General features: G+C 43.2%; 1 protein-coding gene across 1 annotated transcript; it reads right to left on the bottom strand.

Annotated features, from left to right (window-relative positions):
* Positions 1-45437: 45437 nt before the first annotated feature.
* On the bottom strand, positions 45438-47971 carry LOC137381540 (probable G-protein coupled receptor 139). The gene is made up of 2 exons (XM_068054238.1): positions 47902-47971; positions 45438-46336 (listed from the first exon to the last, which is right to left on the bottom strand). Exons 1-2 carry the CDS (start codon positions 47969-47971, stop codon positions 45438-45440), a joined length of 969 nt encoding a protein of 322 aa, XP_067910339.1.
* Between the last annotated feature and the right edge of the window lie 24118 nt (positions 47972-72089).

The following is a 72089-nucleotide window of genomic DNA, read 5'->3' as shown; positions in this document are numbered from 1 at the left end:
TTCTCCCGCTGTAGTGGTAGTGGGTAATAAATACATTTGAAGCCCCTGTGAGCTGTCTGAAATTTCCTCTGGGCCTTTGTTCTTGCTGCTGTCTGTATTGAAATTGTTGGGTTTGATTAACTTTGGGTTTGGGCCCTGATCATTGATTCTTCAGTGGGTAGATCAACCTTGGCCTCACTTTTAGTTCTCTGATGAGTCAGACAAGTGCTGTTCACTTTAGAGCATTTGTGTTTCCCTTTTCTCTTTACTGTGGGGAGGCTTCTTTGCTAATCACCCCATGTTCTCTGGGACATTCCAGCTCACAGCTACCTGTCCAGCTTCCACTGCTCTCCCCTGCGGCACTTCGATCAAGTGGGGCATCGCCCTCACTGCTGGTTTGCATTTTGGGAAGTTTCTTTGCCCCTGCAGGTTTTTGAAAATGCTGATAGCAGTTTTGGTAGGGTGCTTCTTTGGCCTGCATTTACATAGGAGGGTGTGCGATCAAATTTTTCAAACATTACAGGGTTGGTTAACCAGACAGTGGGGGGCTTCATTTGTGGAACCTCCCGACCCTCCTTTAACTTGTCCTCACTGCCCTTTTCATCCCATTCCTCCCTAACTGTCTGACAGACCTGTGTGTGTATGTCCCTTTTGTTTTTGGCAGGGGGTCCACACCATCCACTAGCACTCTGCTGGAGGGTTCTCTGAAAGCCGGTAGGGGAATTAGGGGTGCATGTTTTTCTGCAGCCTGCGGCTTCCCCACAACCTGGCACGTGTGGCAAGTTTTACAGAACTCAACCGCATCTTTGTGGAGTTTTGGCCAATCAAAATGCTGTCTTAGTGGGCTTTGTTTTTTCAGGCACTGACATGCCCAGCCATTGGAAGCTCTTGGGCCATTCCTAATATTTATTTATGGTACCACGATGGAACCACTATCTGGTGAACCACTGTCCACTCTTCGTTCACAGGCCTGTGAGAAGCTCTCCACTTCCTCATCAGCACCTCATTCTTTAAATAGTAGCACTCAGGGACTCTCTATTATTGCCTCCATTCTTTCCAGTCACTGCACGACAGGATCGGGACTTAGCAATGCTGGAGCAGGAGGAGGGTAACAAGGCTCACTATTTCTGTCAGTTCCACACAAGCCCACCCAATGATTATTACAGCGAGTGTAATGGCCCAAGGATTTGCAATTAAAACCATGCACTGGGACATTCCTTCTCAGAACAGGGATTCCAGGTGATCCAAATCTCTGGCTCGGCAAGGTTCCTTCAGTGGCTGCTACCTTAGCTTTCACAAGTGTTCAAGGGAGGTTACCATGGACTTCTCCCCAGACTGTACCAGCGTAGAGGATCAAATCATCCCAGGTCGAAGTTTTAGTGTTATAAACACGCACCTCACTACGGACTGCAAGAGCTCTGACGCAAATTTTCAAATCCTATCTGGCTACAGGCAGGCGATGTGTAGGTGACCTCTTTGGTCCTCAGTCTTCTCGTGGTAACAGAAGTGTTAGGCTGAAGACTACTCAGCCAAAGCCGAGCTTCGGGAAGCTCCCTTTCTGTCCTTAAAAGACTATTTCCCTCCCGAGCACCTGTTTAAATAATTAATTTCGAGGGGATGGTAGTTCACCCTTTGTCAATCACTTGTTCAAACCCTTCTAGCCAATGAATACCCGAGGTGTCAGGAGTGGTCACCTCCCACTTGTCAATTATTTCAGCTCGAGGTTATCTTTCAGTTGACCTCTTATTGGTGGCCAAATGTTAGCTTTCATTCGACCCTGCAGATAAGAGGGTGCACAAGGCGCTTGAAGATTCCTTGAATCAGCTGAAGAACGTCTAAGGCTTCCAGTGACTTCGATATAACCCCTCGGGAATTTCATATTTCTTTCCCCTTATCTTGGTTGCACCAGCAATGACCCTGGCTTGAGCAACTGCCTCTCCATCCGTTCTGAGAGACAGAGGGGAAAACAGCTTCTCTGTGAGTCTGTTTCATGCTATGCCTACTGTTTCTATAAGGAGATTTTGTATCATTCTAACTATCATTTATTAAAGGGTCGCATTTCTTACTACCTGCAGGATTTTGCTTTTGTTGAACATTGATTTCCTGCTGGAACTTATGAACTGTGAATGATTTTTTTCTTTAGTTACTATGTAATTTACCCCAACTTCGATTTACCTCTGTGGCGCAATTGGAGAGCACGTTCGGCTATTAATCGAAATGTTGGTGGTTCGAAACCGCCCAGGGATGTCGGCCCTCACTGAACTTTTCCCTTGAGCGCTCATTGTCGTGCAGCTGTCGATCTCCTTGTTTGCACTGGAAACAGCATTCCCTGATCATTTAACAACGCTGCTCTCATCCGTTCGTTGTGTGCATTCATGAAAAGCTACTTGCCATGAAATGAGCAAAAATCACCAAACTTTGCACCATGTACTTAAATCGAAACTTCCCTGCTAAATATATTAAGTTCGGGGCTTCGAACGAAAACAATGCAAATTCATTCTATGGGTGCAGAATCTGGGACAGTTCTGCCGCTGGGATTGGGGAAAACAAGTTGAATGTGGCAGACCATTTTAATGATGTTTCACCTGCATCATATAATTTCACTTTTATTGATGTACACTAAAAGTCCCGGGCTGTCATTGTTCTAGTCCACTGCTAACAGCTGATCAAAGCAGGTGTGGAATTGCCGTTGAGAGCTGAGCACCAAGCGTTGAATTTTCTTCAGCTTTCAAATCCAATTCCACACATCGTGTCTCAGAATCACCGCTCTGAGTGTAGGAAACCGCGACAAATACTCAACAGGACGGGCAACTTGTGAAAACTCTTTCAATTTTTGGTGTACAGACTTTTCTTAAAACTTCAAACAGGACCATGTGACAATATAAACTGTGAATGTGTGTCTGTGGCTGTCATGGTTCCATATAAACTGTGAGTCTTGATGTTATAACGGCGATGCATTGTGAGTGTGTCAGTTGTAATTATACTTTTATTTTGACAATATATATCAGGTTCTAAATATATAAATATTGATGATTGATACGGTGCACTTGAGTATTATGGGTGTATCGGTGTGCTCATTCTGAAGAAATGTGTGTGTGTTCGTGTGTTACTTCTCAATGTATTTGTGTGCATCTGTGTATACATTTTTCTATGTGTCAAAGCAAGGTAAGAGAGCAATAAATAAGCAGAAAGTGTAAATCTGAGTTAGTTTAGAGATACAGCACTCAAACAGGCCCTTCGGCCCACCGAGTCTGTGCCGACCATCAACCACCCATTTATACTAATCCTACACTAATTCCATATTCCTGCCACATCCCCACCTGTCTCTATATTTCCCTGCCACCAACCTATACCAGGGGCAATTTATCATGGTCAATTTACCTATCAGCTTGCAAGTCTTTGGCATGTGGGAGAAAACTGCAGCACCTGGAGGAAACCCACGCAGACACAGGCAGTACCCAGAATTAAACCCAGGTCGCTGGTGCTGTGAGGCTGCGATGCTAACCACTGCGCCACTGTGCCGCCTTTTTGCCTTCAATCTGGTTCAGTAAATATACCGAGTCGGATGTGTAGGTAAAATCAATTACTTTATTTACGCATTTAGCCGGGTGACTTACTCAAATACAACGACACTGACTCCACCCAGAGTCTGTCGGGTCCCCCAGAGTAAGTGTTGTTCGTGATACAGATACTACTGTTTATACATTAAGATTTATGCTACACCCCCTTGTTTAACCAATTAGTGTGGTACAATTTAAATTTCAACCAGGTGATAACGTGGAGTACATTTGTTACTGAGGTTAACAATACCCTCTTTTCTCAATACATACTTGTTACTAACATAATATTGTTTTGCATCAGCAAGATAAAAGAAAACAGACAAGCAAGATAATTAGCAACAGCAGAGGTATGAGAAACAACATTCTGGTTTTGCTTCCCACAATTGTCATGAGTCCTGTGATCCCTGTTATCTTTATCAAGTTGCAGCCTGCAGTAACACCAAGCAGTAGTCGTATCATATACGACGGGCCCTATATTCCTTATCATCACTCACACAGGGATGGACAGCATGTTTCACAGGAGTCCATTTGTTTCAAACAACAGGGAGTCACAAAATCAGGCCATAAAAGAACCGATGTCCTTGCAATTACCAGTGTCGGCTAGTCTTTACAATCTCACACTCTCTGCCTTTACTTTTAACTATTTCATTGTGGTTTCTGCCACTTAAAATCAAAGCTTAGCAAAGCTACTATTCCTAACTTGGCTATATTTCCCATTAAGCATAGGGCCATTCCTTTCTGCTCACTTCCACATTCCCCCCCCTTTTATCATTCTATGATAACCTTCTCTCCACTGATCAACTTATATATGATTATATGCATATATATTCACAAGGATGATGTGGATTTATTTATTCAAATAATACTTAAACACTACTATAGAATAAAAATGTTCAGCAACTGCTGAATCAGAAGGGTCGGCTGAGCCATCCTCTAACAAGGGGGCGTGTATTAGCCTGGTCAGTATGTTTTTCATTCTAACTGTTCCCTCGGTTTGTCATGTCTGGGTGATAAGAAGAGTGCTGTTGAAGTACAATGTCTCTCTCTCTCTCTCTCTCACTGTACCAGTTGCAAGGCCAAGTTGCCTCTGCAGCCCTGAAGTTATGAAGTCATTTCTGATAAGCTGTCCCTCCCTGCAGCACTGAAGCGAGCTTGTTAGCAGTACATGATTGATTAATTGTTTCATCTTAAATGTTCCCATGTAATTCTGTTCTTAAAAATTCTAAAATCTAAATTCTGTTCTCACAGTCCCTAAATTCTGTTCTCACAGTCCCCCCTTTGATTCTTCAAAACATTTTTAAAAGTCAATCCCTTGATCCCACCTAGGTGCCTTTAATGGTCTCTATTTGTTCAGAAACAGCCTTCAACACCCGGAGGGGTCGCACTCAATATGTTGCCTGCTTGTGCCACAAGAGGGGCCTGCGGGAACTCTGTAAAGGCATAAGTTTTGCAGGGGCTTCAACTACTTTCTTACAACATAAAAGGTGGTACACTTGTACAATTACAATTTCATTTGCAAAGCAAAATATTGAAGAAAGCACAATTTAAACATCACTATTACATAATCAATCAATTGTGCGGACATAATACAGTCGCAATTTCATTCTTAGAGTGTACTGATCATTCACTAATTCATTTTAACAATATATCAATAGGTCATACAATTACCCTTTTATGGCAAAACTAATTGTCCCTCCTTAGACAGAACAAGTTCGAACACTAATTGCTTTTTGGGTAGCTGTCCAACCTGTATTAGATTAGATTAGAGATACAGCACTGAAACAGGCCCTTCAGCCCACCGAGTCTGTGCTGACCATCAACCACCCATTTATACTAATCCTACACTAATCCCATATTCCTACCAAACATCCCCACCTGTTCCTATATTTCCCTACCACCTACCTATACTAGTGACAATTTATAATGGCCAATTTACCTATCAACCTGCAAGTCTTTTTGGCTTGTGGGAGGAAACCGGAGCACCCGGAGAAAACCCACGCAGACACAGGGAAAACTTGCAAACTCCACACAGGCAGTACCCAGAATCGAACCCGGGTCCCTGGAGCTGTGAGGCTGCGGTGCTAACCACTGCGCCACTGTGCCGCCCCTTACATCCCCGTACATTGCCTAATTAATTTCTAAAATTGCCAAATTAAGTAGGTCACATATAACACCATGATACCCAAAACCACTATCAGGACATGGGAGATAATTCTAAACCAAGGGTGTATCTGCACGTCTGACCCCCAGTTCCATAAGTCCTCCTGCCAGGTAGAATCATTTATCACGTCAATCTCATCTTGTTGCAACTTCGACTTTTGTTCCAAATTGTATTACACTACAGCAATGACTTCTGGCTGCTGTCTCTGTTTACCCAAGCGTGTGGGCAATGGCTGAATAGTCAAATCCTCCTTAATACTTTCTGTCACAGTTATTGTTTCTGTCTTTTGCTTATGTATCTGTACCAACTCCATCTTCCCTACTCGGGTTGGTATTTGTGGGTTGAACCAAAATGTACTGTTGCTCACTGGCCAAGTCCGTTTATGTCCATACTGGTACTCCTTCGCTGTGGTGGTTAAGCAATACCTCCCCCTTCCCATTTCGACCACATGGGTTAGCCCTGACAATGCTTTCCTAGTCTTCATGGTGCAATTTACAGTGGCATTAAATCCACATTTTGATTCTGCCATTTTATCTATAGGATGAAGACATATGACCACCTGGTTTTCCAGACTACACTCAGACAATGGACAATGTTGCTCCAATTACCTCTTTTCCAATTTCCATAGCATAGGGTAATATATCATTGTATTTTATGTAATCTTTTCCCCTTATCACCCCTATATTTTCTACTTTGTTCTATAAAGCTGATCCTGGCCTCTAAATCTAGTGGCACCCATGGCATTGGCAGCCTGCTACATTGCAATCTTACTTCATACACTATACATATTTCTTGCCTGTTCCGTACAATATCCCGGCATTTGAGATATTGACCAGGACAGGCACAATCTCATGTTTAACATTATCATACAACGCTTCCCCTGGGCTCGATGTATCCACACACATCCATGTTCCTTTCAACTTTCCTGATCATCTGTTGCCCAATGGGAGGGGCACAAATAATTCCAAAGACGCAGCTCTCAGTTACCCCGTCCCCTTTCTGTCTGGTCACGCAGTTAGCACGGTCATCTGTGGAACACCGTACACACTTCCCATCCAACATGTTGTGCAATGCCCCATAGTTCATATAGTCCATATTAATACTCCTTTCATTAATCCGTTGTGCAGCCATTACCGGGTCTTTGTTCTTCCTCTCCGGATATTAGCATCAGGCCCCACAGCCACTGCAGTCCGGTTCTTTCCCATTCACCACTAGTGGTTATATCTGTAATTTAAACACGCTGCCCTGGTGGTCACCAGGTGTTAGTACTTGTCCATGTTGTGAGTGTCCTCCGATGAGGGATACATGTCTACCTGTGGGGACCGAACATGTCCTGGGGAATCCAGGAGTTAATTTATATTATCATCTCTACTCTTTTGAAATTATCTATATGGTCCCGTTGTGCTCGGGTTTCATTCCCCACAATCCTTGCCCAGTTAGTAACCCATCTAATAATCCAAATGCCTATCAATACTATCATTATTCCCTTGATTATTTTTCTTTCAGTTGGGACCATGTATTTCCATCGGCCCTTCCCTTTACCATTACTTTGTCTTCCACAACAGGCACCTTTGTCTGTTCCTCTATCATGTTTCTATAGAACCTCCTGCCTCACCTTGTGCAGTTGTCTGCACAGTTCCTTCACAAATCTTTAACCCTTTCTCTTGCGGGTCCTATTTCCTCACTACCTGCTATGACATACCTTGGCAGTCTCATCACCCTTCCTGTCACCGTATTCATCAAGTCCTTTCCTACTTTAGCTACACCACTCTGTCCTTTTTGTTCCTTTTTCAAAATATCCTTTACTAGCTGACTAAGGGTTCTCACATTCTGGTCCACATTTTCCAAATCTATAGTATTGACAATTGAAGTTCCCTTATTAAGGACTGTGGCTGCGTCATTCACTAAACTACGTTTATGTCTCTTTCCCTTTATTATTTTCTCATTACCAAATTCCTGTCTCAGCAATTGTTACAGTAATACCTTGTACAACTCTCGGGTTCCTTCAGGGCACCAGCCAGGTAGCTGGATATCTGAGATATTCAATATTACCGGTACCAACTTAAGCTTTATATTATCATATACAATGTTATTAGTTTTCATTATTGCAAGTCCATTTTCTGGTCCTGCAGTCAAGACTGGACAAGGGAGACCAGTCACTTGTGACTGTTGGATTGTAACCTTACTCGTTAGTAATTAAAATGTGGGGTTAACTGTGGTGATTGGAGCTTGTTGCCCGTTTAATAAGTTTTGAGTGCTGGTTTGATTGTTGGCTCCTTCTCTTATACACCCCCCAATTATTTTGACACAAAAGGTCCCTGGAGGGCTTTTGCTGTCAAAATCTGACACACCTGGTAGATTAAATTGTCCACGAAAATAAAAGCAAAATACTGCAGATGCTGAAAATTGTCTCATTGATAAAGATGCTGTGATATTTGATGTCTGCAATTAAGGTCTTAAATTCTCAAAGTTACTGGATCTCTTGCTGTGGCATCAATTCTCACATGGCCTTGGAACCTGCCGTCACCTGCTTTAAAAAACACAAAGAATCTATTGTGGCTCTGCCCCTGAGCCCAATGGGTTAATTTGTCCAATTCCATCTGTCAATTCAGAAATTTTTAATTTAACAATGTCCAATATGTATAAATTTTACTCTCAGCAATGCAAAATTGTGTGTTGGGTTAAATGGAAAAACGGCATCTGCAGTGGGGTTTTTTTTTCAAGGGGCGGAACAAAATCGTCTCAGCTGCGTTACTTTACAAAACCATTTTCTTCTCTGATCGAAAAAAAACCACACTCCATTTTAATCTTTTTTTTTTCAATCCTTTTGGTATTCTTAGGGTTGCTCTCCTTTGAAGTTGAAAATGCCACAAATGCTTCCGTTGCTTTCCAAATAACAAATCACATCTGCACACTTACACTGGTATTCCACTGTCATGCCACATATTCTGAACTCTCAGGTGATCTTATCAAAAGATCAAATATCAGCGTTACGAAAAGGGTGGGGGGCGCTGGTGGTGTCTATCTGGGATCTTTGCTTACCTCCCCCTGCAGGGTCCTGATATCTCAGGTTATGGCCAGACTTTCAACTGTAGCTCTCTTAAAAACTCATATCTCCAAGAGAAAACTATCAATTGCTAGTCTTATATACACTTTCCTGACTTTCACTGGAAAATTCGAGGCTTCTTGGAAATTAGCTGTTTATTTCACTATTTGTTTATCCCCAGAATTCCTTTATTAGCGCTTGCATCAGCCAAATCTGATTGCCAATTCCCATTAATTATAATTATATCTCATTTTGAGCCCTGGGGAACCTTTACAATTAATATTCATAATTCCTTAAAACAGAAATCAAACATTTCCATTTGATTCCAGACATTAGTGTATATTGTTTGTTTCTTTTTTCTTTACCTTAGATGACATTTTAATTCCTTAAATAACTTGCCAAATTAAACTGGATTTCTGACATCTCAGATTATTCCAAATTCAAATAACAGTAAATTTCCCGTTGAATACTTTAAATAACTACTCATATCAATTAAATTTTGTTTATTGATTCCAATTTCTTATGCCCAGACTTGGTTGTACTTCTTGTACGTTAAAGATAGAAGTGCTTGCAACTATCTCTCCTTCTCAAGCACTTTGTCTCATTGATAAGGATGGCTGCAGCAGGGTTAATTTCTTGCTTATCTCCAAGGGGGCGGAGCAAAGCATTCTCCGCTGCGCCGCTTTATGTAACCCTTTTTTTTAATGGAAAAGAAAAAAACTCCTTTTTAAATGTTTTTTTTTGTCCTTAGGATTTTCAAACAACAAAATCTTTAGTAACATTATCAACTTCAAAGGAAACCATCTCCATCAGGAAAGACAGCATTTTAGATTAAACTCCAATTGTTTCCAAACTTATTTTTTTCATCTTTTATAAGATGTTTCTAATCCAAGGATTCTTTTTTTTTAAACAAAGATGACTCCAAATTCCAATTCACTGCAATAATATTTAAAAATCAAAACTGCCAATGTTATATGAGTGAGTCCTCTGTCCGGAACTGACGACTCCTCCAAAACATGACATAATAAACTTGAAAGTGCATTGTGGCAACAATTAAATTTCCAGTTCTTCAATTTAAACAAGTCAATTAACCTTAACAGTATGAATTCAATTCAGACTTATTACCTTATACTACTTATTAACTACACACAGAACAGAATAGCACGTGCTTATTTTAAAAGATAGGTAAATTATGTCATTTTCTTGTTCTTCAGGCGCCTTTCAAATGACTGTAATAAAACCAAAAACTAAAGAAAAAGTTATTTAACATTCTTACAACAAAAGACTTAACACTAGGTCCTTACACAAACTTTAATCTTTCCCATTATCTCCTTTTTTTATCCTTCTCTCCCTTAAAACAATATTCAATTCCTGACATTTGCTACTTAAAACAGTCAGTAAAACATGACTTTAATTTAAACTCCAAAAAACTAGAACAGATTTTAGACTGGAACTCCAATTAAAGCAGGAGTTGTACACTTCAAATTGGATTTCTGCCAAACATCTTCAGACCTTCAAGGCTGAAGCTTATCTCTGAGAAAATTGTTCATTGCCTTTTCACAGTTGCAAAACCAATTAAAAATAAAAATAGAATTTTAACTTAAAATATAGTTCAATTTTATATCCCATTCCTGGGTGGACAACACTAAATCGAAATGAACACACTTAACAATCACTTTTCAGACTCATTGAATTCCAAACAACTTCGAAAATTGATTTCTGTAATGGGTTATGAATCCAAAATACCAAATCTCTTTCAAAATTCCCTGTCCCAATGTCAAGGAACACACACAGGTTCAACTAATTCACAACCAAAACATGACTCAAGGTTCCCACAAAATATACACTTGTAAAAATAGAAAAAGTAACAGACTCATTCTCTCATCATTAAGGCCAGACAACAAAGAGTTAACGACAGTCAGTTTCACAGAACACAAGCTCGACAGAACACAAGTTGTACATCGCAGACATTCAATTCATTCGCGGAAGCTTCCAACATTCTCACATTCAAATCAAAGACACAGTGACTTGTTTCTACTCTAAAACATACCTATCTTTAAAACATATATTTACCGTGGCACTTCTGCGTCTTTCTCGAGGGGGCAAATGGACGTGGGTCGCCTTTCTCCAGAGGACATGATTTACTTGTCCCCGGGGGCAACCCTTCCTCCTTACAAGCCGTCAAGCCCATTCTTCCTTCTACTTTCTCAAACCCTAGCTCTTTTCTAGGAATCAAGCAGCATTAAAACGAAAGAAAACAAACAAGACACAAGAAAACGAATAGACACAGAAATACAAACAAAGGACGAACCACACACAAGGAGACGAACAGGTGCAGTCAATGTTGGGATCAACAGAATTTATAGAGTCTTTTGGTTTCCCCCTTCACGAATCGATAATTCTGTTTGAGGGCGCTTTCTTGCCAACTTGATCGGATTCTTATCTTTTTCCTCCTGACAATATTGTCTCCATAATCCAATTAATTCTTTTGCCCGATTGCCTTTATTTTGTTTCCAATTTTTTTTTCTTGGGGTTTTAAAAAAAAATTACTTACAAGTCTTTTGTCCCCCTTAAGGGCCATTGGCCTCCTAATTACTTATTTAAGGCTGCCGATAATTGTTTGAAGTCTTTCCCTTTATCCGGATATTTATCACACAGTACTTGTAATGGATAAGATGGATCACTTGTATTATCTAAACAGTTTCCCATATTCACAACTATTATCACAAACTATTATTACTTACAAATAACCGTCAGTCACGACCTACTTTAACCTTCAGTCATAGTCAATACGACCTACTTTAATTCTACCTCAGTCCCATCAGCCGTCCTCTAAAGAAACAGACTAAACCTGAGTGTCAGCCGTTCTAAAACGACACTGACTTTAATCAACCTTCAGTCGTAGTCAATACGACTTACTTTAATTCTACCTCAGTCCCATCAGCCGTCCTCTAAAGAAACAGACTAAACCTGAGTGTCAGCCGTTCTAAAACAACTGACTCCAACCTTCAGCCGCAGCTTAATATGACCTACTTTAACTTTACCTCAGTCGTTCTAAAACGACCTACTTTAATCAACCTTCAGCCGTAGCTCAATACGACCTACTTGAACCATAACCTCAGTCGTACCTACTTCGACTGACCCTTATCTTTTCTAATCCGCCAGACTGATCATTGATCTCGTCCAGACGATCTTACCTGACCATCAACGAGTGATCAAACTTTTATCGAACTATGGGACAGAGGAAAACCAACATGGTCATATGTCAACTACTCACGTCGGGGGCCCATTTCCTCTCTCTCCGTCCAAGACAAGTCTGATTCTGATTTCGCTGATGATCGGCGGTCGTCTGTTGAGATCCCACTTCTGACACCAAAATGTAAATCTGAGTTATTTTTGCCTTCAGTCTGGTTCAGTAAATATACAGAGTCGGATGTGTAGGTAAAATCAATTACTTTATTTGCGCATTTAGCCGGGTGACTTACTCTTATGCAACGACAATGACTCCACCCCAGAGTCTATAGGGTCCACCAGAGTAAGTGTTGTTCGTGATACAGATACTACTGTTTATACATTAAGATTCATGCTACACCCCCTTGTTTAACCAATCAGTGTGGTACAATTTAAATTTCAACCAGGTGATAACGTGGAGTACATTTGTTACTGAGGTTACCAATACCCTCTATTTTCAATACATACTTGTTACTAACATAATATTGTTTTGCCTCAGCAAGATAAAAGAAAACAGACAAGCAAGATAATTAGCAATGGCAGAAGTATGAGAAACAACATTCTGGTTTCGCTTCCCACAATTGTCATGAGTCCTGTGATCCTGTTATCTTTATCAAGTTGCAGCCTGCAGTAACACCAAGCAGTAGGCGTATCATATACGACGGGCCCAATATTCCTTATCATCACTAACACAGGGATGGACAGCATGTTTCACAGGAGTCCATTTGTTTCAAACCACAGGGAGTCACACAATCAGGCCATAAAAGTACCGATGTCCTTGCAACTACCAGTGTCGGCTAGTCTTCACAATCTCACACTCTGCCTTTACTTTTAACTATTTCATTGTGGTCTCTGCAACTTAAAATCAAAGCTTAGCAAAGCTACTATTCCTAACTTGGCTATATTTCCCATTAAGCATAGGGCCATTCCTTTCTGCTCACTTCCACAAAAGTAAACATAAACTCACACCGTCCCACAACACGGTTCAGAAACACGCACATAAACTCACACAGTCCGACAACACCGTTCAGAGACACACAAACCCACAACACGCTTCAAAGACACACACAAACATGCACGGTCCCACAGGACGGTTCAGAGACAATGACAGATGCACACTTCGTCCCACAACACGGTGCAGAGACACACAAACTCACACCATCCTCAAACACGGTTCAGAAACCTACACAAACTTACACAGTCCCACAACACGGTTCAGACGCGCACACAAAATCTCACTCAGTCCCACCACTCATTTAAAATACCTGTCGAGCACGATCCATCTTAAAACCAGAGACGTTCACCATCCTGACTGCACATATCCATTCCAGGAGCAAAAGGGGGAGCAGTGGCTCTGGCCAGTCCTGATATGGCACCAGGCTTGTCACTCAAGCCATGCTCCACCCAGTCCAGATTGAGTCACCTACCAGGTCGCAGCTTACTGTGTGTCAGATCCTGTCCCCCAGGTATGGAAGAGTCCAAGATTAGTCTGTCGGTTAACAGGACATGGTGGCAGGATGGCCTTTTGCCACGTGGCAGTATCCTCAATAAAAGCTCTTTGCTTGGGAAATCGGGTCTAATGGTAGCTACCTGGAGACGAACCGTCAACATTGTGAGTGCAAAAGCAAACGAAGGGTGAATGCTGGAAATCTGAAATGAAAAGAGAAAATGCCATAAATGCGCAGCGACTGAGGCAGCATATCTGGAAAGAGAAACAGTGTTACAGTTTCTGGTGGGTAGCCTTTCTTCACAACTGGATAAAGGTTACAGATTGAACAGGTATAAAGCGAGTCCAGTGGCAGAGAGAAAGTGGAAGGGGCAAGGTCTGGGATAGGGTGCAACTATGGCTTGGAGTGTTTTTCTGTCAGGAGAGAGAATTATGCAGCCAAGCAGTGTCACATTGTTAAATGAGCTCTGTTTTGTGCTAAGTACAATTGTTGAATTGCCGCAACCATTTTCATATTGTCCCCTTGTGAAACTGGTAAACAATGGTTCTCCGACTGACTGAAAAATTGCTGGGGAGTAATTTTGATTTATTCCACCAGAGGGCAGGAAAAAAACTGATATCATCCCGCAGCGTCGATATGGAAAAGTGATGACTGGCAGGATTCTCCAGCTCACACGACCTGAGACTCGAATTCATTGATACACTGGTTTGCAGTATCTTGTCAAATTTGGCTGGGGTCGTCTCTGTGGCGCAATTGGTTAGCGCGTTCAGCTATACGACGAAAAGTTGGTGGTTCGAAGCAACCCAGGGTCCACAGCCCATACTGAACTTTTCCCTTGAGCGCTCATTGTCGCGCAGCTGTCGGATCTCCGTGTTGACATTGGAGCCAGCATTCCCTGATTATTTAACAACGCTGCTCTCATCCATTAGTTGTGTCCGTTTATGAATTCAGGAAAAGCTTTTTTCAAGGAAATGAGCAAAACCCACAATCCTTTGCACCATGTACTTCCATCGACCCCTGCTGAACATATTAAGTTCGGGGCTTCGAAAAAAACAATGCAAATTCATTCTATGGGTGCACAATCTGGGACAGTTCCGCCACTGGGATTGGGATAAACAAGTTGAATGCGGCAGACCACTTTAATGACGTTTCACCTGCATCAAATAACTTCACTTTTATTGATGTACACTAAAAGTCCCTGGCTGTCATTGTTCCAGTCCACTGCTAACAGCTGATCAAAGCAGGTGTGGAATTGCCGTTGAGAGCTGAGCACCAAGCGCTGAATTTTCGTCAGCTTCCAAATCAATTCGTGTCTCAGAATCACCGCTCTGAGAGCAGGAATCCGCGACAAATACTCAACAGGACGGGCAACTTGTGAAAACTCTTTCAATTTTTGGTGTACAGACTTTTCTTAAAACTTCAAACAGGACCATGTGACAATATAAATTGTGAGTGTGTGTCTGTGGCTGTCATGGTTCGATATAAACTGTGAGTCTTGACGTTATGACGGCGATGCATTGTGAGTGTGTCAGTTGTAAATAAACTTTTATTTTGATAATATATATCAAGTTCTAAATATATAAATATTGATGATTGAAACAGTGTACTTGAGCATGATGGGTGTATCGGTCTGCTCATTCTGAATAAATATGCGTGGTACATGTGGTACTTCCCAATGTATTTGTGTGTATCTGTGTTGTGTATACATTTTTCTATGTGTCAAAGCAAGGTAAGAGAGCAATAAATAAGCAGAAAGTACACATAAACTCACACAGTCCCACAACACGGTTCAGAAACACGCACATAAACTCACACAGTCCGACAACACCGTTCAGAGACACATAAACACCAGGTCGCAGTTTACTGTGTGTCAGAACCTGCCCCTCAGGTGTGGGAGATTCCAAGCTTCGTCTGTCAGTTAACAGGACATGGTGGCAGGATGGCCTTTTGCCACGTGGCAGTATCCTCAATAAAAGCTCTTTGCTTCGGAAATCGGGTCTAATGGTAGCTACCTGGAGACGAACCGTCAACATTGTGAGTGCAAAAGCAAACGAAGGGTGAATGCTGGAAATCTGAAATGAAAAGAGAAAATGCCATAAATGCGCAGCGACTGAGGCAGCATATCTGGAAAGAGAAACAGTGTTACAGTTTCTGGTGGGTAGCCTTTCTTCACAACTGGATAAAGGTTACAGATTGAACAGGTATAAAGCGAGTCCAGTGGCAGAGAGAAAGTGGAAGGGGCAAGGTCTGGGATAGGGTGCAACTATGGCTTGGAGTGTTTTTCTGTCAGGAGAGAGAATTATGCAGCCGAGCAGTGTCACATTGTTAAATGAGCTCTGTTTTGTGCTAAGTACAATTGTTGAATTGCGGCAACCGTTTTCATATTGTCCCCTTGTGAAGTTGGTAAACAATGGTTCTCCGACTGACTGAAAAATTGCTGGGGAGTAATTTTGATTTATTCCACCAGAGGGCAGGAAAAAAAACTGATATCATCCCGCAGCGTCGATATGGAAAAGCTGATGACTGGCAGGATTCTCCAGCTCACACGACCTGAGACTCGAATTCATTGATACACTGGTTTGCAGTATCTTGCCAACTTTGGCTGTGGTCGTCTCTGTGGCACAATTGGTTAGTGCGTTCGGCTGTACACCGAAAAGTTGGTGGTTTGAAACCACCCCGGGTCGACAGCCCATACTGAACTTTTCCCATGAGCGCTCATTGTCGGGCAGCTGTCGGATCTCCGTGTTTCCATTGGAGCCAGCATTACCTGATTATTTAACAATGCTGCTCTCATCCGTTAGTTGTGTGCGTTTATGAATTCAGGAAAAGCTATTTTCAAGGAAATGAGCAAAACCCACCAACCTTTGCACCATGTACTTCCATCGAAACCTGCTAAATATATTAAGTTCGGGGCTTCGAAAAAAACAATGCAAATTCATTCTAAGGGCGCACAATCTGGGACAGTTCCGCCGCTGGGATTGGGGAAAACAAGTTGAATGCGGCAGACCACTTTAATGACGTTTCACCTGCATCAAATAACTTCACTTTTATTGATGTACACTAAAAGTCCCTGGCTGTCATTGTTCCAGTCCACTGCTAACAGCTGATCAAAGCAGGTGTGGAATTGCCGTTGAGAGCTGAGCACCAAGCGCTGAATTTTTGTCAGCTTCCAAATCAATTCGTGTCTCAGAATCACCGCTCTGAGAGTAGGAATCCGCGACAAATACTCAACAGGACGGGCAACTTGTGAAAACTCTTTCAATTTTTGGTGTACAGACTTTTCTTAAAACTTCAAACAGGACCATGTGACAATATAAATTGTGAGTGTGTGTCTGTGGCTGTCATGGTTCGATATAAACTGTGAGTCTTGACGTTATGACGGCGATGCATTGTGAGTGTGTCAGTTGTAAATAAACTTTTATTTTGATAATATATATCAAGTTCTAAATATATAAATATTGATGATTGAAACAGTGTACTTGAGCATTACGGGTGTATCGGTCTGCTCATTCTGAATAAATATGCGTGGTGCGTGTGGTACTTCTCAATGTATTTGTGTGTATCTGTCTTGTGTACACATTTTTCTATGTGTCAAAGCAAGGTAAGAGAGCAATAAATAAGCAGAAAGTACACATAAACTCACACAGTCCCACAACACGGTTCAGAAACACATAAACAAACAACACGCTTCAAAGACACACACAAACATGCACGGTACCACAGCACGGTTCAGAGACAACGACAGACGCACACTTCGTCCCACAACACGGTGCAGAGACACACAAACTCACACCATCCTCAAACACGTTTCAGAAAGCTACACAAACTTACACAGTCCCACAACACGGTTCAGACGCGCACACACAACCTCACTCAGTACCGCCACTCATTTAAAATACCTGTCGAGCACGATACATCTTAAAACCAGAGACATTCACATGTGACATGGATTGCCAGGTTTAGAGTGCTGTGCAGCTCCGGTGAGGAAGACGGGAATGATGTGGTTGATGATTGCGTGGAATGCATTGCAAACTTGGGTTACATTGCTTGATTTCTACACCTTGAAATTCAGAAGCAAGTGAGGCACCAGGTGGAAACCAACAGCTGTCTCTCTGGAAGAGGGGACATGTCCTCCTAATCTAACCATTTGAACTCTGCAAACATTCTGCTGGATCTGGACTGCCCTGTATACCAAGGCCAATTTGTATACTATATAAATTGGCATGCCCAGACTATGCAGAGGACTCAAGGTGGGGTCCAACCAGGGCATTATATAGCTGCAGTGAAGCTAAGCCCCCATTATATAACTGCCTCTGTTGCGCATTCTACTGTGAGGGTAATCACCTTGAATGTAGCAACTCAACAAAATAAGGACGCATTTGATCAAAATAAAGTGTTTAAAAACACAAATATGTGTCAGTGCAATCAGTAAATAATGAGAAATGAAATCCAGAACTTGGCAAGAATCCCATGAGGATGTCTTGGTGTGGTTGGGGAAGGGAATCTTTGTCATTGATGACACACTGTGCATTGACACTGCAGCAGCTGCTCCACCTCTTACAAACTTAGTTTCTTAAGTGAGAGTTTACAAAAAAGGGAATTGGATAATTGCATGAAAGGAGAGGCAAACAAAAGCAGAGCGAAGGAAGTGGGCCCAACTGGCAAGTCTTTGAAAAAACTGGCAATGGTACGATGGCCTGAATGGCCTGGCAATGTGTTGTGCACTGCTGAGCGTCCATAGCTGGGTCAATACCTCTGCAGCCTTGCGAAATGTCACAGTGGAATTGCATTTCAATGAAACAAGCACCACAAATAGATCATGACTGTATAGTTTAACAATACTTGCAGCTTCCTCAACATAGCAGCTTTGCTGAGTTTCTGTGGTGTCGTGGTGATCACGTTTGCTTCATTTGTAAAAAGTCCCCAGTTCGATACTGGACAGAAACATTTTGTAAACCAACCCAAAGTTCTTCCCAAGAAATATGCAATCATTGCCATTCCCCATTAACACAACACAATTTCTCAAAGCCCTCTTTCTCTTGCACATTGTGAGCACAATGCCTTGCAATCGCTCCTCTTTCTCGTCCCGATGCTGCAGAAAGTTCCTCAAAACCTAGCACTTACACTTCGTTTGGCTCAGATACGAATAGAAACCTGCAACACCAGCTTGTTCAGAAACAGCTGATCTGAAGCTCATTTCAGACGAGGCAAAAGCACATCAGCAATTCACTTTCACCAGCTCCACAGTCGTTGAGACAGGGGCACACTGCAATATTTTGACCCGCACTGTCCAATTACTCGCTGTTAGCAGCAAGAGGCGTCTGCTGCCTCAATCAACAGGTTACTGGCCATCTCAGGGAGGCAATTAGCACACTCCGGGCCAAATCTCCCCAGAAACCAAGCACAGGCTCAGCAAAACGGAGGCACATGATATCCGGGTCACTAAACCTCCGAGCAGCTCTTGCAGAACACCCATGTGACTGAAACTTTCTTTGAGTTGCAATGATGAATCTCCGGTGGAAACAAGTAGGGGGAAATTGCTCCTCCTGAACATTTCCTCTTGCGTAAAAGGGGCAATAATCCTTTTCAATTTAACCACTGCTGCAGCAGATTCTTGGTGTCTTCAGCACCTTGATAACACAGCTCTTAACATGCAGCCGCAATTATGACAAGGGGTAAAGGTTCATGACACGCAGAGGGGAAAATGTTATTTAAGTTATGACAATCGCTCACAGACTTATCAGCGTTTTGTTCAGTCAGTAACAGAGACATAGGAAATAGGAAGGGTGCGTTAACAATGTTGGGGCTGTACTACAGGCCTCCCAACAGCGAGCGTCAGATAGAGGTATAAATATGTAAACAGATTATGGAAAGATGTAGGAGAAACAGGGTGGTGGTGATAGGAGATTTTAATTTTCCCAACATTGACTGGGATTCACTTAGTGGTAGAGGTCTCGATGGAGCAGAATTTGTCAGGAGCATCCAGGAGGGTTTTCCAGAGCAGTATGTAAATAGTCCAACTCGGGAACGGGCCATACTGGACCTGGTGTTGGGGAATGAGCCCGGCCAGTTGGTTGAAGTTTCAGTAGGGGACTACTTTGGGAATAGTGATCATAATTCCGTAAGTTTTAGAATTCTCACGGACAAAGACGAGAGTGGTCCCAAAGGAAGAGTGCTAAATTGGGGGAAGGCCAACTATACCAATATTCGGCAGGAGCAGGGGAATGTAGATTGGGAGCAGCCGTTTGAAGGTAAACCCACATTTGATTAGTGGGAAGCTTTTAAAGAGAGGTTGATTAGCATGCAGGAGAGACATGTTCCTGTGAAAATGAGGGACAGAAATGGCAAGATTAGGGAACCATGGATGACAGGTGAAATTGTGAGACTAGTTAAGAGGAAAAAGGAAGCATACATAAGCGCTAGGAGGCTGAAGAAAGACGAAGCTTTGAAAGAATATCGGGATTGTAGGACCAAGCTGAAACGAGGAATTAAGAGGGCTAAAAGGGGTCATGAAATATCTTTAGCAAACAGGGTTAAGGAAAATCCCAAAGCCTTTTATTCACATATAAGGAGCAAGAGGGTAACTATAGAAAGGAATGGCCCACTCAAGGACAAAGGAGGAAAGTTATGCGTGGAGTCAGAGAAAATGGGTAAGACTCTAAACGAGTACTTTGCATCGGTATTCACCGAGGAGAGGGACATGACAGATGTTGAGGTTAGGGACAGATGTTTGATTACTCTAGGTCAAGTCGGCATAAGGAGGGAGGAAGTGTTGGGTATTCTAAAAGGCATTAAGTTGGACAAGTCCCCAGGTCCAGATGGGATCTATCCCAGGTTACTGAGTGAAGCGAGAGAGGAAATAGCTGGGGCCTTAACAGATATCTTTGCAGCATCCTTAAACACGGGTAAGGTCCCGGAGGACTGGAGAAATGGTAATGTCGTCCCCTTGTTTAAGAAGTGTAGCGGGGAAAATCCAGGGAATTATAGACCGGTGAGCCTGACGTCAGTGGTAGGGAAGCTGCTGGGGAACTACTGAGGGATAGGATCTATTCCCATTTGAAAGAAAATGGGCTTATCAATGATAGGCAACATGGTTTTGTGCAGGGAAGGTCATGTCTTACCAACTTAATAGAATTCTTTGAGGAAGTGACAAAGTTGATTGATGAGGGAAGGGCTGTAGATGTCATATACATGGACTTCAGTAAGGCGTTTGATAAGGTTCCCCATGGTAGGCTGATGGAGAAAGTGAAGTCGCATGGGGTCCAGGGTGTACTAGCTAGATGGATAAAGAACTGGCTGGGCAACAGGAGACAGAGAGTAGCATTGGAAGGGAGTTTCTCAAAATGGAAACTTGTGACAAGTGGTGTTCCACAGGGATCCGTGCTGGGACCACTGTTGTTTGTGATATACATAAATGATTTGGAGGAACGTATAGGTGGTCTGATTAGCAAGTTTGCAGACGACACTAAGATTGGTGGAGTAGCAGATAGTGAAGGGGACTGTCAGAGAATACAGCAGAATATAAATAGATTGGAGAGTTGGGCAGAGAAATGGCAGATGGAGTTCAATCAGGGCAAATGCGAGGTGATGCATTTTGGAAGATCCAATTCAAGAGTGAACTATGCAGTAAATGGAAAAGTCCTGGGGAAAATTGATGTACAGAGAGATTTGGGTGTTCAGGTCCATTGTTCCATGAAGGTGGCAACGCAGGTCAATAGAGTGGTCAAGAAGGCATACGGCATACTTTCCTTCATTGGACGGGGTATTGAGTACAAGGGTTGGCAGGTCATGTTACAGTTGTATAAGACTTTGGTTCGGCCACATTTGGAATACTGCGTGCAGTTCTGGTCGCCACATTAACAAAAGGATGTAGATGCTTTGGAGAGGGTGCAGAGGAGGTTCACCAGGATGTTGCCTGGTATGGAGGGCGCTAGCTATGAAGAGAGGTTGAGCAGATTAGGATTATTTTCATATTATTTTATGATAGATGGATGGATAGCAAGAAGCTTTTTCCCAGAGTGGGGGATTCAATTACTCGGGGTCACGAGTTCAAAGTGAGAGGGGAAAAGTTCAGGGGGGATGTGCGTGGGAAGTTCTTTATGCAGTGGGTGGTGCGTGTCTGGAACGCGTTGCCAGTGGAGGTGGTAGACGCGGGCACGATAGCGTCTTTGAAGATGTATCTAGACAGATACATGAATGGGCAGGAAGCAAAGTGATACAGATCCTTAGAAAATAGGCAACATGTTTAGATATAGGATCTGGATCGGCGCAGGCTTGGAGGGCCGAAGGGCCTGTTCCTGTGCTGTAATATTCTTTGTTCTTTGTTCTATCCCTGGGTTTATTGATGCAGATTAACATAACTATTCAGCGTCACGCAGAGCCGCTAAGTTTACTTTGCCTCCCTGAAAGACAGACACAGCTGATTCTGCAACTGAAGCTAAGGAAACAGGCAGACATGCCAAATTATCACTTTGTATTGTTCTTCATTCGGCGAGTAACAGGAAAACTAACAAGGTGGCGTTGAAAATGAGATGCACTGCGGCTCCGCTCAATATCAAACCGCTCCTTCATATTGAACTGAGGAAGACTATACATGAATAAAAGCAAAATACTGTGGATGCTGGAAATCTGAAATAAAAACCAGAAATTCTGGAAATACTCTGCAGGTCTGGCAGCATCTGTGGAGAGAGAAGCAGAGTTAACATTTCGGCTCAGTGAATCTTCTTCAGAACTGGCAAAAATTAGAAATGTCAAAGGTTAGAAGCAAGTAAAGAGGGGGTGGAGCAAGAGATAACAAAGGAGACGGTATAGATTTGTCAAGGCCACAGAATAGCTGACCAGAAGGCCATGGAGCAAAGGCAAACAATATGTTAATGGTGTGTTGAAAGACAAAGCATTAGTACAGATAGGACTGTTGACGGACTGAAAATTGAACAGCAGCAAGTACAAACAGGGAAAAAAAACAGCGGGTACGCAAACTGAACAAACTAGGATGAAATAAAATAAACATACAAAAAAATGTAAAAAATGTTAAAAAGAAAAATAACAAAAAATGAAAGTAAAATGGGGGCCCGTCATGATCTGACATTATTGAACTCAATATTCAGTGTGGCACGCTCTCGTGTGCAGTGGTTAGCACCGCAGCCTCACAGCTCCAGCGACCCGGTTTCAATTCTGGGCACTGCCTGTGTGGTGTTTGCAAGTTCTCCCTGTGTCTGCGTGGGATTCCTCCGGGTGCTCCAGTTTCCTTCCACATGCCAAAGACTTGCTGGTTGACAGGTTAATTGGCCATTCGCAATTGCCCCTAGTAAAGGTAGGTGGTAGGGAAATATAGGGAAGGTGGGGATGTGGTAGGAATATGGAATTCGTGTAGGATTAGTATAAATGGGTGGTCGATGGTCGGCACAGACTCGGTGGGCCGAAGGGCCTGTTTCAGTGCTGTATCACGAAACTAAATTAATCGGTCAATGAGATGCTGTTTTTTGAGCTTGTGTTGATGTTCACTGGAACAATGCAGCAAGCCCAGGATAGAGATGTGAGCACGAGAGCAGGGGGGAGTCTTGAAATGGCAAGCAACCAGAAGCTCAGGGTCCTGCTTGCGGACTGAGCAGACGTGTTCCACAAAGCGGTCACCCAGTCTGCGTTTGGTCTCCCCAATAAACATGAATATACATGAATTGGATTTGGACGCCAGTATGTTGCAAAATGTCAAGAAAGAAAGGCACAAATGCCATTAACACTGACTTTACAAATTATTCACTGAAAAATTCTTTCATTTGCTGGAAAAGATGAATACTGTGCATCTGAAAATGGGCACCATGGGATTGTGTTGCATACTGACCTGTTTTCCTGTATTTGCCTGTCATCTATACAATTCAATTTGTGTTGGATATTGCTGAGAATCTCATTTCAAGATGAGGGCACAGATCTTAATATAATCCTACTGAAAGTTTAATCCTGGAACAAATCCTGTGTGACATGGATTGCAACGTTTCGAGGGCTGTGCAGCTAAGGTGAGTAAGACGGGAATGATGTGCTTGATGATTGCGTGGAATGCATTGCAAATTTGGGTTACATTCTGCACCTTGAAATTCAGAAGCAAGTGAGGCACCAGGTGGAAATCAACAGCTGTCTCTGTGGAAGCGGGGACATGGCCTCCGAATCTAACCATTTGAACTCTGAAAACATTCTGCTGGATCTGAACTGCCCTGTATACCAAAGCCAATTTGTATACTTTATAAAGTGGAATGCCCAGAACTATGCAGAGTACTCCAGGTGGGGTCTAACCAGGACATTATATAGCTGTAGCGAAGCTTCGCCCCCATTATATAACTGCCTCTGTTACGCATTCTACTGCCAGGGTAATCGCATTGTATGTTGCAACGCAGCAAAATAAGGACGCATTTGATCAAAATAAAGAGTTTAAAAACACAAGTATGTGTCAGTGCAATCAGTAAATAATGAGAAATGAAATCCAGAACTTGGCAAGAATCCCAAGTGGATGTCTTGGTGTGGTTGGGGAAGGGAATATTTGTCAATGATGGCACACTGTGCATTGACACTGCAGCAGCTGCTGCACCTCTTACAAACTTAGTTTCTTAAGTGAGAGTTTACAAAAAAGGGAATTGGATAATTGCATGAAAGGAGAGGCAAACAAAAGCAGAGCGAAGGAAGTGGGCCCAACTGGCAAGTCTTTGAAAAAACTGGCAATGGTGCGATGGCCTGAATGGCCTGGCAATGTGTTGTGCACTGCTGAGCATCCATTGCTGGGTCAGTACCTCTGCAGCCTTGCGAAATGTCACAGTGGAATTGCATTTCAATGAAACAAGCACACCAAATAGATCATGACTGTACAGTTTAAGAATACTTGCAGCTTCCTCAGCCGTGCAGCTGTGCTGAGTTTCTGTAGTGCAGTGGTGATCTCGTTTGTCAACCACACAAAAAGTCTCCAGTTCGAAACTCCGCAGCAACATTTTCGAAACCAACCCAAACTTCTGACCAAGATATATGCAATCATTGACATTCCCCATTAATACAACACAATTTCTCAAAGCCCTCCTTCCCTTGCACATTGTGTGCACAATGCCTTGCAATCGCTCCTCTTTTGAGTCCTGATGCTGCAGAAAGTTCCTCAAAACCGCGCACTTGCACTTCATTTGGCTCAGATTAGAATAGAAACCTGCAACACCATCTTGCCAAGTAACAGCTGATCGAAGTCTCATTTCAGACGAGGCAACAGCACATCAGCAATTCACTTTCGCCAGCTCCACAGTCGTTGAGACAGGGGCACGCTGCAATATTTTGACCCGCACTGTCCAATTACTCGCTGTTAGCAGCAAGTGGCGTCTGCTGCCTCAATCAACAGGTTACTGGCCATCTCAGGGAGGTAAAATAGCACAACCCGGGCCAAATCTCCCCATAAACCAAGCACAGGCTCAGCAAAACGTCGGCACATGATATCCGGGTCACAAAACCTCCGAGCAGCTCTGACAGAACACCCAAGTGACTGAAAGTTTCTTTGAGTTGCAATGATGAATCTCCGGTGGAAACAAGTTTGGGGAAAATGATCCTCCTGAACATTTCTTTTTGGGTAAAAGGGGCAAAAATCCTTTTCAACTTAACCACTGCCACAGCAGATTCTTGGTGTCTTAAGCACCTTGACAACGCAGCTCTTAACATGCAGCCGCAATTATGACAAGGGGTAAAGGTTCATGACACGCAGAGGGGAAAAAGTTATTTAACTTATGACAGTCGCTCACAGACTTATTAGCGTTTTGTGCAGTCAGTAACAGAGACATACCTGGGTTTATTGATGCAGATTAACATAACTATTCAGCGTCACGCAGAGCCGCTAAGAGTACTTTGCCTCCCTTAAAGACGGACACAGCTGATTCTGTAACTGAAGCTAAGGAAACAGGCAGACGTGCCAAATTATCACTTTGTATTGTTCTTCATTCGGCGAGTAACAGGAAAACTAACAAGGTGGCGTTGAAAATGAGATGCACTGCGGCTCCGCTCAATATCAACCCGCTCCTTCATATTGAACTGAGGAAGAATACGCATGAATAAAAGCAAAATACTGTGGATGCTGGAAATCTGAAATAAAAACAAGAAATTCTGGAAATACTCAGCAGGTTTGGCAGCATCTGTGGAGAGAGAAGCAGAGTTAACATTTCGGCTCAGTGACCCTTCTTCAGAACTGGCAAATATTGGAAAAGTCAAAGGTTAGAAGCAAGTAAAGCGGGGGTGGAGCAAGAGATAACAAAGGAGAAGGTGTAGATTGGGCAAGGCCACAGAATAGCTGACCAGAAGGTCATGGAGCAAAGGCAAACAATATGTTAATGGTGTGTTGAAAGACAAAGCATTAGTACAGATAGGACTGTTAACAGACTGAAAATTGAACAGCAGCAAGTCCAAACATGAAAACAAAACAGTGGGTACGCAAACTGAACAAACTAAGATGAAATAAAATAAACATGCAAAAAAATTTTTAAAATGTAAAAATGAAAAATAACAAAAAGTGAAAGTAAAATGGGGGGCCCGTCATGATCTGAAATTATTGAACTCAATATTCAGTCCGGCATGCTCACGTGTGCAGTGGTTAGCACCGCAGCCTCACAGCTCCAGCGACCCGGTTTCCATTCTGGGCAATGCTTGTGTGGTGTTTGCAAGTTCTCCCTGTGTCTGCGTGGGATTCCTCTGGGTGCTCCGGATCCTCCCACATGCCAAAGACTTGCTGGTTGGTAGGTTAATTGGCCATTTTCAATTGCCCCTCGTAATGGTAGGTGGTAGGGAAACATAGAGAAGGTGGGGATGTGCTACAATATCGAATTCGTGTAGGATAAGTATAAATGGGTGGTCGATGGTCGGCACAGACTCGGTGGGCCGAAGGGCCTGTTTCAGTGCTGTATCACGAAACTAAACTAATCGGTCAACGAGATGCTGTTTTTCGAGCTTGCGTTGATGTTCACTGTAACACTGCTGCAAGCCCAGGAGAGAGATGTGAGCATGAGAGCAGGGGGGAGTCTTGAAATGGCAAGCAATCAGAAGCTCAGGGTCCTGCTTGCGGACTGAGCGGACGTGTTCCGCAAAGCGGTCACCCAGTCTGCGTTTGGTCGCCCCAATAAACATGAATATACATGAATTGGATTTAGGCGCCAGTGTGTTGCAAAACGAGAAGAAAGAAAGGCACAAATGCCATTAACACTGAATTTACAAATGATTCACTGAAAAATTCTTTCATTTCCTGGAAAAGATGAATATTGTGCATCTGAAAATGGGCACCATGGGATTGTGTTGCATACGGACCTGTTTTCCCGTATTTGCCTGTCATCTATACAATTCAATTTGTGTTGGATATTGCTGAGAATCTCATTTCAAGATGAGGGCACAGATATTAATATAATCCGACTGAAAGTTTAATCCTGGAACAAATCCTGTGTGACATGGATTGCAACGTTTAGAGGGCTGTGCAGCTAAGGTGAGGAAGACGGGAATGATGTGCTTGATGATTGCGTGGAATGCCTTGCAAACTTGGGTTACGTTGCTTGATTTCATTCTACACCTTGAAATTCAGAAGCAAGTGAGGCACCAGGTGGAAACCAACAGCTGTCTCTGTGGAAGCGGGGACATGGCCTCCGAATCTAACCATTTGAACTCTGAAAACATTCTGCTGGATCTGAACTGCCCTGTCTCCCAAGGCCAATTTGTATACTTTATAAAGTGGAATGCTCAGAACTATGCAGAGTACTCCAGGTGGGGTCTAACCAGGACATTATATAGCTGTCGCGAAGCTTTGCCCTCATTATATAACTGCTCTGTTACGCATTCTACTTCTCGGGTAATCACATTGTTAGAATTAGAATTAGAATTAGTACATTACAGCGCAGTACAGTCCCTTCGGTCCTCGATGTTGCGCCGACCTGTGAAACCATCTGACCTACACTGTTCCATTTTCATCCATATGTCGATCCAATGACCACTTAAATGCCCTTAAAGTTGGCGAGTCTACTACTGTTTCAGGCAGGTCGTTTCACGCCCCTACTTCTCTCTGAGTAAAGAAACTACCTCTGACATCTGTCCTGTATCTATCACCCCTCAACTTAAAGCGATGTCCCCTCGTGTTTGCCATCACCATCCGAGGAAAAAGACTCTCACTATCCACCCGATCCAACCCTCTGATTATCTTATCTGTCGCTATTAAGTCACCTCTCCTCCTCCTTCTCTCCAACGAAAACAACATCAAGTCCCTCAGCCTTTCCTCGAAAGACCTTCCCTCCATCCCAGGCAACATCCTAGTACATATCCTCTGCACTCTTTCCATAGCTTCCACAACTTTCCTATCATGCGGTGACCAGAACTGCACGCAATGCTCCAGGTGCGGTCTCACCAGAGTTTTGTACAGCTGCAGCATGACCTCGTGGCTCCGAAACTCGATCCCCCTACTACTAAAAGCTAACACACCATATGCCTTCTTAACAGCCCTATTAACCTGGGTAGCAACCTTCAGGGATTTATGCACCTGGACACCAAGATCTCTCTGCTCATCTACACTACCAAGAATCTTCCCATTAGCCCAGTACTCTGCATTCCTGTTACTCCTTCCAAAGTGAATCACCTCGCACTTTTCCGCATTAAACTCCATTTGCCATCTCTCAGCCCAGCTCTGCAGCCTATCTATGTCCCTTTGTACCCAACAACATCCTTCGGCACTATCCACAACTCCACCTACCTTAGTGTCATCCGCACATTTACTAACCCACCCTTCTACACCCTCTTCCAGGTCATTTATAAAAATGACAAACAGCATTGGCCCCAAAACAGATCCTTGCGGTACACCACTAGTAACTAAACTCCAGGATGAACATTTGCCATCAACCACCACCCTCTGTCTTCTTTCAGCTATCCAAGTTCTGATCCAAAGCTCTAAATCACCTTCAACCCCATCCTTCCGGATTTTCTGCAATAGCCTACCATGGGGAACCTTATCAAACGCCTTACTGAAATCCATATACACCACACCCACTGCTTTACCCTCATCCACCTGTTTCGTCACCTTCTCGAAAAACTCAATAAGGTTTGTAAAACACGACCTACCCATCACAGAACCGTGCTGACTATCGCTAATGAACTTATTCTTTTCAAGATGATTATAAATCCTGTCTCTTGTAACCTTTTCCAACATTTTACCCACAACCGAAGTAAGGCTCGCAGGTCTATAATTACCAGGGCTGTCTCTACTCCCCTTCTTGAACAAGGGGACAACATTTGCTATCCTCCAGTCTTCCGGCACTATTCCTGTCGACAATGACGACATAAAGATCAAGGACAAAGGCTCTGTGATCTCCTTCCTGGCTTCCCAGAGAATCCTAGGATAAATCCCATCTGGCCCAGGGGATTTATCTATTTTCACAATTTCCAAAATTGCTAACACCTCCTCCTTGTGAACCTCAATCCCATCTAGCCAGTAGTCTGTATCTCAGTACTCTCCTCGACAACATTTTCTTTCCCACTGTAAATACTGACGAAAAATATTCATTTAACACTTCCCCTATCTCCTCCGATTCCACACACAACTTCCCACTACGATCCTTGATTGGCCCTAACCTATCTCGAGTCATTTTTTTATTCCTGATATACCTATAGAAAGCCTTAGGGTTTTCTTTGATCCTATCAGCCAATGACTTCTCGTGTCCTCTCCTTGCTCTTCTTATCTCTCCTTTTAGATCCTTCCTGGCTAGCATGGAACTCTCAAGCGCCCTAACTGAGCATTCACGTCTCATCCTAACATAAGCCTTCTTCTTCCTCTTGACAAGTGCTTCAACTTCTTTAGTAAACCACGGCTCCCTCGCTCGACAACTTCCTCCCTGCCTCACAGGTACATACTTATCAAGGACACGCATTAGCTGCTCCTTGAATAAGCTCCACATTTCGATTGTTCCCATCCCCTGCAATTTCCTTCCCCATCCTACGCATCCTAAATCTTGCCTAATCGCATCATAACTTCCTTTCCCAAAGCTATATTTTTTGCCCTGTGGTATATACCTGTCCCTGCCCATCGCTAAGGTAAACCTAACCGAATTGTGGTCACTTTCACCAAAGCGCTCACCTACATCTAAATCTAACAGCTGGCCGGGTTCATTACCCAGTACCAAATACAATGTGGCATCGCCCCTGGTTGGCCTGTCTACATACTGTCAGAAAACCCTCCTGCACACACTGGACAAAAACTGACCCATCTAAAGTACTCGAACTATAGTATTTCCAGTCGATATTTGGAAAGTTAAAGATTCCCATAACAACTACCCTGTTACTCTCGCCCCTGTCGAGAATCATCTTTGCTATCCTTTCCTCTACATCTCTGGAACTATTTGGAGGTCTATAAAAGACTGTCAACAGGGTGACTTCACCTCTCCTGTTTCTAACCTCGGCCCAGACTACCTCAGTGGACGAGTCCTCAAATGTCCTTTCTGTCGCTGTAATACTCTCCTTGATTAACAATGCCACACACCCCCCTCTTTTACCATCTTCTCTGTTCTTACTGAAACATCTAAATCCCGGAACCTGCAACATCCATTCCTGCCCCTGCTCTACCCATGTCTCTGAAATGGCCACTACATCGAGATCCCAGGTACCAACCCATGCTGCAAGCTCTCCCACCTTATTCTGGATGCTTCTGGCGTTGAGGTAGACACAATTTAAACCAGGTTCTTGCTTGCCAGTGCCCACTTGCGTCCTTGTAACCTTATCCCTGACCTCACTACTCTCAACATCCTGTACACTGGCAATACAATTTAGGTTCCCATTCCCCTGCTGAATTAGTTTAAACCCCACTGAAGAGCACTGGCAAATCTCAATCCCCCCCCCCCCCCCACCCCCAGGATATTGGTACACCTCTGGTCAGGTGAAGACCATCCTGTTTGTAGAGGTCCCACCTACCCCAGAAAGAGCCCCAATTATCCAGGAAAACAAAACCCTCCCTCCTGCACCATCCTTGCAGCCACGTGTTCAACTCCATTGTGTGGAGCAACTCAGCAAAATCAGGACGCATTTGATAAAAATAAAGAGTTTAAAAACACAAATATGTGTCAGTGCAATCAGTAAATAATGAGAAATGAAATGCAGAACTTGGCAAGAATCCCAAGTGGATGTCTTGGTGCGGTTGGGGAAGGGAATCTTTGTCAATGATGGCACACTGTGCATTGACACTGCAGCAGCTGCTCCACCTCTTACAAACTTAGTTTCTTAAGTGAGAGTTTAATATAAAGGGAATTGGATAATTGCATGAAAGGAGAGGCAAACAAAAGCAGAGCGAAGGAAGTGGGCCCAACTGGCAAGTCTTTGAAAAAACTGGCAATGGTACAATGGCCTGAATGGCCTGGCAATGTGTTGTGCACTGCTGCGCGTCCATTGCTGGGTCAATACCTCTGCAGCCTTGCGAAGTGTCACAGTGGAATTGCATTTCAATGAAACAAGCACCACAAATAGATCATGACTGTATAGATTAACAATACTTGCAGCTTCCTCAGGCCTGCAGCTGTGCTGAGTTTCTGTAGTGTAGTGGTGATCACGTTTGTGCAATACACAAAAAGTCCCCAGGTCGAAACTGGGCAGAAACATTTTCGAAACCAAATCAAACTTCTGACCAAGACATATGTAATCATTGACATTCCCCATTAACACAACACAATTTCTCAAAGATCTCTTTCTCTTGCACATTGTGTGCACAATGCCTTGCAATCGCTCCTCTTTCTAGTCCTGATGCTGCAGAAAGTTCCTCAAAACCTAGCACTTGCACTTCATTTGGCTCAGATTAGAATAGAAACCTGCAACACTAGCTTGCTCAGCAACAGCTGATCTAAGTCTCATTTCAGACGAGGCAAAAGCACATCAGCAATTCACTTTCGCCAGCTCCACAATAGTTGAGACAGGGGCACGCTGCTATATTTTGACCCGCACTGTCCAATTACTCGCTGTTAGCAGCAAGTGGCGTCTGCTGCCTCAATCAACAGGTTACTGGCCATCTCAGGGAGGTAAAATAGCACAACACGGGCCAAATCTCCCCAGCAACTAAGCACAGGCTCAGCAAAACGTCGGCACATGATATCCGGGTCACGAAACCTCCGAGCAACTCTAACAGAACACCCAAGTGACTGAAACTTTCTTTGAGTTGCAATGATGAATCTCCGGTGGAAACAAGTTTGGGGAAAATGCTCCTCCTGAACATTTTTTTGGGTAAATGCGGCAAAAATCCTTTTCAATTTAAGCACTGCTGCAGCAGATTCTTGGTGTCTTAAGCACCTTTCAACATGCAGCCGCAATTATGACAAGGGGTAAAGGATCATGACACGCAGAGGGGAAAAAGTTATTTAAGTTATGACATTCGCTCACAGACCTATTAGCGTTTTGTTCAGTCAGTAACAGAGACATACCTGGGTTTATTGATGCAGATTAACATAACTATTCAGCGTCACGCAGAGCCGCTACGAATACTTTGCCTCCCTTAAAGATGGACACAGCTGATTCTGTAACTGAAGCAAAGGAAACAGGCAGATGTGCCAAATTATCACTTTGTATTGTTCTTCATTCGGTGAGTAACAGGAAAACTAACAAGGTGGCGTTGAAGATGAGATGCACTGCGGCTCCGCTCAATATCAAATCGCTCCTTCATATTGAACTGAGGAAGAATATACATGAATAAAAGCAAAATACTGTGGATGCTGGAAATCTGAAATAAAAACAAGAAATTCTGGAAATACTCAGCAGGTCTGCCAGCATCTGTGGAGAGAGAAGCAGAGTTAACATTTCGGCTCAGTGACCCTTCTTCAGAACTGGCAAATATTAGAAAAGTCAAAGGTTAGACGCAAGTAAAGCGGGGGTGGAACAAGAGATAACAAAGGAGAAGGTGTCGATTGGGCAAGGCCACAGAATAGCTGACCAGAAGATCATGGAGCAAAGGCAAACAATATGTTAATGGTGTGTTGAAAGACAAAGCATTAGTACAGATAGGACTGTTAACGGACTGAAAATTGAACAGCAGCAAGTACAAACATGAAAACAAAACAGTGGGTAAGTGAACTGAACAAACTAAGATGAAATAAAATAAACATACAAAAAATGTTAAAAATGTAAAAAAGAAAAATAACAAAAAGTGAAAGTAAAATGGGGGGCCCGTCATGATCTGAAATTATTGAACTCAATATTCAGTCCGGCACGCTCTCGTGTGCAGTGGTTAGCAAAGCAGCCTCACAGCTCCAGCGACCCAGTTTCAATTCTGGGCACTGCCTGTGTGGTGTTTGCAAGTTCTCCCTGTGTCTGCGTGGGATTCCTCCGGGTGCTCCGGTTTCCTCCCACATGTCAAAGACTTGCTGGTTGATAGGTTAATTGGCAATTTTCAATTGGCCCTAGTCAAGGTAGGTGGTCGGGAAATATAGGGAAGGTGGGGATGCGGTAGGAATATGGAATTCGTGTAGGATAAGTATAAATGGGTGGTCGATGGTCGGCACAGACTCAGTGGGCCGAAAGGCCTGTTTCAGTGCTGTATCACGAAACTGAACTAATCGGTCAACGAGATGCTGTTTTTCGAGCTTGTGTTGATGTTCACTGGAACACTGCAGTAAGCCCAGGAGAGAGATGTGAGCATGAGAGCAGGGGGGAGTCTTGAAATGGCAAGCAACCAGAAGCTCAGGGTCCTGCTTGCGGACTGAGCAGACGTGTTCCGCAAAGCTGTCACCCAGTCTGCGTTTGGTCTCCCCAATAAACATGAATATACATGAATTGGATTTAGGCGCCAGTATGTTGCAAAACGAGAAGAAAGAAAGGCACAAATGCCATTCACACTGACTTTACAAATGATTCACTGAAAAATTATTTCATTTGCTGGAAAAGATGAATATTGTGCATCTGAAAATGGGCACCATGGGATTGTGTTGCAGACTGACCTGTTTTCCTGTATTTGCCTGTCATCTATACAATTCAATTTGTGTTGGATATTGCTGAGAATCTCATTTCAAGATGAGGGCACAGATATGAATATAATCCTACTGAAAGTTTAATCCTGGAACAAATCCTGTGTGACATGGATTGCAACGTTTAGAGGGCTGTGCAGCTAAGGTGAGGAAGACGGGAATGATGTGGTTGATGATTGCATGGAATGCATTGAAAACTTGGGTTACGTTGCTTGATTTCATTATGCACCTTGAAATTCAGAAGCAAGTGAGGCACCAGGTGGAAACCAACAGCTGTCTCTGTGGAAGCGGGGACATGGCCTCCGAATCTAACCATTTGAACTCTGAAAACATTCTTCTTGATCTGAACTGCCCTGTATACCAAGGCCAATTTGTATACTTTCCAAAGTGGAATGCCCAGAACTATGCAGAGTACTCCAGGTGGGGTCTAACCAGGACATTACATAGCTGTCGCGAAGCTTCGCCCCCATTATATAACTGCCTCTGTTACGCATTCTACTGCTAGAGTAATCACATTGTATGTAGCAATTCAGCAAAATAAGGACGCATTTGATCAACTTAAAGAGTTTGAAAACACCAATATGTGTCAGTGCAATCAGTAAATAATGAGAAATGAAATCCAGAACATGGCAAGAATCCCAAGTGAATGTGTTGGTGTGTTTGGGGAAGGGAATCTTTGTCAATGATGGCACACTGTGCAATGACACTGCAGCAGCTGCTGCACCTCTTACAAACTTAGTTTCTTAAGTGAGAGTTTACTAAAAAGGGGATTGGATAATTGCATGAAAGGAGAGGCAAACAAAAGCAGAGCTCAGGAAGTGGGCCCAACTGGCAAATCTTTGAAAAAACTGGCAATGGTACGATGGCCTGAATGGCCTGGCAATGTGTTGTGCACTGCTGAGCGTCCATTGCTGGGTCAATACCTCTGCAGCCTTGCGAAATGTCACAGTGGAATTGCATTTCAATGAAACAAGCACCACAAATAGATCATGACTGTATAGTTTAACAATACTTGCAGCTTCCTCAGGCCTTGCAACCGTGCTGAGTTTCTGTAGTTCAGTGGTGATCACGGTTGCTTAACACACGAAAAGTCGCCAGTTCGAAACTAGGCAGAGAAATTTTCGAAACCAACCCAAACTTCTTCCCAAGAAATATGCAATCAATGATATTCCCCATTAACACAACACAATTGCTCAAAGCCCTATTTCTCTTGCACATTGTGTGCACAATGCCTTGCAATCGTTTCTCCTTCTCATCCTGATGCTGCAGAAAGTTCCTCAAAACCTGGCACTGACACTTCATTTGGCTCAGATTAGACTAGAAATCTGCCACAATAGCTTGCTCAGTAACAGCTGATCTCAGTCTCATTTCAGACGAGGCAAACGTGCATCAGCAATTCACTTTCACCAGCTCCACAGTCGTTGCGACCGGGGCACGCCGCAATATTTTGACTCGCACTGTCCAATTACTCGCTGTTAGCAGCAAGAGGCATCTGCTGCCACAATCAACAGGTTACTGGCCATCTCAGGGAGGTAACATAGAACAACCCGGGGCAAATCTCCCCATAAACCAAGCACAGGCTCAGCAAAATGTAGTGTTCTGCTCAGCCAAACCAGTCCCACAACACAGTTCAGACACACACACACCATCTCACTCAGTCATGCCACTCATTTAAAATACCTATCGTGCACGATACATCTTCAAACCAGAGATGTTCACCATCCTGACTGCACATATCCATTCCAGTAGCAAAAGGGGGAGCAGTGGCTCTGGCCAGTCCTGATATAGCATCAGGCTTGTCACTCAAGCCATGCTCCACCCAGCCCAGATTGAGTCACCTACCAGGTCGCAGCTTACTGTGTGTCAGATCCTGTCACCCAGGTATGGGAGAGTCCAAGATTAGTCTGTCGGTTAACAGGACATCGGGGCAGGGTGGCCTTTTGCCACGTGGCAGTATCCTCAATAAAATCTCTTTGCTTGGGAAATCGGGTCTAATGGTAGCTACCTGGAGACGAACCGTCAACATTGTGAGTGCAAATGCAAACGAAGGGTGAATGCTGGAAATCTGAAATGAAAAGAGAAAATGCCGTAAATGCGTATGGCTGCATATCTGGAAAGAGAAACAGTGTTGCAGTTTCTGGTGGGTAGCCTTTCTTCACACAATCCTCAAACACTGTTCAGAAAGCATTTCCTGATTAATGTGTGTGTGCATTACTTTTCAATTTATTTGTGTGTATCTTAGAACCAGAGAGCATCACCATCCTGACTGCATATATCTGTTCCAGTAGATTCGTACAGCATGGAAACAGACTTTTCGGCCCACCGTGTAGTTCTGGCTGGTCCTGATATTGCGCGATGCTTCTAACTCAAGCTGTTATCCAGCCAGCCTGGTGTGAGTGACCTGCCAAGTCGCAGCCTTCTTTTTATCAGAACCTGTCCCGCAGGTGTGGGAGAGTCCAAGTTTAATTTTTCTGCATTCAGGAGTTGGGGGCAGGATGAACCTTCTGACATGTGGCAGTATCCTCTGGGGAACCGGGTCTAATGGTAGCTACCTGGAGATGAACTGTCAGAATGTGAGTGCAAAAGCAAATGCAGGGTGGCTGCTGGATATCTGAAATGAAAAGACAAAATGCTGGAAATGCGCAGCAACTCTTGCAGCATATCTGGAAAGAGAAACAGTGTTCCAGATTCAGGTGGGTGCCCTTTCTTCCCAACTGGATAAAGCTTAGCAATGGAACAGAAATAAAGCAACGCCAGAGGTACGCTTAATGTGGAGAGGGGCAGGTTTGAGATAGAAAGGTAATATGGCTGGGAGAATTTATATGTCAGATGTCATGGTGCTGTATATTTATTCTCTCTGGGAAATATGTGGTTTGCCTTTAAGGCTTGCAAAGGATCAGTACTGTTTTAAGAGCCAGCAAGCCTCACGAGTTCCAGAAAGTGCATTTTGTTTGCCGTTGGTTGCAGCCATTTGGAGACTGCGATTCAAAGGATCTATTCTCATTCCCTTGGGTACAGCCGCTGGGACGGAGCATCAAGCAATACATTTGTTACAATTCAATTTTGAACTGGCCTTTGAGTTTGAAGAAGACTGTTCTAACAGGACACAGACAGACAGCTGGTGTTAACACCTGAAAGAAGAGCTCTCAGCCATTTAAACTGAAGGAAGACCATTTAGTCTGTTTATTTATTATGATATCTCAAAATTCTAAAAAAAAAAATAGACAAGCCAAAACAGAGATCTCTTATAATTTAAACTGAACGGAAAAAAGTTAGACTGGGACAATCTTTTATCCCTCAAAAGTTCTAAAGCGAAATTGATTCATTTAAAAAGTGTTTACATGCCGTTAATTGTTGAAATTTGCTGAATGAAGGAAGGCATCACTTACTGCTGGAATTAGACTACGGAATGTTCTGCTGTGGAAGGACCCTTTCCCCCATCAGATGGTTGTGAGGACTTCAAGCAACATTGGACTGCAAATTTGCAAGGACTCAATTTTTTCTATTTTAAATGTTGTGTATATCGTCATAGTGTATAAGAATTCATTTTTTTTAATTGTACAGTCAATTTGTTGATTTAAAGACACCTGGTATGGTTAGCCTCATTCGGGGGTTAATAGATGGTACAATTTGGCTGGATCTTTCTTTAACTTGGTAAGTTTAAAAATGATATGTTAGGCGATCTGTGGAGGGATGGGATTGAACTAACAATGCGTTTCTCCCACCACAGTCAGAATCGTATGTTTTGATTGGAGAATTTGATTGGAGCGTTTAGTCATAACAGAGGTGAGATATTTTTGCAGGATAGCAGGGAAAGGAGCTTTGAGGAAGGAGAGAGAGACAGAGAGTATTTGCAATAAACGCCTACATTTCTTTTGCATTCCTAATTACTTGCTGTACTTGCATGCTTACTTTTTGTGATTCTCTTTTTATGATCCCTCCATACTGTAGCTTTCTGCAGTCTCTTTCCATTTAAATAATATTCTGCTTTTCTATTCTTCCTGCCAAAGTGGAAAACCTTAGATTTTCCCACAGTATTCTCAATCTGCTATTATTTTTCCCACTCGTTTAACTATCCTTTTCAGATTCATTGTGGCCTCACAACTTGCTTTCCTACCTATCTTTATATTGCCAGCAAATATGGCTACAAAATACTCGGTCCATTCAAGCTAGTAATTAATATCCGTTGCAAAGAGTTGAGATGCCAGCACTTTTCTCTGTGGTCCTCCACTAGCTGCAGTGTGCCAACCTGAAAATGCCCCATTTCTCCCAAATCTCAGAGCAGAATCTTCTGCCCAAGGTAGGCCTCCTGGTGCAAGGCGTAAAAGGTGGGAGAATCCCACCTCGGCCAGCTCGAGCCCACCCCTCCCCCCCCCCCCCTTGCAGGCTATAGATTGGCTTGGCACCAGGATCACCATCCCTTTAAAGACAGGGATTCTGTCCGCAAGAGATGCTGGCCAATCACAGGGCCATCAGCTCAGCAATATTGGCAGCGCCACCAGCTACAGATTGCCCTGGAGGAGGCTCACCCACACGCCCAAGCCCACAGGACGGTCTCCTCTTTTAACTGGGCGACCTCTCCGAGTGTTGGAGACCCCCACATTCCCTCCAACCCCTTACTTCCACCGCTGTGTTCATGCCAGCAGTGGGAGAAGAGGTCCTTAAGTGGAGGTTATTAGGCCTCTTAATGGCCTCAATTGGCCTCTGGCCAGGAAGGCCATTGTCAGCTAAACCACCACCAACAAAATTGCATTGTGACGGGGAGGTGCTGGGGCTCCTCCACCTGCCTCCCATCGCAATTCTGTGAGTCTCCCCCACCTCTGAATCCATTTCAGGGGTCCCATAAAATTCAGCTCTCTGTTTCCTCTTAGTTAGCGTGGGAAGGAATGAAAGACTGGTGAGGTACTGTCAATGTGTAAAGAGCATTTCATACTCATTTCACTTGAAGATAGTTCAATGTTTACTTGGAAGAAGCCATTTAATGTTTGTGCATGTGCAAGTGGTTTACTCATTTACCCTCCTGCTGAGACACCAGCGTCTTCACAAACGACTGCAGGGGCTGCATTCTATGCCCATTACTGCTGTTAACCGCATCCAGGACTGAACCATGTTATTTGTGGCAGTTTGGGTTTGTTTCTGCTGATGTTGTATCCCACTTATTGAGCTGGAGTTTAACATTCTATGTCTGCGAAATAATTCAACTAGGGTTTAAACACAGTGGGCTGGATTTTGCCCACAGCAGCACTTGCACTTCCATTTGTCCATAGACAGGGTTGGGTTGTCTAAGTTTTTGCACTGGAAGTTGCAGAAAATTGGAAAGCCAAGTGGCTGGATTTTTTGGGCCCCCCTAAGGCAGGCTCGGAGGTGGGCCCATAGAATGGTGATGTAAGGAGGAGGGCCCATTGTCAAGAGATATTGTCAGGTGTGGGATAGATCGAGGCCAATTGAGGCCCTTAAGCAGCCTATTAATGGCCACTTAAGGCCTCATCTCACCTCCATGGACCACCCCCTCCCCCGAACCTGGCTACCTGACCCGAACCTGACAGGACCCGGCTACATGTCTCGGGTTCAGTTCTGGTCGGTGTATATTCCGAGTCCAGCATTCGGGCTCCGGTCGGGTTTGGCTGGACAGTGCTGCTTCTGGGAAGTCACGGATCAGGTTGACTCATGATTTTCCACAACTCCATCTGCAGCAATAGCCTACTGCCAGAACGGATGAAATACATTCGTGTAGGGTCGGACTGGGAGCAAAAAATGTTTAAATGACTTGGGCTTGGGTTGGCTGCGGTCCGGTTGGGCCTGGGTCGGGTTTTAATTTTATACCCAAGCCTAGCTTTACCCTGAACTTCACGCCCACCACATCCCTCCACCCCCCACCACAACCACTTGCCAGGGCCTTCCACTTATCTGAGGTCTGGGGTTCCACTGCTGCACCTGGGTCCAAGTACTGTGCAGTACCGGCAGTTACCAGCGTTCCCAGTGGAACTGTCGATGCTACCGAGCTGCTATTGTTGGCCAGCAGCTGTTGGAGGAGTGGTCCCCGATTTTAATGACGGGGGGTGGTGTGAGTCGAGGGGGCGGGGTGGATCCTGGCGTCGGGTACTCAAGTGCCAGAACAAAGGAAGATAGCGCCGGGGGAGTCGAAAAGGCCGTGGCGGGGTTCTCCTCGCCTTTACGGCCCGGCACCAGTAGCCCCGTTGACGGTCGCCCTGCCGCCGCCACAAAATCCTGCTCCTGAAGTGCAGAGCCCTCTAGAGGGTATCTGCGACCTGTTTAAAGAGGTCAAACAACTGTGTTTCTCTCCGACAGCAACTTCACGCCTTTCAGTGTACAGATGTGATAAGTCAGACGGTGAGATGTCATTTTCGGAAGCTTTTGGAGCAGCATTGCATCTTCGACGGCAATTTCTGTATTTAACTGTGCAGGCGCAGTCGCCAGCCTTTGTGTCTGCTTTCAATGAAATAATTTGAGATAATTGAGTTCTGTTAGTCTCAACGTTATTTCTCAAGCAAAAATTCGTGGAATCCTTGATATTGCGATGAAAAGAAATGAGCACTGAGGACCTGTTGTAAAGTCAATGGAATCCATCCCAGCATGGAGTTCCTACACCATGTTAAAGGATGGATGTACGAGATGTCCAAGTCTAACAGGACAGCAAATTCTCCATTCAGTCACCCATTCAGGCAGATATCCACCACCCCTCTGTTCCCCAATTTCAATCCGAGAGGGCCGCGTTTTTGTGTGAAGGAGATGTGCTCCTGTTCTGGATTTCTCCACCACAGAAAATAGTTCCTCCAACTGCCCTATCAAATTACTTTAACATTTAATATCGTGGATTGGCTTAATCCTCAACCTCCTAAACTCTTGCGGCTACAAACCACTTTAATGCAACATGCCCTCATAATTTAAGCCCCCAGAAATATTTAAAAATATAGTAAGAGTTTCCATAGATATTTAAAAAGAAAAGAGTTAACAAAGTGAGCGATGGTCCGATAGAAAGTGAGTCTGGGTAATTAATAAGGGAAAATAAGGAGATGGTAGAGGAATTAACAAGTATTTGCATTGGTCTTCACCATACAACATTCCAGAAATAGCTGTAAATCAGGAAATGGAAGGGAGGGAGGAACTCAAGAAAATTACAGTAACCAGAGAAGTGGTACGAAGCAAATTGTTGGAGTTGCGGGCTGACAAGTCCTGATGCACTTCATCTTAGGTGCTTAAAAGAAGTGGCTGGTGAGATAGTTGATGCATTGTTTTTGATTTTCCAAAATTCCCTAGATTCGGTGTAGGTTCCATTAGATTGGAAAATAGACAATGTAACTCCATAATTCAAAAAGAGAGAGAGACAGAAACAGGAAACTACAAGCCACTTAGCTTAACATCTGTTAGAGAGAAAATGTTAGAAGAGATTATTGAAGACGTTATAGCAGGGCACTTCGAACAATTCAAGGCAATCAGGCAGAGTCAACATGGTTTTATGAAAGGGAAATCATGTTTAACCAATTTATTGGAGTTCTCTGAAGAAGTATCATGTGCTGTGGATAAAGGGGAACGGTGATTGAGCGTGTAATTGCCAAATAGAATTCAATATAGTTAAGTGTGAAGTAGCACATTTTAGTAGGAGGAATAAGGAGACCACAAAATCCTTGAGAAATAAGAGTCTAAAATGGATAGAGGAACAAAAGGATTTGGGGTTACAGATATACACAAATCACTAAAAGTAGTGACAGGTTAATAAGGTGATAAGAAGCAAACAAAGCACTGATGTTCATGTCCAGAGGGATTGCATTAAAAAACAAAGAATTTATGTTCAACTTGCATGGGAAATTGATTGGGCCACAGTTGGAGTACTGTGAACAGTTCTGGTCTCCATTTGACAAATAGCATATATGGAGGCACTAGAGAAGGTGGAAAGAGTATTTAGAGGGATGATACTAGAATTGAGAGGATATAATTACCACGCTGAGGATTCTTTCTCTCGAAGATAGAAGACTGAGGGTGTGACCTGATAAATGTCTTTAAGATCATGAAAGGGGTTGATATAGTAGAGGACGTTTCCACTTGTGGGTGAAACCACAACTAAGGACCATTAATATAAGATTGTCACTGTCATGGTCCTGTAGTTTCTTTTTCCAGGAATATGCAGTTTGCCTTTAAGGTTGACAAAGGATCAGTATTGCTTTAAAAACCAGCAAGCCTCAGGAGTTATAGAAAGGTATATTGTCAGTTGCCATTGGGTACAACCATTTGGAGACTGCGATTCAAAGGATGCATTCTCATTACCATAGATACAGCCACTGGGAGTGAGCCTCATGTGATACATTTGATATAATTCAATTTTGAACAGGCTTTTAGTTGGTGACAGTTTGTTCTAACAGAACACACAGGCAGAGACACAGAGACAAAGAGACACAGCTGGTGTTGGCACCTGAAGAAAGAGCTCTCACCCTTTAAACTGAAGGAATAGGAATTTAGTCTGTTTAATTATTATCTCTCAAAATTCTAAAGCATCAAGCCAAAACAGAAATCTCTGTCAATTTAAACTGAAGGGAGGGAAGTAAGGCTGTGACAATCTTTAATCCCTCAAAAACTCTAAAGTCAGATTGATTGTGTTGAATGTGTTTACAAGTCGTTAATTGTTTACATTCGCTAGAGAAGGAAAGCAACATTCTGCGAGGACTTAAAGCTACATTCTGTGAGGACTTTAAGTAACATTCTGTGAGGACTTCAAGCAATATTGGACTGTAAATCTGCAAGGACTCTAATTTTTTTCTATTTTTAAATGCTGTTTATATTTCATCATGTTTACGAATTTAGTTATTCCAATTAAAGAGTTAATTTGTTGATTTAAAGACACCTGGTTTGGTTAGCCTCATTCGGGAGGGTTAATAAATGGAACAAATTTGGCTGGTCTTTCTTTAATTTGGAAAGTTGTAAATGATATGTTAGGCGATTTGTGGAGCAATGGGATTGAATTATCAATGCATTTCTCCCACCACAATCAGAACCGTATATTTTGACTGAGGGTTTTGACTGGAGCGGTCGGTTTTCACATTGATAGGGTTGCCTGAGAGAGGATGTTTCCAGTTGCTGTTGAAACCACAACTAAGGACCATTAATATAAGATAGGCACTAATTAATCCAGTAGGGAATTCAGGAGAAACGTCTTTACCTGGCGAGTGGTGAGAATATGGAACTCGTTACTGCATGGAGTAGTTGACGCTAATAGCATAGATGCTTTTAAAGGGAAGCTAGAAAAACACACGAAGGGAGAAAAGATGGAAGGAAATATGAATGGGGGAGATGGAGAAGGGTGAGAAGAAGCTTGAGTGGAGCATTAACACTGGCATTAACCTTTTTGGATGATCTATCCTTTGCTGTAAATATTTGTAGTTAGTTGTATATTATTTGATGTATTTAATATTCTTTTTTATTGCTGTATTTAGTTTAATGGCCTGTTTATCTATAACTAATGTGTTTATATTTATATTCATTTTTATTTCTTACTTGTACATGGAGACTTCATCTTCCTAATCACCATAACTGCACGAACCCCTTGAGTTAACAACTGGAGAGATGCCATGGCCAGATACTGCGAAGATCATATGGTGAGGTAATGGAAAGATCACATGGAGAGTCCTGGGGACATCATATGGTGAGGTATTGTGGTATCAAATGGCGGGGTATTGGTGGGGAGGCACTGGGAAGATCACATGGAGATATGCTGGAGATATTATATTGCAAGGTTCAAATGATGCAGTATGGGGAGATAAATCGTGAGGCAATGAGATATCACATGACCAGGTATTTCACAGTTAATATGCCGAAGTACTAAGTTATACACATAGTAAGCTACTGGAGAAATTGCATGTTGAGGAACTGAGTAAATCACATGATGAGTGCTTGGGGAAATTGACATGACAAGGTACTGGTAAGGTCATATGGTGAGGTAGTGGGGTGATCAGGTGAAGCGTTATTGGAAGATCACATAGCAAGGTACTCGGGCGACTCCATGGTGAGGCACGGGAATCACATGACAAGATCACATGGCTATACATGGACGTGATCGCATTGCGAGATTAGGTATCACATATTTATGTACTGGCATGACCGCATGTAGAGATACTGTGAGATCACATGACGGGCTACTGGGATTTTTCACATGAAGTGATACATGGGACGTCGCATAACGTGGCACTGGGGAGATCATATGGCATTAAAATAATGAAAAGGTTTGATAGAGAGGAAATTATCGCTTGTGGGTGAACCTAAAACTCGGGTCAAACAACTGAGACACTCGATGTACCTGAGCTTCACTTTGTGGATGGGACTTTCTCACGGTTAATTTCCAGGTATTTGTATTCACTGAGGGTTTGGTACTTTCTCCCAGTGACTGTCCAGGTACCAGTGTTTAGTGAGCATGTGGGACATTTCTCACTGTGAATGTCCAGGTGCTTGTGTTCACCGAGGGTGTGGGCCTTTCACACTGTGATTGTCCGGGTACCTGTGTTCACTGAGGGTGTGGGACTTCCTTACAGTGAATGTCCAGGTACCTGCGGTTACCAAGGGTGTGAGACTTTCTCACAATGAATGTCCTGGTACCTGTGGTCACTGCAGGTTGTGAATTTCTCACTGTGAATGTCTATGTACCTCGGTTTAACCTGGGAAGTTGGATTGTCCCAAGCTTGGTCCAGTCCAGCAAAAGACATGGCCTCGCATGACCATCAATAAAGTTTTCTGACAACTCAGTTATGTTCCAAAATGTATTGTTTTGTGGAATATTCTCTGGTTCGGTTCCTGGAATGGTCTGATAGTCAGCGATGCAGTTTTCAAAGGCACAGGCTGCCTATTGAATGTGGAACAAAATAATGTAGCATTTGCGTTACACATGTGCTAGGCAATGACCATCTCCAACAAGAAAGAGTCTAAATAGCTCCCCTCGACACTCAGTGGAACTACTATCATGGTATCCACTGTCAAGATCCTGGAGCTCATCATTGATCAGAAACTTAACTAGACCATCCATATAAATACAGAGGCTACATGACCAGATCAGATGTTGGCTATTCTGCCGCAAGTGCTTCACCTCCTGACTCCGCAAAGCACTCTCACCATAAATAAGACACAAGTCAGCAGTGTGATGGAATACTCCCCAATTGCCTGGATGTGTGCAGCTCCACCAACACTCAAGAAGCTCGACAGCATCCAGGACAATACAGCCTGATTGATTTGTGCTCACCTACCCCCTTAAACATTCACTCCATCCATCACGAGATCACCATAGCTGCACTGTGCACCATCTACAAGATACACTGTAGCAACTCTCCAACGCTTCTGACAAACCTGCAACTTCGACATCCCAGAACGACATGGACAGCAGACACATGAGAAAGCCACCACCTGCAAGTTCCCTTCCCAAGCCATACATCAGGGCGGCACAGTGGTGCAGTGGTTAGCACCGCAGCCTCACGGCTCCAGCGACCCCGGTTTAGTCCTGGGTACTGCCTGTGTGGAGTTTACAAGTTCTCCCTGTGTCTGCGTGGGTTTCCAACGGGTGCTCTGGTTTCCTCCCACATGCCAAAGACTTGCAGGTTGATAGGTAAATTGGCCAGTATAACTTGTCCCTAGTTTAGGTAGGTGGTAGGGAAATATAGGGATAGCTGGGGATGTGGTACGAATATGGGATTAGTGTAGGATTAGTATAAATGGGTGGTTGATGGTCGGCATAGACTCGGTGGGCCGAAGGGCCTGTTTCAGTGCTGTATCTCTAATCTAATCTAAACCTTTACCTGGAATTATATTGCCGTTCATTCACCGTCACTGGGTGAGAATCCTGGAACTCACTCTCTCATAATACTGTGGGTATACCTATGCCAAATGCACTGCAGGAGTCCAAGAAGATGGCTCAGCACCACCTTCTCATGGGCAATTAGTAATGGGCAATAAATGCTGGCCTTGACAGTGCTGCCCACATACAATGAATGAATTAAAATTCCAGCACAGGATATATTGAGGATTAAAACTGGGATTTATTCTGGTCGTAATTTAACTCATGATTATATTCAATGGGTATTTGATCATATTCTTTAATTCATCACGGAATTTGCTCTGGGTCCCTACATAAATACACGTGTTAGTGCAGCAACTCAAAAGTTGAAGCATATTTGAACTTTCCTGGAGAATAAACTTTGGGTCATTTAAATTGGAACCATTTGGGTAATAACCATCAGAAATTGTGACATAAAAGAAATTTATAACAGAAGGCGTCCATAACAGGATGAAACTGCCCGAGATGGTGAAGAGTAAAACAATGGACTTTCTGCGGCTCTCCATCTCTGGATCACTGTGATTCTCTCTATTGCTTTTGGCCCAGAGTCTCCTGCGGTATCGACTCGCCACCAGAATGTGTCTGACGGTCAGAGCATTGAACAGCAGCAGCAAGAGGAATGGTAAACACGGGACTGACATACAGTCGAACCAGTTAAACATTCTCCATGCAGGTGAAGTGTAAAAGCTTAATTTGATATCGCAATACCATGGGATATTTTCAATGATGTACTTCGCCTCATGCATAAAGTACGAAGGAACATTTTTAACAGAGAACAGAGCACACACCGTTCCGATAACCACAGCTGCTGTTTTTTCAGTGCAGTATTTTGTTTTCAGGTTCTGGCAACAAATGGCCACAAATCGATCGAAGGTGAAAGCGACCGTTAACCAGACCGAACTGTCTCTAGATGCAAAAATGAGTGCATTGCTGAGACTACAGGCCGGAGTGATGGACAAGACACTAAGTGGAAAATAAATACCAACTATGCGGTTTAATATCACTCCTGTGATAACCACCAGGAAATCCGTCACCGCCATGGACACCAAATATCGAGTGATACATTTGGAGAGACCGCACCTTCCCCGGGATAGGATCGCAATCGCCACTAAATTAGCTGCAAGAAGGCGAAATAAAGGGAAATTAGAAAGCAGATTGCAAGTAGAAGCATTCATTTGACCAGATTATATTCTCATTATAGCTTGTTTAATCGTTGCACTGATGAAGAGTCATCTCAACGTCTCATGAAAGCACCAAAGCTTCAGTAACAACGCAGTCTGTTAGTATTTGCTATCCTCAACCTTGACAGCGCACTTAAGTTCCATGGAGGGACTTAACAACTCATCAGTTTTCTCACTCAGAGTCCAGAGTGAGCTAAACTGATGGCGCCTGGCTGGATGAACAATCACATTAAACAAGTCTGTGACACCCAAAGTGAGTAAATGGATTCCTTGAACGAACTTCTGACGGAATTTTCTCTGGGTCTCTACATAAATACACGTATTAGTGCAGCAACTCAAAAGTTGAAGCATATTTGAACTTTCCTGGAGAATAAACTTTGAGTCATTTAAATTGGAAGCATTTGGTTAATAACCATTATAAATTGTGACATAAAGGAAATTTATAACAGAAAACATCAATAACAGGATGAAACTGGTGAAGAGTAAAACAATGGACTTTCTGCGTCTCTCCATCTCTGGGTCACTGTGATTCTTTCCATTGCTTTTGGCCCAGAGTCTCCTGCAGTCTCTACTCGCTGTGAGAATGTGTCTTACAGTCAGAGCATTGAAGGCACAACAAGAGGAACGGGAAACACGTGACTGATATACACTCGAACAACTAAACATCCTCCATGCAGGTGAAGCGTAAAAGCTTAAATGCTCCCGAATGGATAATGGAGCAGGAATAGCCAGGAATGAACAGCTGGAAAGTAAGATTGGTCAGTTCCTGTCCCCAGACCGGAAATGGCCTCATTTGAGGGAGGTATCCGACATAGTGGAGTTGGTACCCATGCAATGATTGGAAGAAAGAGTTGGAAGTGGAATATTCAGAAGTATCTGTCGGTACAAAGAAGACAGAGCGTTACATTTTGTTCAGTGTTTTCAGGGAAAAGGCCAGGTAGTTGATTGAGAAGGACAGTAATAGATGGAAAGAACGGATAACAAGACATAGAACCAAAGTCCGAAATGGGGCGCTTCTTGTAAATACTACAGATCAATGACTGCCAATACTACATTATTTCAATTTGTTTCATCCACTCATTGACCTACAATTTACTTTCGATATGTTTACTCATTGTATTCAACGGGACCAATGCATCCTCAAAAGAGCCCAACAATTTAATGTTTTCTCTGTAGTTATCAATGCAAAGTCACATTTAATCATTTAATGAAGCAGCTACTAAACTAATATTATTATTTTAAAATTATTTATTAAATGCAGTTATGATTACAAATAGTGAACGAAAATTAAAACCAGAGTGCAGTTCAATCATGATCAGTCAGTTCCATCAATAAATCCACGAGTGTGATTTCCATTTGTACTGCCTGAGTCTGAATTATCCCTGATTGAACTGGGACCAGTGACTGCAAGAAACATGTTCATGCTAAAATATCGAATAGCCAGTTACTCTGCAAATCTGGTTAACAAAAGCATTTTACAATGAATAACCTGCAGAATTACCTGGGACTGCGATAGCTGCAATAACGGGGTAGTAAATGGCATACACCAGACCGCTTGGTGGGGCATGCATTTTTTGCGAGAAGTTTGTGCTTGGAATCTCACACACGCTCTGTCATGCATTCCAAGAGCCTCGTACTTATTTCTAATGTTAACTCCCCACTGACACAATTAGATGGCAGAATCTAATTATCTGTTATAGTTATTTGAATAACTTAATTAAACAGTCGTGTTATTGTATCATTGTCATTGATAATGACTGTACAGATGAATAATTATTGCACAATTTTAAAGTGAAACTCCAAAGTTATAATATGAAATGTTAATTTAAAAAAATAAAATAGAAATCCTGATGTGGCTGGTAACGATGGGGCTGCGACACACACAAGACTGTTCTGGGTTTCATAACTTTCATCCAGGGGGAAGCTCTTGCAGCCCAGGTGAGAAAATTGACACCTCAATTAGTCACAGCATCTGATGTACAATTTTAAGAAAGTTATCCATTCTTTTTCTCCTGATCAATATCAAAGGACCAACATGCTGCAGAATCCAGTTATTGGGTTTCATATCAGATTCGCTTACGATTCTCGTCCAAAGATTGAAATTCAGCTCAAGGGTTATTGCAGAGATGGGGCTGAATGGAAGTTTAATATTCCAGGCTACAAAGTCTTTAGAGAGTACAGGGAACCAAGAAAATAAGGAGAAGCAGCAATATTGATCTAAATAAACAGTGCTGTAACAATAGAAAGAGAGAAAATCAGCATTTAAACGAAGGCAGTGGAGGTACTCTGGATACAGTTAAGGACCAGCAAGATATGGAAGACTCCAGTGAAAGTTATCTACAAACCTCCTGACTTAGAGATGCAGCACTGGAATTCTGACAGCAGGATGTACACAAAGAGCGAGCAGAGAACCGAGTGGCAAAAGGAAAAACAGTTATAATTGTCACATAAACGGGGAGAGGCAAAACTGCTCAAGTCACAAAGGCAATTAGTTACTAAAGCGTATCCAGGACAGTTTTCTAAACTGCCATGTTTTAGTACCGACAAGGGAACAAGTTAGACTTGATTTAATGATGCTGAAGGCACTGAACACTGCAAATGCAATGGGCCTGAACAACATTTCAGCAATAGCACTGAATACTTGTGCTCCAGAACTAGCTGCGCCCCCAGCCAAGCTGTTCCAGTATAGCCACAACACGGGCATCTACCCGGCAATGCGGAAAAATGTCCAGGTATGTCCTGTGCATAAAAGGCAGGACAAATTGCACGTGGCCAATTATCGCTGTATCAGTCTACTCCTGATCATCAGCAAATGATAGAAGGGGTCATTGACAGTGCTGGCAAGTGACATGTGCTCAGCAATAACCAGCACACTGACGCTCATTTTGGGTTCTGCCGGGGCTACTCATCTCCTGACCTCATTACTGCCTAAGTTCAAACATAGACAAAAGAGCTGAACTCCAAAGGTGTGGTGAGAGTGACTGTCCTTGACATCAAGGCACCATTTAACTCAGTATGGCATCAAGGTACCCTAGAAAAACTGGGGTCAATGGGAATCAGGGAGATAAATCTCTGCTGATTGGAGTCATACTTAGCACAAAGGAAGATAGTTGTGATTGTTGGAGGTCAATCAAAGCAGTCCCAGGAAAACACTTCAGGAGTTCCTCAGGACAGTGTCCTCGGTCCAACCATCTTCAATTGCTTCATCAACTGACCTCCCCTCCATCATAAGGTCAGAAGTGGGAATGTCCCCTTGCAATGAAGACCAACATGCTATTTGCCTTCATAATTGCTTACTGTACCTGCATGCTAGTTTTTTTGTATTCCTGGCACAGGTTTCTTTGAACATCAAAATTTAGAATTTCGTACCTTATAAATATTCTGTTTTTCTATTCTTACAACAAAACTGAATAACCTAACAGTTACCCACTTATACTCTAACTGTTAACTTGTTTCCCACTGAATTCTCCAACTTATATTGCTTTTCAGCCTCTTTGAGTCCTCCACACAGCTTACATTCCCAACTGCTTTGTATAATCTGCAAACTTAAGTATATTGGTCTTGCTCTCTTCATCTAAGTCATTGATATGGATTGTAAATAGCTGAGGCCCAAGCATTGATCCTTGCATCACTCGACGTGTGACAGCCCCCCAACTTGAAAGTGCCCCATTTATCCCTACTCTCTGCTCCCAATCCACTATTCATGCTAATATATTACCCCAACTCCATGAGCCCTGACCTGACATAATAACCAATTGTGTGTCATCTTATTTAGTGCCTTTTGGAAATCTAAGGGCACCACATCTAGTGATTCCCCTTTAACGACCTTACAAGTTACATCGTGTCCAGTAAATTTGTGAAACAATCCTACCTGAGGTGTTACCTTAATTAAGAAATGTAGGCTTATCCTGTGGACACAATGGGCCCAACCTTACCATTTTTGAATACTTTCTGAGGCAAAGCGGGTCCCAATCTTGCTGGGGATGCCTGCCTGTGCTTTGCTACCGGAGACAGTCAATTCTGCATCTGGCTGGCTCAAAGGGAGGGTGCACCACGTTGTCCTGCTGGCAACCCCACCAGGAGAGGTGGGTGCTGCTGCGGCGGGTAGAAGAACATGATGGATAGATCTCAAGATGGAGGCGCCCTCGGAAGATGTGTCCCAATTGTAAACATTTTGTTTCTGGCAACAGCTGCCAGGCCATCATTGTGGAGTGGATGAAACCTGCTTCCCACCACCTCCGACCAACACCGCACCCCCAGCCCGCGCTCCCCAAAGGATGGCCACTGGCCGCAACTGTGCCCCTCCGGCAGAAGTGGGTCTGTGGTGTGGTAAGAATAGGAAGGCCTGCAGTCACTGTGGCCAGCCGCCAACAAGTCAATCTACAGGCAGTGTCTGAGCTCTGCCTTCAGTGGGAGACTATCCACCTCTGGGAAGATCCCAGCAGTGTCCCCAATCTGCCCACAACTGGTAATTAAATATTCAAATTGACTACATGCCACTGCCAGGTGGATAGTTGCTGCCAGTGGTGACACCCGTCCAACAAGATCACCCAGAAGCAGGAATGAAATGGGCCAATGACCAAACACCCTCATTTCAAAATGTATTCCTGGTCTCACCTTCAAACTCACCTCTGTGGGCAGGGAGATTCTGCCCAATCTCAATCTGAGATAATATTTAGATGAAGAATTGAGCCTTGCCCTATGGACACAATGTGTTACAGAGCCTATTCAAAAACTGAGATAATCCTTAGATTAAGAATGGAAAAGGAAAATATTGCAGATGCCCGAAATCTGAAAGAAAAACAAAAAAAGAGGAAATACTCAGCAGTTCGGGCAGCATCTGTGGAGAAGGAAACTGAGTTAACATTTCAGGTCATTGAGGAGTGTGCATATGACAATAAGAACATAAAAACAAAAGCAGAAGTAGACCATACGACCCGTCGAGCCTGCTCCACCCTTCAATGTAATCATGACTGACCCTCGGCCTCAATTCCACTTTCCCACCCACTCCCCATAACCATTGCTTAATTTATTCAATTCTGGAGCATCTACTACCCTTCAAAGATTCACAACCCTTTGACTGAAGTAATTGCTCCTCATCTCAGACCTAAATGATCATCACATTATCCTGAGACTGTGCCTTTCTCTAAATTCCCCAGCCAGGGGAAAAAATGTCTCAGTATCTGCCCTGTCAAGCCCCTTCAGAATTTTATATGTTTCAATGAGATTTCTCTCATTCTACGAAACTCTAGAGAATATGGACCCAGTTTACTTAGCCTCTCGTCAAAGGACAACCCTCTCCTCCATGAATCAATCTAGTGAACCTTCACTGTTCTGTCTCTAAGGCAAGTATATTCTTCCTTAAATATGGAGAACGAAGCGGCACACAGTACTCCAGGTGTGGTCTCACCAAAGCCTTGTACAATTGTAGCAAGACTTAGTAATTCCTGTACTGCAATCCACTTGCAATAATGGCCAACTCACCATTTGCTTTCCTAATTGCATGCCATACCTGCATGCTAAGTTCTGTGTTCCTTGTACGAGTACACCCAACTTTCTCTAAACATCAACATTTACAAGTTTTATGCCTTTTAAAAAATATTCTGATTTGCTATTCTGACTACCAAAATGAATAACCTCACAGTTCCTCACATTATAATCAATCTTCCATAATAATAAATAAAAACAAGAAATGCTGGAAATACTCAGCAGGTCGAGCAGCATCTGTGGAGAGAGAAGCAGAGTTAACGCTTCAGTTCAGTGACCCTTCATCAGAACTGGACCTGCCCTGAAACGTTAACTCTGCTTCTCTCTCCATAGATGCTGCCAGACCTGCTGAGTATTTCCAGCATTTCTTGTTTTTATTTCAGATTTTCAGCATCTGCAGTATTTTGCTTTTATTATAATCAATCTTCCACCTTATTTCCCATTCACTTAAACTGTCTATATCGCTTCATATTCTCTTAATTCCCTCCTCACAGCTTACATTCCCATGTAACTTTGTCTCATCTGCAAACTTGGATCCATTACACTCTGTCTCATCATCAGTCATTGATATTGATTTTAAATAGCTGAGGCCATAGCACTGATCCTTGGGGCACGCGACTATTCACTGTCTGCCTACTTAAAAATGCCCCTTTTATCCCTACTCTCTGCTTCCAGTCCGTTAATCAATCCCCCATCCATGCTTATATATTACCCCCAACCCCATGAGCCCTCATGTTGTGCGTTGAGCTTTATCTGTGGCACGGTCAGGAAACCCCGTGATGCCAAATGGGAAATATTAATTTCATTGGTTGGAAACTTGCATTTGACTTTTAATGGGAAAAAACCTACGGTAACTTTTTTAAAAAGCAGCTAAGATGGCTACTGCAATTTACATTTGAAACACCAGGTGATTGAATTGGAGACAAAAAAGTCTAACAGGAAGGCCAGCTAGAACAATGCTTTGGCTAACTGAGTAGATTAGCCAGATGATCCTCATTAGTGAGCCATTCAAAGTCATCCTGAGGCATTCAAAAGAGGTGATGTCCCTCCGTAGATTCACACTGGCAATACCGAAGATGAGTTTTGGGTTTTAGACTTTGGACCTCCTTAAAAGGAAAGGGGATTGATTGAACCATGTGACTGCCTGCTCCTCTCTGAAAAAAAATGAAGGTTTTGTCACACAAGCTGCAGACGGGTAGTAACTGAATGGACAGCAAATAAGAAGGTGACTGCCCCCTGTTTTTCACTTTCTCTCTCCCGAAAATATCAAGAAAAGAATCATCTGCGACTGGGAAACCAGTACCCCCACAAGCCTGCAGACTGCTTCAACAAGCAACCAGCAGAAGAAAATCAACTATCAATTCTGCCTTCAGGAAAACTCTGAGCAAAGCAAGCCAACCACAATGCAATTTGATCAGTGAGGACTTCAAGAATACAACTTCAGCCGAGAACAACTGGATTTACTTATCGTATTTAAGTTCCCTTTATTCTGGACTTGAATCCAACCACCAAATCTGCTTCCCTCTCTAATCTATTTGTGTGTGTGTAACTCTCGTGTGAATGTATGCATGAATGTGTAGTGTATTTTTAGTGTTTTTAAAGTGAGTTAGAGTGTTAAGTACAAGTAAACTTACCTCTTCCTTGTTTAAACTCAAGAAAACCTGTCCAATTAGTTCTTTTGCAATGACCTTAGTGGAAAAAGGTAAAACACTCACTGAAGTGGGAAGCATAACCACTGTTTCTCAAAAAGAATAAACCCTGCTGTGGTCAAACAAGAAGCGGGCGAGAGGAGAGTCTGAGACCTCCTCCTCACCTGGTTGCAACATAAATTTTGTGGGCTAGAGTCTGGGGTCATAACCAAGGACAAAAGAGAAGTTGGAAATGGGAAAGCAAATTGATCCCTATCAAAATAACTTCGATACAGGTTTTCTTGTGATTTTCACTTCTAGAATACTAACATGCCCACATCCGAGGCCAGTACCTTCCCAAGCCCGGGTGAAGTAACTTGGGAGAGGTTAAAGTTCTTACAAATTGAAGAGTTGAGAAATGTAGCTGGGCAGTTAGTTTAGTTTAGAGATACAGCACTGAAACAGGCCCTTCAGCCCACCGAGTCTGTGCCGACCATCAACCACCTATTTATACTAATTATAAAATAGTCCCATATTCCTACCACATCCCCACCTGTCCCTATATTTCCCTACCACCTACCTATACTAGGGGCAATTTATAATGGCCAATTTACCTGCCAACCTGCAAGTCTTTTGGCTTGAGGGAGGAAACCAGAGCACCCGGAGAAAACTCACGCAGCCACAGGGAGAACTTGCAAACTCCACAAAGGAAATACCCAGAATTGAACCCGGGTCGCTGGAGCTGTGAGGCTGCGGTGCGAAGCCATTATGCAAAAACTAAGAAATCCGAAATCCTGAGACTTGTGGCCAAACATTTTTCACTTGAACCTGAAGATTCAGAGACAGGGGGCTGAATTTTATTAGCGCGCCACTCATGGTGACACTGTGCTTTGAAGTCGGTAGCATTCATGCATGGATGCGCCATTGCTGAGCCCCCACAATACTTCACGCCGCGGGCTCTTTTAAATGGAGGGGGCGGAGCACCCTCAATGACGTAGAGGGGGCAACCGCGCGGTCCCAACGAATGGTGTCTGGTGCTACCGCGCAGGCGCTGGATGCCATTTCTGAAGGGCTTCAAGTCTTGAGCAAATGTTGAATTTTTAAAGTAATATTACTGTGGAATTTGTTTCGAAAAATAATTACAACCTGGAGGCCCTTTCCCAACCACACCTAATGCTTTTGTTTTATTGGCCTATGTGACGAACATAAACTTTATTCCCACCCAAAACTTTCCCCCCAACCTCATCACATTTCCCCTTCAACACATTCCCACCATCCCCACAGCCAATAAAAAATGTTTTCCCCGCTCTCTGCCCCCTCCCGCCCTGATATTTTCACTCCTCCCCCCTCCCCAACAGTGTCTCACCTTGGAATTCCAAACAGAATTTCGAAGGCACGCGAATTGCAGCTGGTGGCTGTAATATTGGTGTGGGATGGCTGCCAAGTTGATTTGCATGTTTTTTAAATTGATTTTAATATTTAAATGAAGGCTCTGCCGCCAAGCGGTGGGGTGCCACTCCGAAACCTCGCCGCTGCCGGTAAAATGCGATGGGGCTTTCTTAGTGTCGGAAGTCATGGCGGGCCACTCTCGCAAGCATTTTATGCCCCCCACACACCCCCGTACAACCTCCAACCTCAAGGGGCTGATAAAACTCAGCCCAGTGTTAGAGTCAGAATGTGGCAGGGTAATGTTAGCAAAAATAACATTCGAACAGAGGAAACTCGAATTGAAGACAGAGACAGAAAGAGCAGAGAGATTATGAAGAAAGGGAAAAACAGAGAACTTTCCAGAAGGAGAAGGAGGAACGAGAATTAAGTTGGCTTGAATTAACTAGTGGGCGCCACAGTACCCCCAGTAAGGAAGATGCCCCTAGCTCAAGGCTATGTTGTGAGCTGTTTAAGTACTCCCGGTTGATACCAAAGTTCAATGAGGGAGATGTGGAAGCATTTTTTGTCACATTTGAAAAGATTGCAAGACAGTTTAAACAGCCAGCTGAGAGCTGGACCCTGTTGTTACAAAGCAAGCTAACAGGAAAAGCCCACGAGGTTTATTCACTGTTGCCAGGTGAAAGTTATGAATTGACTAAAAATGCTATCCTCGGGGCATATGAGCTAGTACTGGAAGCGTGCCACCAGAAATCCTGAACTGTCCAGAAGCAGCCTGGCCAAACTTACCTTGAGTTTGAAACAGTTAAGCAGATTGCTTTTGACCAGTGGCTAAAGGCCCTTAATGTACAGCCCACATATGAAAACCTCAGAGAGGTAATTCTTCTCGAGAAATTTTGTAACTTACTTCCTCTTTCTGTTAAAACCCACATAAAGCAACAAAGGTATATACAACCAGGCAAGCCGCAATTCAGGCTGATGAATTTTCTCTTGTACATCGGTCCTTACCCCAGGGAAACCATTCCATAGTCACCCCCACAACCACGAAATTGATAAAATGTGGGAGGGTGATAAGACCACAAGCAGCCCTGGGCGAAAAAGAAAAGCTGGACACACAGGGGGCCCTCATCAAGCCAAAAAGGTAGTGCCGAGAGCAGGAGTGAGACCCGAAGACCTGAGTGCTTCCATTGTAACAAGGCAGGTCACCTCCAAACTGACTGCTGGAAGTTATGGGGAAAACCTCTAGGATTACTCAAGGCACACAAGACAAGTGCAGGAGACAGAGCACAGCAGAGCATCACCTCTGGAGATCTTCCCTCTACTGCTTCCATCCTCATAGTCCTGTAACACCAGACAGCCCGCTTCTACCCTCCGGCACTGGCAGCAGAGCAGGCTGTGACTTGATATGCAGCAGCACAAAGACCCAGTAAACATACAGCTGTGATTGCAGCAAACGTTAACAAAATCCCTGAAGGATATCAGGATATCAGTATCCCAAGGGAAAGTAACCCGCTACCCTCGAGTGAGGCAAACAAGCCCATCATCATACTCAGGGATACAGGGGCCATCAGATCCCTTCTGCTGGGAAAAGGCATGATCTTTTCACCAGAGAGTCCAGTGAATGTGAGAGTGGTAATGAATGATATTGGAGGGTGGGGTACGCCCATACCTTTATAACAGGTGCACTTGGAGTGTGACCTATTTTCGGGACCAGTGAGCGTGAGGACTCTCCCTGGTTTGCCTGCGGACAAGGTCAACCTGATCCTGAGTAATGATCTGGGGGCGTGCGAAGGCGGTACCTTCCCCAGTAGTGGTAGGGAGACCAAAGGAGGGTAGAGAGATGGACCGTTTGCAGCGGACTTTCCCCATCATTTCCTCTGACTGTGTAGTGACTGGGTCCATGGCTAAAACAGCTCCATTGGAGGAGGCTGAACTGACACTGCAGATAGGTGTCTCCACTATCTGGCTGTCTGAACCTTCTTTGGAAAGTTAGAGGGCTCAAACAATGGGTTGGACAGATCTTCCCTAGTTGAGACTCAGCAAGATGACACGGTATTAAAGAAGTAGGCACAGATTTCCCAAACTGAAACTGAAGCAGAGGGCGTCCCTGAATGCTACTATGTAAACAATGAGGTGCTGATGAGGAGGTAGAAACCTCCTCACAGACCTGCCGACCGAGAGTGGGCAGTGGTTCACCAGACATAATACTGTAAAGAAATATTATGAATGGCCCATGAGCTTCGAATGGCTGGAGGTCAGTGTACAAAAATCCAAAGCCCACATAAGAAAGCACTTTGATTGGCCAAAAATATGTGGTAGAGTTCTGCAAAACGTGCCACACGTATCAGATTGTGGGGAAGACCCAACCTGCTTGTAAAGTTGCACCCCTCATCCCCATATTGACTTTTGGGGAACCCCTCAACAGATTGCTGGTGGATTGTGAGGGATCCCTGCCAAAAACAAAAAGAGACAGACAAGCACAGGTCTGTCAGACAGTTAGAGAGGAAGGGGACGAAAAAGACAGTGGGGACAAGTTAAAGGAGGGCCGGGAGACTTCCTAAATGGAAGTCACAACTGTGCGATGAGCCAACCTTGAAATGTTGGAAAAATTAGACCCCACACCTTCCAACGTAAATGTTGGCCAAAGAGGCACCCTACCAAGGCTGCTAACAGCATTTACGGAAATCTGTGGAGACGGGGAAAGTGCCCAAAGGGTAAACCAACAGTGGGTGATACCTCACCTAGTCGAAGTGCCGCAGGGGAGTGCAGTGAAATCGGGACAGATACCTGCAAGCAGGAATGTCCTAGAGGACGTGGTGCAGATTAGCACAGGGACCATCTTGACAGTGAAGGGAAAAGGGAAACAAAAATGCTGCAAAGCGAATTGCACTTATATGACTCACCAGAAAACTAAAAGGGAGGTCAGGGTGGATCTACCACTGAAGAATCCAATGATCAGCGCCCAAACCCAAAGCTAATCAAATCCAACAATTTCAGTTCAGAATTCTGCAAGAACGGGGGCCCAGAAGAAATCTCAGACACCTCGTAGGTGTTTATGACCAATTTATTGCCCACTAGCACTATAGGGAGAAGAAATATCATGGTACTGGAATCTGAATGGTTAAAGCCACGTGTTTCAAAAACAGCAGTTGAGGGTTTGAAGCTGGTACATGCATAAAAACTTGCCTGAAACAATAATGGAAATTTGCAGACCACAAGCAATCCCAACAACCACATGTTTATTGAGCTGCATCTCTCCGGGGTATTACAAATTGATACTAAAGAAACTTTCCCCCCATTTGACAACACATAACCACCCCAGAAAAATTCCAAGAAAAGAAGGAAATTAAATCATTACTGCTGCAGAGAAAAACCAACTGCAGCAATTCTGAGATTCATGAGTGAATTTGGGAGTGAACGAGAATGACTGTGTGTTTCCTCTTTTTCTTTTCTACCCCTTTAATGTAATGCTTCCATCATCACATTTCATTTGGAGTGGTGCGGAAGTGTCACGAAAATCCAATAAGCCAAATGGCACATATTACTTTCAGCCGTTGGAAACTTACCTTAGACTTTTAATGGAAAAAAAAAATCCTACAACTTAACTTTTAAAGAAACTAGCAGCTAAGATGGCCACTGCAATTTACATTTGAAACACCAGGAGATTGGACTGTTGACAAAAAGTCTAACAAGAGGCCAACTCAGAACAATGCTTTGGCTAACTGAATACGAATAGCCAGATGATCCTTGTTAGCAAGCCATTTAACATCAACCTGAGGCATTCCTAATTGGAGTTGTCTTTCGGGGGGGCGTAGGGGGGATACACACAGGCAACTACGCCCACCACCGCCACCCACCCCACCCCCGCCCCGACCCGAAGAGGAGTTTTGGGTTTTAGACTTTGGACCTCATTAAAAACAAAGGGGATTGATAGAACCATGTGACTGCTTGCGTGGCTCTGAAGAGAATGGATGTTTTGGCACAAAGACAGAAGACAGACTGAGAAGACAGCAACGAAGGCACGTGGCTGTTCCCTTATGTCTCCCTCTCTCTCTCTCTTTCCACATCCCCCCACCTCACCACCCACCACCCCCCCCCCCTACCCCAGAACCCCATCAACGTTCCCAGAAAATATCAAGGAAAGAACTGATTGCGACTGGGGACCTCCAAACAAACAGACCACTACAGCCAGCAACCAGGGGAAGAGAATAAACTACAAATTCTGCCTTCAGGAACTCTGAGCAGAGCAAGCTAACCACAATACATTTGGACCAGTAAGGACTTCATGACTACAGTTTCAGTCGAAGACGACTGGATTTACGAACAGTATTTAAATTCCCTTTATTCTTTGCTTTAATCCAAACATCAAATCTGTTTCCCTCGGTAATAAGAACAAGAAATTCTGGAAATACTCAGCAGGTCTGGCAGCATCTGTGGAAAGAGAAGCAGAGTTAACGTTTCAGGTCAGTGACCCTTCTTTGGAACCCCTCTATTTCCCTTTGTAATCTATTTATGTGTGTGTGACAGTCCTGTGAATGTCTACATGAATGCATGCGTATTTTAGTATTTTTAAATTGGGTTAGAGTGTTAAGTAGAATAAAATTACCTCTTTCTTGTTTAAACTCAAGAAAACCTGTCTAATAGGTTCTTTTGCAATCACATTGGAGGAAAAGGGGTAACACATTCACTGAGATGGTAAGCACAACCACTATTTTTAAAATGAATAAACCCTGTTGCAGTCAAACAAGAGGAAGGGCAAAAGGGGAGCCTGAGACCCCCTCCTCACCTGACAGTAACAAAGGCGTAAGTCACAAATTACAAGGTGACCTGCAGGACGATTGCACCCCTGTTATGCTTTGCATCAAGTTCAAGGATTCGACCTTGTTACAAGATAGGGCCTGCAACGTTACAGAAATTCAGATGAAAATAACCCATCGAATGGAGGCTTTAAGACATTTAGAACATTTGAAAAGAAAACTGCCTCCTTGTCTCGGAGCCTACAATCTGTAACAGAGATATTAATAATTCTCATGAACATTTGATACACGTACAACATTGTAATGCTGACATAGTGAAATGACTGCCTACCCATGGGGATTATGGGTGGTGCATGATAATTTATAATATGGAATATCTTTGTTGGCTGAGAATCATCTCTATGCTTTTTGTCATTGTACTGCTTGTTATGATTGTACTTGTTTTTGTGCTCATGTTTATTATTTCATGATATCATGATGGTTTGAGCCTCTTTAAAGAACAACACTTAATTAGTTTGATTAGCTTTGCGTATCTGTGGTGAGCATGATTCACTTTCAAGAGTGTGATCAGATTTAAATTGAGTGGTGAGTATCGCACATTGGATTCAGATGGGACTTAAGTATTCTGGGTTTTTGATGAGAATCTTGGCGGCTGTTTTAAAGAATATGTAAGGCCTATGGGGTGGGAATTGTACAGAGGCAATCGCCTGGGAACCAGAAGAGAGTTGAAGGGATGTACTTGAAACCCTGAGTTAAAATATTCTTGTAAAACAGCATAATGGGTTAACTTAAAGATGGCAAAAGAGGGACAGCTCACATGCAAACTTTGAAATAAAAAGTTCATTACCAAAAGACTAATTTGTGATGGATAGAGTAGTAAAATGTGTAGCAGCTGTTGCAAGGGAGATTGTGTAGACAGAGCTTAAGCATCATCACAGGATGTGATGTCCCGTATCTGGAACCTCCTTTTGCTCAGTGTTAATGTAGATGCCTCAGAGATAAGACTCCTGTAAATAAACTTCTGTAACTTTGACCCAAAGTCTACTATCCTCATTTAATATTAACAGCACACTGACCAGTATAGTACAAGGTGGTAGCGTAAAAATGACTTTTGTAGGATAAAAACAGAAAATATTGAAAACATCAAAGAAAAGATTGGAGAAGTAGCTTCCCTACCGGAGAGCTTTGAGCGTCGTGGGGGCTCAGGGGGGTTTGGGTGGCTGTGGAGGCACCAGGCCTTGGCGTGGCTGAGATGGATACAGAGATTCAACAGGTACTGTTCTGCATTGGGTCCAGCAGCAGCACCAGACAGGGAGCAGGTCAGTGTTTTACTGTACATCATGGGAGATAGTGTGGCTGACATTTTAACTACCCTGGGGATTGATGAAAAGGAAACTCAGATGGCAAAGTAATAAAAGCCTTGGAGGGCTACTTTAAGATCAGAAATAATGTTATACTGGAAAAGGCGAAATTCAACAAAAACACACAAAAAATGGTGAAAGTATCGATTCATTTACGAACAATCTATATAAAATAGCTGAGGATTGCAACTATGGGAGCTCGTGAGAAGAACTGATTCAGGACAGAATAACAGTCAGGGTCACAGACGAAGTGCTGTCAGACCAGCTACAGTCAAAATAGGATTTAACTTTGCAAAAAAGCATTCTGCTGAGCAGGCAGGCAGAGGTCCAAAAAATTAATCAACTACTAGCTTTATGGGATCGGCAGAGACCAACCTCGAAAATTCTAGAATCAGTTGAGTCTGTGGAAAAGACCAAGAATAATGGCACCAGAAAGCCCGTGAGGTGGGAAGGACATCTCCGGGCAGCAGCACTGAATTGCAGTAGGCGTGGCCGGGAGTGAAACTGACAGGAAATTTACCCAGCCCAGGACGTTGAATGTTTCTAGTGCAAGAAAAGGTGGCACTTTCAGCAGGTCTGTCCCAGCATGAACCAAACACTGTCGACTCGCAAAAGAATAGATGAAATAAAAAAGAAAGAAATGATCAATACACCCTTCCTTGGGGAAGTGCAAGAGAAAAACAAAGATTGCTGGGAAGCAGAAAGTTTCTGTCCTATCTGACAAAACACCATTGCTGAGGAAGGAAAGGCTTAGGAAAACCAACAAAAAATTATATGGGCTGGGAGGGATTCAATTATTGGTTATAGGAGAAATACAAGTAACCACGTCAAACAGAAATAACACCATTCTGAATTATTTTTTATATAAAGAACCAAGCCTGTTCACTACTCATTAAGAAAACTTGTTAAGCCTTACAGCTGTTTTGCAGGGTGGAAGAGATCAAAGGACATGAGAAACAGCTCTGCGATTTTACAGCTGAATTCCCCAAATTATTTGAAGGTTTAGGGAAATTAAAAACAGAGCATCACATTACTCTCAACAAAGAGGCAAAACCGGTATGTTTGTTCACATCGAGGAAGGTCCTGCACCCACTCCTTGAAAAGGGAAAGAAGAAAAACAATGTCGTGCTAAACCAAGGAGCTATTTCTACAGTAACGAAATCCACTAGTTGGTGCACTGAGGTGGTTCCAGTAGGGAAACCAAATGCATCTATTCGGATTTGTGTGGACCTTACCCAACTAAATTAAGCTGTAGAGACAGTGATTTGCCATCTGGTATCAGTCGACGACAACCTTGCCAAATTGGGAGAAAGCTCCATATTCACCAAATTAGACACAAATAGTGGGTGCTGGCAGTTGGCTTTAGACGACGAGTCTTAATTGTGAACTCACCTTTATCACACTCTTCAGTAGATTTGGTTTCAACAGATTGCCATTCGATATTGTGTTGGCACCAGAGATATTCCAGTGGACAAAGCCAACAATCCTAGAAGGCTTGGAGGGCACTAGCTGCCATATGAATGAATTATGATTCATGGACCAAACCTAGAAGAACACGACACAAGGGTAGAGTGTATTACACAGATTACAAGAGGCTGGTCTCACATTAAATGAGAAGTGTGTGTTCTCACAATCGACAGTGAAGTTCCTTGGCCACATAATTGATGGCTCTGGCATCAAGATCGATCCACAGGAGATGAAGGCAATAAAGGGTTGCCCATAGCCAAAGAACCGAACAGATTTACAGAGATTCATGGATCTGCTTGACAAGGTTGGGAAATTCCTACTAAATCTAGCCACTGTTAATGAGCCTCACTACAACTGCTAAAGAACAGCAACGCCTGGTGCTGGAGAGACTGCCAGAAAAAAATCTTTTTAGAACATCAAGGAAATGTTACATTCATCAGAAGTATTGGCATATTGTGATCAAGGGCTAATGATCTTTATTGCAGCAGATGCATTGTCCACAGGATTAGGTGCAGTTCTGTTCCAGATTTCAAAGAAATGGACGATGCAGGCCTGTGTGCTTTGCCTCTTGCTCATTATCAGTGACAGAATGAAGGTGCACTATGATTGAAAAGGAAACATTAGCAGCAACATGGGCATGGGAAAATTTTTAGACTACGCACTAGGCATCAAGCTCAAGATCAAAACAAGCCACTAGTGACATTGCGCAATTCAAAAGAGCCAGCTAAATTACCCCAAGGGTACAAAGATTTTGACAATGACTAATGAGATATGACACAAAAACTGAATGTGTCCCAGGGAAACGTCAGTTGACAGCTGACACGTCATCAAGAGCAACAATTGCTATACCTGAAGTGGAAGATGCCTCTTTCCTGGAGGAAGTGGAAGTCTTTGCTTTCACTAGAACAACAATTTTCTGGCAACTGCTCAAAGATTGCGTCAAATTAGATACCTACTGAAAGAGGACGAAGTCTGCGAAAAGTTAGGACACTTTTGTCAAAAGGATTTGCCAGAATATATGCCGAATAACTCAGTTTCAAGAAAGTATCATGAAGCCATCTTACTATTGTGGATGACTTGCTAGTATATGGCGAAATGCTAGTTATTCCAATGGCTTTAAGGTTAAACATCCTACAGAAACTACACCAAGGGCACTTAAGAATCACCAAGTGGAGAGCAAGAGTGAGGAACTCGATATTGTGGCTGGGGGTTTCCAAGGAGCTCAGAGACATGATTTCAAGGTGATTCACATGCACTACTAATAGACAAGAGTCCAGAAAGCCACTGCTGTCATCTTTCTTTCCATCCAGGCCACAGGAGCGCCTCTCCTTATTGTTGTTGACTATTACTCCAGATGGGTTGAAGTCAAACCAATACATTGCCAGAGTTCTGAAAGCGAAATCAAATCACTAAAAGAGATTTTTGCCACATATGGCATTCCATACCTAGTGATCTTCGAAAATGGTCCACATTTTGTGCTTGGAGCCTTCAAATATTTCTCAAACGTATGGGCTGAAATTTCTGGTGCTGCTGCTATAATCGGTGGCAGACATTAATATTGGTGGTCCACCCACGTGGATCCCAAGTCGTGGAGCCGTGATATTCAGTGCAGCAGCTCATTTAAATGGCAGGGGCGGACTGCACACCCTGATGACATGGGTCCCCGGCAATGGTGTCAGCAGCCTTTGTGTAGGTGCTGGTGCTATTTTTAAAGGGTTGCGTGCCCTTCCATTTAATTTAAATATTTAAAGAAAGAAGTTACCAAAAAAAATGAATGTAAGCCCGCTCCCCTGCAAAACATACCTGCACCCCCTCCACACCAGTGTTCCACCTTGGATCACTGGACAGGGATACGAAGGCATAGGAGGGCCAGACATCGGCACCAATATTGCTCCAGGATGGACGGTGGGCGTGTGAAAATGATTTTTTCAGGTAGTTACATTAATTTGCATATTGAACTTGGGCAACCGTTGCCGAGTGGCAGTGTGCCTTCCCAGGGTCAAGGTCTGTGCCGGGCATCTCTTCGAGGCATTTTTCAGCTGCCCTCTGCCATGACCACGGAAGTCAGGGGTCTGTAATATTCAGCCCGTATGGGTTTGCCCATGTTACACGTTCACCAAGATAACCCCAGGGCAATGAAGAAGCAGAGGGAAGCGTTTGAATCATGAAAATCTACTCAAGAAGAATGAGGATTTTGAGCTGCCACTGATAAACAAACCCACTTCAGAACAGGGTTGGCCCCACGTGAGTTGCTAATGGGTAAAAGATTGAGGACACAGCTACCCACAGTCCCAAGAATGCTTCAACCATGAATCTGTGCTGAAGACTGGGAAAGAATGAGGGTGAGAGAAGAGAAAGTGAAGTTAATCCAAATGGAGAATTATGATCGACGCTAAATCAAAGAGACCTAGAACCTGAGATTTGATTTGGATTAAACATCAGGGTTGATATGGGGAAGTGATGGAAAAATCTCCATATCCTCAATCCTCTATGGGCCAGACGGATGGATAAGGAGAAGTAGAAGATCATTGGTACTGACATCACAGAAAAAAACAAATGGGGAAAAATCAAGAGAATATTTTAACAGAGTGAGCTGATTAACCAGTGATACAACCAACAATAGATCATCCAGATGTCAATGAAAGCAGAGAACCTGAGCCATCCAGTAGTTCCACACACCTACAGGCAATTGAGGGAGAAGAACTGAAAAACCCAATGACCCAAACAGTTGAAACAAGAACACGCAATGGCAGAGTCGTGAGAACCTCACAGCATTACATACCTGATGAAAGAAGTCAGAGACTTGGAGGGGTGATGCAGTATAATGTGCATAAGCTGTTGCTGGGTAGATTATGTATTTCGACCTTAGGCATCATCACAGGATGTGATGTCACGAGTTTGAACCTGGTGTTGCTCCCTTAATGTTAGATAGAAGACTCCTATAAATAAACCCATTTTACTTTGACCAAAAGTCTACTGTCCTCATTTAATATTAACAGCACACTGACCAGTATAGTACAGATGGTGCACTGAGGAACTGTATGATTGAAGAGAAACGCCAATAGAGGCTTAGCATCTGGGTCAGAATTTTCAACCTGACAAAAGACAGAATGCATGCTGGACTTATTTAGGGCTCATGTTGTAATGAGGTTACATGATGAAGTCTTCATGGAGGAAAATTATTTAACTAGCCACGCTGGTGCAACATAAGACAAGTGTAGAGGTAAATGATAAAGGCAGTTAAGGCAGAGGAAACCAAGCCAATATATGGTATTCTGCCCAGCAAATGCCTCAATGATAAATAATAGACTAAAGAATTCATATTCAAAGTGATTAACAGGAGAACTGTAATCAACGTTTATATAAGACATCGAAGAGGAACATCTTCAGTTCTTCCAATACAGGAATTGATCATCTTTGGTTCATCTTTACCCAGAATAAGATTTGAAAACCTTACCTATTAATACTGGAGCATTTGAATGCTAATGAAATTGGATAAACTCTTTAAAATAATTTGGGTGTTTTGCTTAATTATTGACCTTTAGTGCATGGAGAAGAAAAAGCGACAGCTTGTAATTTGTCATCTGTATATAGACTGAGGTTATGGTAAATATACCTTTTATGCTTTCCATCAAACACACCAATGTTGAAAATCACATCTTCACATACTCAAAATGTTATTTTCAAAAAGGAATCTAAATTCGCCTGAAGAAGTGGAGCAGAATGCCTACATAGATATATGTTGCTTTTGTGGAAAGTATGCACGAATTCTGAGAGAATCTGTGTGCCTGCAAAGATGCAGTCTTCTGTACTGAGACGTGCATGCACATTACTTGGGAATCAATTTACCAAAATGAGCTCACTGTACTTTAATGGGAAGTAATGTATATTCTATGAGTATCATTGTATCAACATTTGTTCACGGTTTTGTTTTGTTGGGGTGGCAAGTGAATTCAGATTCTGGTGATTTTAGTGTTGACTGTAAAGCAAGAAACGCCTCTGTATGTGATATGAATAGCTTGTAAATGCACCCATTGACCTTCACAGTTCTGCTCCAGCTAAGGATGAAAAATTCTTTACTTTCAATCTTCTTACTCTGTTAGAATGTTTTACCCCCTCCCAATTTGTCGTTTCATGCATTCATCCAGTCATACACTGCCAACCTCCGCACTTCATCATGACTATGATAATGAGTCTGTTCAACGTGCAATTCAGCACTTCATCCTATGCCATGACAGTGAGTCTGTTTAAACTGTTTAATCATGGAAGTGAGGGATCAGATCACCTTCAATATCTACAAAGAATATTTTGTCCATGGGCTACCTATTCCCAGATATATAATCTGAATAACGTGTAAATGAAACTGTTCAGGTTGGGTGAACACTGGCATTGTATGGGCACAGCTTTGCTTCATATTTCTTTCCTTCTCTCAGAATCATAGAGCCATACAATGATTCTACTTGGAAGGAGGCAATTCATTCTATTGTTCCTGTGTTGACAGTTTGAAAGTGTTATCCAATTGGTCTTACACCTCTGCTCTTTTCACAAAACACTGAAAAAAATTCAAACTCAAATAATCATCCAATTCTGTTTTGAAAGTTATTTGTAAATTTGCTTCCACCACCCCTTGAGGCAGGGCATTCCAGAATGTAGCAAGTCACAGCATAAATTTCTTGCCCTCAAGTCACCCCTGGTTCTTGCTGTAAATGTGGAGTCACATATGTACCAGACCAGGTGAGGCAGATTTATTTCCTAAAGGACGTCAGTGAACCAGCTTAGTTTTTTTATCCAACAATTGATGATAGTTTCATGGCACCATTACTGAGACAAGATTTAAATTCCAGATTTTTTCATAATTAATTGAAATTAAAATTCAACCAGGCTTTGTGGTGGTATTTGAACCCATCTCCCCATGGCATTAAATGGGGTCACTAGATTTTTAGCCCAATAACATTGCCACCATTGCCACAGAATCGTTGTCTACTAATTCAGAGACCTGCACTAATTATCTCAGAAGATTGAATTCAACTCCAGCCTAGAATTTTCTGAAGACGTATCAGAGTAAGTTGATGAAGGGAATGTGATAGACCTTGTTTATATGGATGTTAAGAAGATTTCTTGAAAAAGTTCCTCATAAAAGGCTGATTAACAAATTTGAGGCTTATGGAATAGAAGGGTCAGTGTCCAATTGGATAAAAAAAAATGGCTTAAGGACAGAAAGCAGCGAGTTATGGTGAATGGTGTTTTTCCTTTCTGGAAGATGGTGGACAATGGTGTTCCCCGGGGTTCAGTGCTCGGACCACTTTTTTTTTTTGCTATGTATAAATTACTTGGATTTTGAAATACAGAACAGAATTTCAAAATTTGCCGAATATACCAAACTGGAAGAGTGGCAAACAGTGAGGATAATACGAATTGCAAGGAATCGGGCATAGATAGGCTAGCAGAATGGGCAGACAAGCAGCAGATGGAATTTAATGCAGAGACGTTTGAGATGATGTATTTTGGTAGAAGGAATAGGGAGAGGCAATATAGATTTAATGGCACAGTTCTAAAGAGCGTGCAAGCGCAGAGGGACCTGGGATCCATGTGCATCCATCTTTAAAGGTGGCAAGGCATATCGAGAGAGTGGTTAGCAAAGCATACGTGATCTTGAGCTTCATCAATAGAGACATTGAGTACAAAAGCAGGGAAGTTATGCTGAACTTTATAAAGATCTGGGTGGGCCCCAAGTGGAGTATTGCTTCCAGTTCTGTTCACCACAAGTTAGGAAGGTCGTGAGGGCCTATGAAGGTGTAGAGGAGATTTTCTAGAATGGTTTCAGGAATGGGGGAGTAAGTCATAAGTTTAGGTTACAAAAGCTAGAGTGTTCTCCTTGGAGCAAAGGAGATTAGAGGGAGATTTGAGCGAGGTGTGTGAGATTATAGCAGGCTTAGATAATTTAGATAAGGAAAAACTCTTAGTAACTGATGGTACAAGGACAAGGGGACACAGATTGAAGGTTTGAGGCAAGAGATGCAGAGGGAATGTGAGGTAGAACTTTTTTACGCAGTGGGTGGTAATGACCTGGAACTCACTGCCCCCAAGGGTGGTGGATACAGAGATTCAAAAGGAAATGGGATGGCCACTTGAAGAATATAAACTTGCAGGGCGAAGGGAACAGAATGGTGTAGGGGGGTGACTGAATAACTCTGTGGAGAGCTGGCATGGACTCGATAGACCGAATGGCCTTCTTCTGTGTCGCAAATGAATAGACAAATAAATGGATAGATAGATTGATGCGTAGACAGATAGATAGATAAATAGATAAATAAAAGTACATAATGGATAGCAAGCTGTCAACCAAACAGAAAACAGTGCATCGTGGTTTCTGGTAATTATCCAGAATCTGTGCTATGCTACCAAAAACTTCTGCTCCAGAACTAGCCACATGCCTAGCCTAGTGCACCTAGAACACAGGCATCTACCCGACAATCTGGAAAGTTGCCCGAGCATCTCCTGTCCACAAAAAGTAGGACCTCATTACAATGAGGCTGCAGACCTCATTACAGTTTTTATTCAATAGACAAAAGAGCTGAATTCCACAGGTGAGGTGAGAGTGACTGCTCTTGCTATCGAGGCAGCATTTCACTGAGTATGGCATCAGAGAGCCCTGGCAAAATTGACATGAATGGGAATCAGGAGAAAACTCTCCACTGGTTGGTGTCATACCCAACACAAATGTAGATGTTTGTGATTACTGGAAGCCAATTACCTTAGCCCCATGACATCACTGCAGCAGTTCCTCAGGTAGTGTACCAGGCCCAACCACCTTCAGCTGCTTCATCAATGACGTTCCCTCCATCATAAGGTTAGACCTGGAGATGTTCACTGACTATTGTACAGTGACCAATAACATTTGCAACTCCTTAGATATTAAAGCCATCCATGCCCTGACACAACAAGACCTGGACAACATTCAGGCTTGAGCAGATAAGTGGCAAGTAACGTTCACACCACACAAGTGCAGGCAATGATGATCTTCAACAAGAGAGAATCTACCCTCCTCCGTTTGGCATTCAACGACATTACCATCACTGAAACCTCCACTTTCAACATTCTGGGGGTTACCATTAACCAGAAACTGAACTGGATCATCCATATAAATGCTCTGGCTACACGAGCAGGTCAGACACTGGAAATTCTGCAACGAGTAACTCAGCTCCTGACTGCCAAAAGCCTGTCCACCATTTACAAGGCACAAGTGAAGAGTACTCTCCACTTGCATGGATGACTGTAGCTTTAACAGCATTCAAGAAGCTTGATACCGTCCAGGACAAAGCAGCCCAACATATCATCACCCCATCCACCATCTTAAACATTCACTCCCACCACCACTGGTGCAAAGTGGCAGCGCCGTGTACCATATACAAGATGCACTGCATCAACTCGCCAAGCCTCCTTCGACAGCAACTTCCAAACCTAGAAGGGCAAAGGCAGCAAGGCAGCAGACGCATGGGAACACCACCACCTGCATCGCCCTTCTTTCACTGTCGCTGGGTCAAAACCCTGAAAAACCCCCCCGAACACACTGTGGGTGTACTTACTGCACATGGGACTGCAGGAGTTAAGGAAGCAGCTATGGGGCAAAGAATCGGCATGGACACAATGGGCCGAATTGCCTTCATACTGTGCTGTAACTATTCTCTGATTGTATGATTCTATAACCTGTGGGGGAATGAATACAATGAATTATTGGCAGGATTATAAGAAGGTGGGTTCACGGAGTTTCAAGTGGAACATTAATGGTGGCAACAGACGAGTTGAACTGTAAGAGAAACACAGTTCCTGCTTTACTGAAAGCTCTATGAAACTATGTATGTATTTTCACTGTTCTGTTCCAGCATGGAGACTGCAATGCATTCTCTTTTCTGAAGGAGATTATGTTTTCCTAAAGACAATGGGCGGCACAGTGGCGCAGTGGTTAGCACCACGACCTCACAGCTCCAGCGATCCAGGTTTAATTCTGGGTACTGCCTGTGTGGAGTTTGCAGGTTCTGCGTGTGTTTCCTCTGGTTGCTCTGGTTTCCTCCCACATGCCAAAGACTTGCAGGTTGATAGGTTAATTGGCCATTATAAATTGCCCCTAGTATAGGTAGGTGGTAGGGAAATATATAGGGACAGGTGGGGATGTGGTAGGAATATCGAATTAGTGTAGGATTAGTATAAATGGCTGGTTGATGGTCGGCACAGACTCGAATGGCCTGTTTCAGTGCTGTATCTCTAAACTAAACTAAACATCTGCGTTATACTCTTAAGCATGTTCCATTTCAGGAAATATCAATGTGAAAATGATTTGTTTGTTCAGGTTGCTGTAACTAACATCCAAAATGTTACAAACTAATTACATCTCTGGGGGTTTGCACCAGTAATAAATAAGGGATCCTTCTCGTCACAGAGCACACAATGGAAACATCTCGTGTGGAAAATGCACTCACCAGCAAATGGTCAGTTCTTTGCCATTTACTATGAGTGTCTGCCCGGGATTTTTCGGAATGTGTTCCCTAAATAATTTTTTTCAGTGCTTTCCTGTGACTCAACATTCTACAGTTGCTTCAGGATCTTGTTTAATTAAAATTCTTAATTGATTTGACTCTCTAAATAATTTCATCTTTGCGGCCAGAGCAGCGTGACCTGCAGCTTATACATTTCCATTTATGCAATGATGCAGCATTTTCAAAATTGGATCGTGTGTGACGACCCCCCATCAGAGTGAAACAACTTGATATGAAGATGGAACTGACAACAATACCTCAACCCTGTCTGAATACTGACACAGAGCGACTCTACCCGGCTCTAACAGTGACCTGACAATAATAGTTTAACACTGAAACAAAAACAAGAAATGCTGGATTCACTCAGCAGGTCTGGCAGCATCTGTGGAAAGAGAAGCAGAGTTAACGTTTCGGGTCAGTGACCCTTCTTCGGAACTCCTGTCTGAATACTGACACAGAGTGAAACAACCTGGCTCTAACAGTGACCTGACAATAATAGTTTAACACTGTCTGAATACTGACACAGAGTGAAACAGCCCGGCTCGAACAGCGAACCGATAATAATACTTCAACTCTGTCTGAATTTACACAAGTGACAAGCCAAGTTTCACCATCTCCTTCCTCAATGAAGGAGCTTTGAAATCTTACAACAGGTTCAAATTAAAATGTTTCTGTGGTTTCCAGCTGTAATTAGATATATCTATTTCTATCCATTGCTTTGAATTGAGTTTCAGTTACATAGTTATCTGCCATAGCTCCAGGGATCTCCTTCACACTCGGGCTGATTTTATTCCATCTGCTGCTGGAATTTCAGGTGAAAAGTTCCAGCTGATGCTATATGGGGATTTTGAATGAAGGTATTGAGATTAATTGTTGCATTATTGGAAATTATCAATTTTGCTGGTCCTAATTCCTGGTTCCTTAATCTGCTGCAGAACGAGGCATGCTGGTCTCGAGTTTATCAGCTCCGAGTTGGTGGATAACTTGATCACCGTGTATATTAAAGCTGTTACATTTCAATTATTGAAGCAACTGAAAAGATGCTTTCAGATATGTTTACTGGTGCACA

The sequence above is a fragment of the Heterodontus francisci genome, chromosome 22 (genome assembly GCF_036365525.1).
Source record: "Heterodontus francisci isolate sHetFra1 chromosome 22, sHetFra1.hap1, whole genome shotgun sequence".
Lineage (NCBI taxonomy): Eukaryota > Metazoa > Chordata > Chondrichthyes > Heterodontiformes > Heterodontidae > Heterodontus > Heterodontus francisci.
This window is presented reverse-complemented; position numbering and strand designations above follow the sequence as displayed.

Bases quoted from the DNA above. Each gene is read 5' to 3' on its own strand.
- LOC137381540 (XM_068054238.1), bottom strand. From the start codon at position 47,971: ATGCATGCCCCACCAAGCGGTCTGGTGTATGCCATTTACTACCCCGTT. The intron at 46,337-47,901 runs GTAATTCTGCAG...GCCTTCTTGCAG, and splicing joins TGCAGCTATCGCAGTCCCAG to CTAATTTAGTGGCGATTGCG.